Raw genomic sequence first — 72,089 nt, 5'->3', positions numbered from 1 at the left:
CCTCTGATTACTGTTGCTCAATAATATTTTCACTTATATTTTAGTTACACAATAGCGCTTTTGCCACAAAACTGCTAATAGACCACTGAAATGAACAAATGTACTAATTTGTCTTTCAGAGCCTCTGGTGAATAACTGGCCCTGCAACCCTGAGCTGACACTAGTCGCTCACATCCCAGACCGCCGACAAATTATCTCATTTGGAAGTGGTTACGGAGGAAACTCTTTGCTGGGAAAGAAGTGTTTTGCCCTTCGCATTGCCTCACGCATTGCTAAAGAGGAAGGCTGGCTGGCCGAACATATGCTGGTAAGAAATGAAAATGAGACTGTCACTTAAATTTTGGATTCATCCACATTCTGTTCATTTTCATCAAACTAAATTTCCGAATTTCCCAGAGGAACCCACCCGAGGGATTAATAAAGTTTTATCTTATCTTATCTCAAATATTTCCTGTGTTCAGATCCTGGGCGTCACCAACCCTGCTGGAGAGAAGAAGTACATGGCAGCAGCCTTCCCCAGCGCCTGTGGAAAAACAAACCTGGCCATGCTCTGCCCCACGCTGCCTGGTTGGAAGGTTGAATGTGTGGGAGATGACATTGCATGGATGAAGTTTGATGACCAAGGTAAAGGAAGGATGTCTTTTTAAAGGTCTTCAAGGATGTACAAATGTCAAAAATGTCATAAATCCAGTACAGCGGACTTTAACATTTCTAATTTGTGTGTTCACCCTGGTTGTAGGAAACCTCAGAGCCATTAACCCAGAGAATGGCTTTTTTGGCGTTGCACCCGGCACCTCAGCCAAGACCAACCCCAATGCAATGGCAACAATCATCAAGAACACCATATTCACAAATGTTGCAGAGACAAGTGACGGTGGTGTGTACTGGGAGGGAATGGACCAGTCACTGCCCGAGGGAGTTACCATCACATCCTGGAAGAACAAACCTTGGCGCTCAGAAGATGGTAAGCAGCTCTTTGATTTTAAGCAACAGCTCACAAAAGAAGAAAAAGAAGCAAGACTACAAGATGTCTAAGATTTAAAACCAGTATTTAAGGTGGAAACAGAAGTGTAACGAAAGCAATTTTCAAATGTCTCGTAACAAGAAAAAAAGCTTTTAATCTTTAATTGTTAGACCCAAATAATTTCAGAGTACAAGATTATATTATAAAAAAATAGGGATAAATAACAGAAAGATCATATACTTTAAAACTGAGAAGAAGTGTGTGAGTGTCATAAAAGTAAAAAGTTCTTAGTTTCTTTCTTTTTTCTTCTTCTTCTTCGTAGGCGAGCCCTGTGCTCATCCCAACTCTCGTTTTTGCACTCCGGCAAGACAGTGTCCCATTATTGACCCACAGTGGGAGTCTCCAGAGGGAGTGCCAATAGAGGCCATCATTTTTGGTGGGCGTAGACCAGAAGGTGAGAAGAGACTACAAAAGATGGAAATGAATACACCAGTTGCCCTTTGATTAAATACATGAAATAAAAATAATACATAAATACTTCTCAGAAAATAACTGGATAATGAATCTGCTTATTTTCAGGTGTTCCCCTTGTGTATGAAGCTTTTGACTGGCAGCATGGTGTGTTTGTTGGCGCTGCCATGAGGTCAGAGGCCACTGCTGCAGCCGAACACAAAGGTCAGCATACGATAGTGTCCTTTTTTGGTATGAAAGACAATCAGTGGATGTTTAAGGAGTTTCTTAGATGATCATTTTGACTTTTGCCTAATATTCTACAAATTGTTTTAGACTAGCGACAATTTAATCTGAAATTCTGCAAAGAAAAAACCACTTTCAGAATTCTTGAATGACAACAAATAACACATGAATGTCATTCACGTTAACATACAGTGTACTGACAAATCTCTAATTACTTTTTCTTCCAGGCAAAGTAATAATGCATGACCCCTTCGCTATGCGCCCCTTCTTTGGCTACAACTTTGGCCAGTATCTCTCTCACTGGCTGAGCATGGCTGATCGCCCCGGTGCCAAGCTTCCTAAGATCTTCCATGTCAACTGGTTCCGCAAGAGCCCCACTGCCGGCTTTCTTTGGCCCGGGTTTGGTGAAAATATCCGCGTTCTGGACTGGATGTTCAGACGGGTGAATGGCGAGGAGGGCGCCATGCCATCAGCAGTGGGCTACCTGCCTTGTAGAGACTCCCTAAATCTCCAGGGCCTTCAGGGACATGTGGACCTGGATGAGCTGTTCTCCCTGGATCAGGAATTCTGGCAGAGGGAGGTGGATGAGATCAGGAAATACTTCACCACACAGGTGAACGCTGACCTGCCCAATGAGGTAGCCCAGCAACTGGCTCTCCTGCAGCAGAGGGTGAAGCAAATGTGAAGAGGAAAAAGCCACATGTTAGCAGCTGTAAACAATTGTAGGGTTAATTCTCCAGACTATTTGTCTGTAATTCTAGACTACAGTGTTGGCAATAATAGAATAACATGTAAGACATTCTGGAAATTAAATTAAGTAACTGGGAAACAACATCTTAAAATCATAGAACATAGTATGAATAGCTAGATTATCTCTTTGACGTAGTCTTAATTTATAGTAAGGCCTTTATATCCTTAAGAAAATGAGCAGTTTTCCTTACAGCATTTGGTTATTACCACTGTGACATTCTATAATCTGCTTGGGCTGTTCATTACAAAAAATCCATGCAAATCATGGAGAATGTAAATCATGAAACTGTAGGAATAGTAAAGATAAACCTTCCTGACCATGCTCATTAGAACTATCTCAGCGAGATAATATCAGTAACGACTGCTACATTTCCATGCATCTTCATCTTCATTTGTAGTAGCAATATTTTTTCTTCTGTTGTTCCAATGTATTGTCCTATTGTCAGAAGTCTTCTATTTAATAATAACTTATTGTGAATGCACATCTTACTGTCATTGTCGTATCGAATTATATGACAGAGACAGAGTCTACGTTAGCTCAGGTCTCACAAAAGGGAATTTTGTATTATTTTTGCCTTAATTTATTTTTATACTGACTTAGTATCACCTGGTTCTCTTGTGTTGTAATCTAAGCCCCCAATGAGGTGAAACAACAATAAAAGTATTTAAACTTACTCGTCGTTCTGTTTCATTTTTCACGGATCTGGTTTTGTTATTATTGTTTTATTTTGTAAGTGTTGAAAAGAATAAAATCAAGCATTATTATATCAAGCTGATACAACACCTCCATCACGTCATATACACCTGCTAGGAATAAATAATGAGCATTTAATTGAGTTAAAAGTCAAAACTAAACTTCAACTAAACTACATGTATCTATATATCTGTAAACAGCAATAATCTAAAAATAGTCTTAGTTTGTGCTAAAATATCTGAAATCAGTCTTTCAAATACTAAGAATGCCAAAACAAAGAAAACATGATTATATAATGCATCTTTGACACTGCTATTTAAAATAAGACTTTACACTTGGTGGAATACTCTTTCTTGGCAAGCAAAGCTGTCAAATATTTCATGCAGTTTGTCCTGCGGTTTGCATACATCTACCTCTCCTCTTTTCAGATCTTCTCATAATCTTTTAGTTCAAAGGTTGTTGCTTGGAAACCACAGAGCTTCATTTCTCTCTATAGGTTTTCTGTTGGACTAAGACCCAGACAGTGGTTAAGGTGCTCCATGACTTTACTGTACTTCTTCCTGTATGATTTGGGTTATTGTCTTGCTGGAAGACCTATTCATGAGTCACTTTCAGTCCTTGGCTGAGTGATTAATGTCATGCAGTCACCCTGTACTTCTGGCACAAACACATTCCCAAAGCCTAAAGTTTCCATCTCCTTGTTTTGGGATAGTATTCTCTGTGTCATCTTCAGCAAATGCAACCAGTAAATTGATGCAAAAATTGCTCAATTTTGGCCTCGTCTACCACATCACACTCTCTCAAGGCCTGAACATGGGTCCTCCGGGATTTCAAACCATCACAGCACAATGTATTACAAATATTTTTCTTGGTAACTGTCCTCAGAGCTGCTCTGATATCTATAACAACAGAGGAAATCTTGCAAGTTGCCCCACACTAATTATTATTGATAGTAATTTCATCTTTGTTCCATTTGTGATTAATCAGACCAACAGATATGATTGTTTTTTTGTTTTTTTTTACTATGCTTCTTGTGGATATGTCTATTAGACTATAAGAGTGTGTGAAGTTTAGCAGTCTTCTTGCCGATATTCTTAGGTGGCTTTTTGTTTTTGCAGCATTCAAGATGTAAACAGGTCAGAGGTTCTGGGTGCTATTCATAGAACTGGTGCAATTAACTGTCAGTGTTGGCTGTTAATGCTGAAGTTGCTGCCAATTAAACTTTTATTGAACAGTTTACTTTTGTTTCAGTTCATGCTGGTCAGTACAAGATCAAAGAATTATTTATCTTACATAAATTAGCATTCATTTGTAACTCTTACATCTCTAATCCTGAATATTTTGTTGACATTCTATCATTTACTATTAAAATAAACCTACCACAGAATTCTAAGTGGCTAAAACAATGAGTTCAATTTGGAATCAATATGTATTTCCCTCCACTGTAGATCAGCTGGTCGAGGATACTTACAAGAAGGTCCTTGTTTTATTGTTCAACTAAATCCAATGATATTTAATCCTGATTTTTTTTTTTTTGTCTCTTTTCAGTTAAGGTTAGGATTAAAATATGTAAACATGACAGGTGACCCTGTAGTAGCATTTAGTTTTAGCTGCCAAAGCTCAGGCTGTTGGTGACTTCCAATGATGTGTTGAGCAAATTTTTTCCCCCCCACTCTTTTCAATGTATATGCCACTGTGTCATGTCATTAATTTTTGTCTGTTCTGTATGCAGTTGTGTATTGTTTGTGGTCTCTCTGTGCTGCTCTTTTCTTGAGCCTGATGAATGAGTGTCAGCAGGACTGACAAACTGGTGTGGAGGTCTAGCTCCGTGCTGGGATGTCCTCTGGAGTCTGTGAAGGCTGTGGGTGAGAGGAGGATGACACCCATCATGAACAACCCACATCAGCCTCTGCATGAGCCTGTTAGTATGCTGAGCAGCTCCTTTAGTCACAAACAGAAACACCCTCGCTGCAGGAAGGAGTGCTTTCACAGATCATTCATCCCAACAGCAGTTAGACTCTATAACTCCTCAATCATGACATCATGAGTCACTGGACATTGTGGACATCACACACTTCATGCATAATGCACCTTTTTATATGTATGGACGTGTGCAGGTACATACATATGTATATTTAGTTAGTACGTGTGTGTGTGCGTGTACATTTCTATACTCATAGATATCTATTACTTACATAGTAATAGTAGTGGTTGAATTGTTACATTTATGTCTTGCATGTCTTGTCTTGGTGTCTTATCTTATCTTAAACATAAATCATGATACAAAATGACAAAAACACAAGAAAACCCAAAATGCGGGGTCAAATGACTCAGAACCATGACAATGGGATTCTTCTTCCCCACCATCACCAAGTGCTACTCACAGGGAGGTTATCTGAACATCTGCTTTTTTTCTTTCTTTTTTTCTTTTTAGAATTTCTGTAGTCAAATAAAAAAAAGCTTAAATTCAGTTGCTGATTTTATATTGGTATCGTGTGTTTTATACAGTGCTTTATCACAGTTACAGACACAGTTACATAATATAGCCCACTGTATACACTATAGTCAGGGGTGCACATAAGTGGTCCGCAGGTGCGCATTCGCTGTCAAAATAAAAGACGCGCACCAGATAAGAAGTTGCAACGCGCGTTTGCGTACATATAAAAGGCACTGTTTTTGTCCGCTAGAGTGGGATTTTCACGGCATATTCTGCACCACATCTCTCTGCGTTCATCATTTGTTTGAAGCCAGCTCACCTCCTGCAACCACTTTTCCGAGAATATGCGCTTCTTTTGCGGTTCGGACTCCTTCTGACATTTATTTGGAGGCTGTGTAAAGGAGCTTGCTTCTTCGACATCTTTAAGAGTTCTAAACAAATGTCTGTCCTCCTCCAGAAAATCTTATGTACGCAAACGCGCGTTGCAACTTGTTGCGCGTCTTTTATTTTGACAGTGAATGCGCACCTGCGGACCACTTATGTGCACCCCCGACTATAGTCAGTCTCTTGCTATGACCTCACAAAAAGCAAGCTAATCCTGTTTTTAACACGAATGTTGCTACATGCAAAACATCATGTAGACAACAAGACAATCTGTACCGCAATCAGGTCGCCTGGACTGTGGCTGTGTGGGCAAAAGACCTGCAACTGACAAATAAAGGCTATCTCATCATCATCATCATCATCTCACATGTTTTTGTCCCATGGTACACTGGACCTGTTGTGTAAGATATGAAGATAATGACATGAACTGTAGTTAATCATCACTAACTTGTTTTTGACACTATCTTTGACTGAAATAATGTTTCTAAGAACATAAAGAGACAAGTAACAGAAATACGTTTTCCACCAGAGGCTGGTTAACCAGTAAAGACTCATAATCAGTGACAGATCATCCAGAAGAGTCATTGCAAAATGTCCCACTTATCTCCACGTATGAGCACTTAGACATTAAATAAACACAAAATAGGTTACTGGGGAAAGTTTTTGTTGTAGCATTTCCAGCAACCAAAGTGGATTTGCAGGTAAACAGGTAAACATTTTTATTCAGGCTGCAGTTCAATTAAATCATACAGATTGTTAAAGTTTACTGCTAAAAAGATTAGCACCACTTCAATTCACTTTTTAAGTTAAATCAAGGTGTTATTATCTAAAGAAGAAACAACAAGTTTCCATAAAGAATTCCCATCAGAATCCAGCTAACTAACTGCAGGATGATTGGATGTGAAGTCCATACAACTCCTGTAAATGTACAACAAATGTACACAGGACACACAGGTTAACAGACACATGACTATTTACTCTTTTGGCCTACAATGTTCCTGCACCAGGACCTGGTAATAACACAACCAGCAACCTCAACGGGCAGAAATCACGACAATGCAGAAATGCTAATTACTGCAGTTTTTATAATGATCACTCGAGGCTGGAACCAAAAGGGATAGTTAGTAGCTGATGTATCTAATAGGCTTAGCCACCACAAAATCAAATCACTGATTGATCGCCTGAATGTGTCGGTTATCTGACAGTTCATATAGTGAACTGCCACAGGTCAAAGGCTCAGTTTTGGTGAACTAAATTCTAGTGTCTGTGTGTTGAACCCCTTCAGTTTATGACTCCACATTGTCAACCAGGCATGCAAGTGTTAGATGATAATTTAGCATTTTACTCTTTCAGTGTCCAAAGAAGAATCCAAAATGTTTATGCGAGCTGTGAGGGATTCACAAAAGATACCAAATGGATGTTGCATTGCAGTTATTTTTTTATTAATATTGAAGTGCAGCTTTTTTTCCCCATTAAAATCACTTTCACACTCATTCTTATAAACCTGCCTTTTTTTCTTTAAATTGTTTTATATTTTGTATTATATGAGGTTTAAGGAAAGTGTCAGTTTCGTTACCTTACAGTGAACTCAGCCATGTTTTTCAATTGGAAAAAAAGTTCTGCACCATGCACAAAAACATCTTATGTAACATAATTTTGGCATAAACAGGATTGTTTGTCTGATTGTGTTGTTAGCGATTCATCTTCTTTGAGACAATGATTTATTCCTTAAGTTCTGCCAGGACCGGACAAGTTGTATATTCTGTTTTTTCAGCAGTCTAATCTGAGGAAATAATTACCTCGAAACCACACAGAGGCATACTTCGACTGTATGTCTGAATCTGTTTTTGAGCAAAGCTCTTATCTAATGTTCTAGACTATGGAAGCTATTTTTACATCTATAAAGTGCATTATTGTGGCCTATCCATGTCCATGCTTTTAATATTATTTTAATATTATTTTATACATGTAAGGCAATGATTGATTTTGGGTCAACCATACAATAAGGCTGCACAAAAATAATGAATGACATTTAAATGTGCTTTTTTAGTACACAGCAGAAACAGACACATATAATAATGGATTGGATTTATATAGCACTTTTCAAGGCACCCGAAGCGCTTTACAATGCCACTATTCATTCACTCTCACACACTGGTGGAGGCATGCTACAGCTGTAGCCACAGATGCCCTGGGGCAGACTGACAGAAGCGAGGCTGCCATATCGCACCATCGACCCCTCTGGCCAACACCAGTAGGCGGTAGGGTAAAGTGTCTTGCCCACACAACGACCAGGACAGAGAGCCCAGGGATCGAACCGGCGACCTTCCGGTTACAGATGCGCTTCCCAACCCCCTGAGCCACGGTTGCCCCAAGCCTCAAGCTATTTTGTGCAAATATCAACTCTGATGTACATTGAAACTTTGGTTTTCTCTTTGGTCTCCCTTGTTAATTAAATGTGTAAATATGACAGATTTAAAATGCATTTCATGATGAAAAATGTTCCACATAGTTTGCTGATATGTTAAAAAACTTTACAGTGCATATTAAATTTGTAGTCAGAGTTGTTTGTTGTTTGGTTTGTTAACTTTAAACCTGCAGCTTGCAGAGTTTTTGCATGGCATGAATAAATAAAGTTCTGCAAAGACGCAGACTGACACAAAATTTTGCCAGGTGACACAAACAGAGGAGAATAGACGATGCTGTAAATGTGAAGTAAAAGCCAGCTGAGATTCTCCAGGAGACTGTGGATGAGCCACTAACAGTCTGCTATGGAGGGCTAGCTTATTGTCAGTGTTTCAACTTCACTGCAGACACAAAAAGAAAAACAAAGAAAAGAGTTTGAAACTTTGCTTCACATCTGAACTAAGACCCACAGTTAGACTCACTGGGTTTCATGATGGAATGATGCCTAACCCTGTCACCTCCCATCAAGAAGGTTCATGAAGGTTCTGGGTTTCACTTTTAATTTTCTCTCCACAAGCCAACAACATATTTTAGGCTCACTGATGGATGTGGGCAGATGAAGTTCACAGAATAAGGTAAATGTATATGGTAGTGAAAAGCAGTATTAAATTCATTTCAATTCAATTTTATTTATATAAAGCGCCAAATCACAACAACAGTCACCTCAAGGCACTTTACATTGTAAGGTAGACCCTATAATTATACATACAGAGAAAAACCCAACAAACCAATCATATGACCCCCATGAACAAGCACTTTGGTGACAGTGGGAAGGAAAAACTCCCTTTTAACAGGAAGAAACCTCTGGCAGAACCAGGCTCAGGAAAAAATTGCCAGGTCCGAAAATTCACTAAGGAGTACTTACGTATTTATTTATTTATTTATTTATAGTGTGTCAGGGCACACTGTCCTGCTGGGAGAGGCCGATGTCAGTAGACTTCGTGTGCAATCAAATGTAGGGTGGTGGTTAGTGTCATAGTGATATTCACATTAATTGTCTTTCTAGCTTATATGTCATAATGAGGATCAGTTCTGTTCAGTTCACCTGCTGGAAGTTTTTACCTTATTCCTCTGTACTGACAAGCTCCATACATGTCCAAAAACAAGACATAAATAGCTCCGTTGAACTGATTGCTGGAAGCACACAAACACACAGTCGGGTGTGTGCCCATGCTATGTTTTTATATCTTTGTGGGGATGAAACAATTGAAAGTTTACTATACTTGTGGGGAATAACAATCCTTATGGGGACAAAATCCACATCCCCGCTAGTTTGAAGACATTTTTGAGACTCAAAATGTGGCTTTAGTGTCAGGGTTGCAGTAGTCATAGAGTTATAGATAGGGTTAGGGTGAACAGCTAGTGAAAGCATTATATCAATTAGATGTCCCCTCAAGGATATGAAAACACACACACACACACACACACACACACACACACAGGATTTTCCCTCCAGTAAGTGTCTGCTAAAAAGATTTAGTGATCTAGATCAGTATGTATCTTTATACTCCCGTGTCTTCAGTCTGCTTTGGGCTGTTACAGCATATTGAAAATATTAGGTTTTGAAAAACAGAATTAAACTTCCCTTTTTAACCACAGGCTCTGTATATAAAATATAAATAACAATAAAAATATTTATCAATTGTCCAATGTTAATGGATATACCAAATAGAAAACATTAAAAATGTGATAGAAACTGAGCCAGAGTGACAAAAAATACAGTTACACAATGACAAGTAGCAGCATCAGAGCGGAGGTGAGGCCTTATCAGTTTTGTGTGTGTTCTTGTTTGGTGGCTGCACAGATGACACAGTGACATCACTGCTGGGCCACTCACCCTCTCTGTTAGACGTCAGCAGGAATGCCTCTGCGCAGTGATTGGTCCGTGCTCACAGGGAATTCCGATGACTCTACGTTTTGCTGAAATGTCCAGTTCGCATGCAACATCTGCCCACAATACCTCCCCAGTTTCATTTGTAGACTCCATCATGAAAATTTGATTTGCTTAGATGGATGACGATAAGGTATTCAAATGCTGTTTTCTTGGTTCAAGATATCATGTTTTACAGTACAGTACTTTAAATTTCAGTTCATGCCTTCCAGGCATTGTGTGTGAGTCATTTCTTTAACCCTCAGACCCAAGGATGTCTTTTAAGCCTCATAATTTGTGACAGCTTTAATTCTTTTCAGTGGTCCTTTATAGTGAATTCAGTAGTTAATTTCTGCATTGACAGCATCTGTAGATGCTATCTAACCACTTGTAAAAACCAGGATACACAGAAGAGCATCTCCACACCTCGACATCGACATCAGACCTTGTAGCAAATAAGCTACAGCTACAAATAGTAAATTGTGTCAGAGTGAGCAAAGCTGGACAACAGTTGAATGGAAATAGGCTGAAAATATCAACTTAATTTTATGAACAGCATCCAGATCATTTAATAAGCTACATTAGTCTTTTGAACATAAACGAGAGGATGCCAAGGCAAAGTTGACAACTTGAACTCCCTTCTGCTAAATTCTGCACACAGATTTCAAAGTTTCTTTGTTGAGGTGTTAAAGTGCCTAAATAAGTTCAAATAAGTTGGTATAAGAATATAGTGCAGCTTTTCCCTTTTTCACATCACTGCAACTCTGCTGCTTTTTCCACCCTCGTTCGACAAGTTGTACCATAGGGAAAAAAAAGAAAAAACAGGAGAAAGATCAAAAATAAATTTATGCCTCCTGTCAGAAATTGATCTTTGATGTTTTTTTAAATGACTTGCTATAAACGACGAAAGAAGAAAGGAGAAAATAGTTTTGTGAATTCACTCAAATGATCCTTACATGATCCCTGGAATGACTTTCAGTAATCAACCCTCATTTCTTCATCACCTCATTCATTGTTCCATCTTCATTTTACGATGCACCCGTAACTCATTCAACCTTTTTCTGCTCTCGTAGGCCATAAAACAAACTGAATAGTGTTTGTTCAGTAGGCTGACTGCCAAGTGTGTAGCAAGACAGATAGTAGAAAGAGAAAGAGAGATAGGAGAATGGATGACCCTGCAGTATGAGGTGAGAGCTGATGTAGAAACTTGGCAGGAACAGAAAAGAGTGTAATCTAATGTAAGTTGTTGAGTCATTGGAATCTGTTCAGTAACTGGTTCAGGTTCATCAGGCTGGAAGTCACTCAATGATCAAGAGGCTGACAGCTGACAGCCACAGATCAAAGGGCAGAGCTGAGCCTTTAATGTCGACTGTGACAAGTTTAGTGCATTTTCAAGTTTACCCTCATTTTAGCCTCACCCAATCAAGTCTCAAGTCCTCCTGTGCATCTAAGTTAGGCTTTCAAACAACAAGACCAAGTGGGTCTTAATTAAATTCAGATAAATTCAAGCATCAAATCAGTCTAGGTTATTGTATTTGGCCATGAAATCTTAGAAACATGGTGTCCAACCAAATGCTCACCCTAGATGACATTACCTTATTCGTCAGTAAAACTGTGAGGAGTATTTTCTCATCAGTTTTGACCAGGATATGTCCTTCAAGGAAATATGTAAGATTGCTTTCTATCATTAGAGCAATGTTCAAAAACTTAGAAACATCCTGTCCAAGAGTGACATTGGAAAATTGATCCATGCATTTGTCACTTCAAGGCTGGACAATTGTAACCCCTTCCTATCTTGCTGTTCTAAAAGCCTTCAGTTAATACACAATGCCACAAGAGTACTAACAGGGCCTAACAGAAATGAATGCAGATTTAAGGTACCTCTGCAGTGGTTTCACATTACACAATTTAAATAAAATTTTTTTGAAATGTTTTATCCAAACATTTTTTTAAATTAATTTCAAACATGCACAGGTGAAGCATGTAAATACAGATATGTTCATGTCAAGTCTCACAGTTTTTGAGATCAAGTCTCAAAGCGTGTCTTACTTGTAGACAGGCGTTTCTGAATGTGTGTTATTGCTACTTGTATTACATAAATGTCTGAATAATTGATGACATTGTAAATAATTACAAATGTTTATAGTCTAACCATGCATGGTGGATGCCTTAAAACTGCATTCTTTCTATTGGTCAGCAAGGATCACTTTTCAGGTTGCAAAAAGATATTCAGTTGTGCATTTGGTTTTAAAACATCAAGATGGCAATGACAAAAATGTTCATTTTGAGCCTTCAAGTTAATTTAGGGGCTCAAGTTAATTTGAGGAATGAATGCATATTTTGTTTGTTTACTTGTTTTGTCATGTTTTTGTTTTCTTTATAATGGAGAGTGCAAAAGGCCCGTCGGAGCCACCTCAACAGGCAAGGTGGTCTTCCGCAGGGAATTCTCATCCGCCATCAGGCCTTCCTGGCTTTGGTGATCCTGACACTGGTACTTTTTAAAAACTGAAAACAGACAAACACATTTCCAGCCAAAACACTCAGGGCGCTTTCTGCAGCTTAATTTAAAAGACCCAAATGAAAACCTTAATAGCAAGGATAGTGAATGTAAAACAGCAGAGCACCAAAGTGAGGAAACCCAACCGTTAAACTGTCTTAAAACCTGCACAGGCATTTTATTTACAACATATTTTCACAGTGCCATCATGCGGCAGACACAGCATGTTCAGAGTATCTCACGTTTTTACTAATATGCAAAGTCCAAAAAATAACATTTTTACAAAAAGTCTGACACACTTCCTCCTTTCTGTGCTTTCATGTATTTTCAACAAATACAAACAACACAATCAAAAGGCCTGAGTCTCCCTGGTGGACCAGATCAGTGAACACTGACCCGTTAAACACTAATAACTAGAAATGAAGTAAATCTAACAATCATAACCATGATGTGGCCATTGAGCCTTGAACTCTAATTCAAGTGCGCCATCTGCTGGATAAATATTTACAGCAACTTAACTCTGCAGATGAAAATAAAATGTGTTTCAAGAGTCACACAACATTTAAAAGTTATGATAATTTTTTTGCTAATTTGGATGCCACATGATGACAGTAGGGTCATATTTGAGTTTAAATATCACAAAACCAATCATCCATGTTGCAGAGTACCTTCTGTCAGATCAATGCTTCAGCCTGAATCAAAGTACAGTCAACAGATCTGCTGCATGATGCTATCACATCAGCATGGAACAGGAGCTAATCTAAGGGATGTACCAGCAGCTTTTTGAAATGTGCATACAAACCAAATCTTGTATGTGTACAAAGTGTCTGCGCATGTGTGTGTGTGTCTGTGTGGTGGATGAATGAATGTGTGTCAAAGGCTCCTTTCTTGCAAAAACAAAAAAAGGAAAGCCTCCAACAATTACTAAATACAAAATAAATAAGCAGACGAGACTCGGGTGAATTTATAAAACTTTTTATTTGTTTTTTTAAATCGAAGGCTAACTGAAATGTGTCTGATTCATGTTCTGTGACAACAACAATAAACCATTGTCTTGTGTTTGTAACAGAAAAGAAAATAACAACATAGCAAACCCAGCAACACATAGACCATCCAATATAAATTAAAATAAACTGTCTTAATACACAAATAAGCAGTTATTATCACTGAGAATAAGCAGGCCTCTATATAAGTGCATGAGCCATGCTGTGACAGATAACAGATTGAAGTTAAACCCTCAGCTCCATGTTCATTCTTTTTATGAACCCGGTGCTACGTTTGAGTGATGGGAAACCCAGCATTGCAGAGAACAGATCGGAGTTCCCACATTTTTATCTGACATCTGGTCCTGAGTGAAGATTTCACTCCAAAGCTGCTGATTACTTGTGTGCAGTTTTACTTCCCTGGACACAATCGCAGCATTTTATCATGCTTTTCTAAAACATCTGCACCAGCTGCACGTAGGAATCCTTACCAGAACAAACTGGTCTATTGTACAAGCCCCACAGTTTACATGCTTGCAGGATAAAACTCAAGGACAGGTGGAAGACTTCTACAATAGTCACTGCGGTGTAAGATACAGAGGCTTATTTAAATATGAACACATAACATAACTGCGAACAAGAGTGCTTTTGTATACTTTTTCTTCGACATTGTCAGAGGAAAGGCGCCACACAGCGCTGATTAAAAGAGCAGAGCAAGCAGAGAAAAATGCGATGATACAGAAATATGAAGGGAGAAAATGGTTTGCTTGTATGCCGTCCGCCAGTCTACTTGTGTTACTTAAATCATCCTTTCTTTTAAAACTGATCAAACATGTAGCAAAAACTGGAGGGAAAAAAAAAGATTTTTCCCCAAAATCGAAAACAAAAAGTTCAAGCTTGACTGAACGTTTTTTTCTTTACAGTGGTTTCGTCTTTGGAGATGTCTTAAATAATGTCACATATGAATCTGGACTGTGTGGTGTGTGATTCTTTGCAAGCAGTCAGAAATGTTAAAAGCAAATACTGCGTCTCATTAAATTTCTGAAGAAAAGCATTAATTTCAGCTGTTTTTAGTTATAGTTCCAAACATATAGAGCAGCAATAGCAACAGTAATTTGTTTTCACAAATTTAGCTTCTAATGTCGTGATTATAGAAGTCCAGCTTTACCAGGAAAAAGAAAAGGGAAGAGAAGTTGGAATGATAACATAAAAACAATAGAAGCAACCACACAGGATTTGCAGATATCTGCTTTTCCACATGTTATTTGTTTGTAGTATTTTAAGGACTTTTGGTCCATTTTAGCTTAGAAACACTGACTGTTTTTTTTCCCCTCCATTTTTTTTTCTTGGCCTGACTGGGCTTCCATACATCACGGCTGTAACGTGTTAAGATTTTGTGCTGTCCGAGGTTTTACGTTGAAAGGCAACAGTAAAGGATTTTTTTAAGTGTAAGTCTCCGATCATGCTGGACACCAGAAGGCACACATCTAGACACTGGGTCGAGTAAGGAGACGCAATGATTAGTGGGTTACGAGGACTAGGTGCTTACATGAAGATTTATACTTGGAACTTATAAGTGCGTGATACAAATGTGCTCAAAAAGGTTCCAATAAAAGGGAACTTTAGCTAGCTTTAACATAAGCTCATCTCAAGGGATGTTGATGGGGATCTGTGGCGTCGATCCCCGCACCAATCGCACCGATTTGCTCTTCAGACAGCTGCACACTGACAACTTTAAACTTTAAAAAAGGGCACTTAAAAGCAGAAGTACATTTTCTTGTATTTACACATCCTCCCCAGAAATCTGCAGTTTTTGTGTGTTAGGTAGTTTTACACTCTCGATGTTTACAAATGAAAAAAAAAAACAAACACATTTTTTAATGATATGAACTTTTGAATTGAAGTTAAATCTTTTTGTTCTCAAGTGAATAAACATCATCAGCAACAACAACAACAACAACAACAACAATAAAAAAAACTGACATTTAGCACACTACGTTAAAATATGACTAATATAATCAAAAAGGCAAATAGTAGGTGTATTGCAACGATCTTTGCGGTGTCACTACCAAAAACATCTATCTTCATCACCATCATCATCATCACCAACAGCAACAATCTCATCACCATCATCTATTCATCGTCATCATCTGAGACAGTGTGGCCTGGGATGATTGACAGCCCAAACTAGCCACTCACATTTTGCCCGTCTCAGCGCAGGCAGGCACACTTGTACGACATAGCAACAATAACAAACAACGAACGTTTCCAAGGAGACTCAAAGACCGCTGACCCAGCGGCAGCGAGGGCCGGTTCTGAAAGGAGCTCTGTCATTGGACAGCGGCCATCTCTAGGGAACAGGAAGAGCTCGTTCAGACAGGAAGAGGGAGAGGGAGGGGAGAGGCAATCAAGGTGTGTGAAATAAATGTTTTTGCTACCTTGTGTGGTCCGCAATAACAAAAACCTCAGTGTGTGTGCGTGTGTGTTTATTGTGTGTGTGTGTGTCTGTGTGTGTGTGAGGCGTTTGGTTCTTCGGTGAGTTTGTTTAGTCTGCTCTGTGTGTGCCTTTATGTGTTTAGTTTTTGTCTAGACAGCTGGAGGTCTTTCCCAGGGCAGGTGGGTGTACATTAATTGCACACACGCACGCACACACACACAGTGATCTCCTAACACTTTCAGTATCTCCACGATGGATTAAAGCAACAAAAACTATGTGATCTGAGCATTGATTGGTTTAATATCTCTCTTTTATGTGACTCAAATCGAACTGAATTTTAAAAAGAAACATAAATAAATAGAATTGAGAGTTAAAGAAAAGCTCACAAACACTGGTGAACAAGTACAACTGCATGTAAACACACCAGTCTTTAGATGTAGGCAGCGCTAGGGTATTAGCAGCTGTGTAGAAATGTGTGATCTGTTCTTCCTGTCAGCCTCCAAATGACTTTTCCCTCTTTCTCCTCCTGTCTTATTTTGTATTGTCAGCCAGCCCGGGTTTTCCCCTGAAATAAGAGATTGATTCTACACATTTTTCCAACTTCCTTATACATTTTTTAAGTTCCTATCACTAATATTTGTGGTCAGAGCCTGGCCAGCCTTCTCATACCCGCTGCAAGCCCTCTGGTGCAGGAAAGGAAACCATTTAAGGAAACAACTCTGTTCAAAAACAAGTATGAAACAGAAAAATAGTTCAAAGTACCTTAGGACTGAGAACCAGGCTGCTAACCTCATTACAAGATCAAAGATTATTATTATTATTATTACAATAATTTTTTTTTAAATGAGCCAATCATCTTTCTTTTGGGGCTACAGAGAGCTACAGACTTAAAAGATGATGGGAGGGCGAATCTTTTTTCTCACTTTTTGTCTTTACTTTTTGAGAGGAATTCAGTGTTTTCAGATTTAGTAGTTTGCCGAGTAATGCTACAAGATATTTTGAAGATCTTTCTAACATCATCAAAGACTTTTCTAATCAGTTAGAAGAGTCTTTTCAATCTGTTTTATGATTTGAAATGTTATAGTTTGCTATAGAACACAAGACTGCATCATTGCGATGATAAAATGACAAGAAACAAGACTAGCATAAACACATCCAATCCATCTATCAAGCTGTAAACGTTTAGTTTGTATCCAGCAACTTAAATAAGAATTTACATTAATATCAAATTTACACAGTTTTCTATGGGGATTTTTTGTGAGACACTCATTTTTGAAGTTTTTGGATGTGGAAATGTCACCGTTCTATTTAATGGAATAGAACTGAATGGCATTTACTATGAAGAGCTCAAAGCAGCAAAAATTACATCTGAAATATTCTGCAGCAATGCCTCTTTCAAAAATTGTGAAGCTGTTAATCAAAAAACATCCACCAACATTTTTGTGAGCAGTTTCATGCAGGAAATATCTTCTTCAAACCAAAAGACACCCTCGCACCTGTGCAGCTACCTGATGTTACAGGTCAAATGAGGGACATCCATTCAATCTCCCACCAGCAAGAGCCTTTCATCACACGCACATGGTTGCTTTCTTCTGCACATGGACATTTTTCAAAATTGCGGATCGGTACGAACTAAAGAGTTCCTGCATGAAATGGCTCACTGTAAGGTTTGTGGATTTTTAAATTTTTTATTTTTTGAATAAACAGGTCACAATTTCTGGAAAGAGAAACTGCTGCCGTCTTTTTCACATTTTGGCACTTTAAACACCCCAAGCAGAAATTGCCATTTACTTACATTATATTAAAGAGAACACAGGCATCGCTGTAGCTGATTTCTCCAGAACTGGGCAATTCACACACCAGTTCAACACAATCCAGTTGGATAGGAATGAATACAAAAAAATTGGGAAAATACATAAATTTACCTTTGGGCCAAACTGTCCCTGTAAACAAGGTTTATACTGGGGAACAAGTTCAGCAGATTGAATTCTTTTTATCACGATAGTTGATAGATGCTGCTGTGACTCACCATGGAAGGAAAGTACAGACAAAAAATGAAAGATTCACCATATGAGATTATAAAATGTATTGTTTTAGCCTTCAGACTGTCTCTCAGGAGATTTGGCTACAGTTTGGTTCAGTCCCTGAAGAGGGCGCTGTTGCATAAAGGCTGGACACTAGAGGGCGCTGATTTTGTCTGGATCAAGCAGCAGCTTTAAATACAAAAACTACAAATACTGATCAAGTAGCTCAATCAGCTACCTAATGCAACTCTATTAATTCTGCACTCTTAATGAGATGACACAAGACGGGCTGCTATTAACACTCGTGCCACTTTTCAACACTTCAGTGTGTCTAGTTTCAACAACCAGCCTTGTGCTGCATTCAACACTCAAAGAGTTTGAGTCCAAAGCTTAAAAGAATGAGTTTATAAACAAGAAAATTAAAAAATTTCTCCTAATTATAGAATATATTTGTTAAAGCACAGGTTCAGCTGGTTTTATGGAGACCTGTGGAAGGATAGTTGAGGATTTAAAGTCTGTATGTCTTAAAGTTCTTCAATCTCAAAATGATAAATAAAGTTGTTTTTTATTCCAGTAAATGTTAAAAGCTTTGGTCCACAACTCTTTGCATCTCTTTAAAAGCGCATCACTAGTAGTTGGAGAATCTAAATCTGAATCTAAAAACCTAAAAGGTTCTACCGTTGTGTTTAAGCTTTATTGGTTGGTTGGTCGGCGCTGGCTGACAGAAGATTGTTGTCTCTTTCCTGGTGCAATAAAGTGCTCAGAGTGGCCTGCAAGAGAGAAAAACTTAGAGAGCAGAGTGTATACATGGGTTGAAAACGTGGGAGAGAATCTATAATTCAAAGGAACCAGAGGTACGTGACCAGAAAATTTGGTCTTTTGGGTGTATGGGTGACCAAAGTGGTGCACAGTCAGTGCATCAGATATTCAGGACCTGCTGGGCGACTGGCTTCCTTCCTGAGTAATACACTACAAGGGGGGTGTCATTGGTTTGTTTTCTCTCTTCTCATCCAATGAATAAAAATATCTGACATTCAAATAAAATAACAGGATTAAAAACTAAGTCTACGACATCCTACTCTAGTTAACATCTATTGTTACATTAGACTGTCTCGATTAGTCCAGACATTTGTTGTGTCTGGTTAACATGAATAAACTCTAATGTGCTTCGCTTGTTTAGTCGAGGTAGTAATAGCCAGCTTTGGGATTGGCTAATGATTCGGCCAATAGGATGAGAGAGAGTTAAGACTTTCTGATTGGACCCACAGGTTGGATGCTGACTTGTGGCTGGCTCATGGGACTCAGACATTTGCATAAACCAACGATTATTTATTCATTTTTATCAATGGTACAGTAACGGTTAATCCGAGTCCGTTGGGCCAAAGTCAGAACCTCCCCTTACATTTATCATGATAGCAGCTGCTGTGCACCGCTCGGTCTGAGCCTCACTCACCATGTTCTTGCTTCTCTCTTGTTTTTATGCCGCAATAGACAGAGCTCCTTCAAAATAAAAGTCCCAAAAACGGTCCATTGGCGCATACTAAAAAATAGTGCAATTCTTTTCAGCAATTATATAAATAACTTTAAATTCGTGCTTTTCACTCTAGGTTTGCATACATGTGTCTGTATATATGCTCCATGTGTGACGTATATACACGTCAACATGTACGTTGCAAAAGGTGAAAAGTTGGCACCCCAACCGATTACTGATGTTTGTATCTTTTTTTTCTAAAACTAGACAACAAATAAAAAAAAAAAAACACTAAACAAAAGCAACACAAAAAATGTACTCATAGGAATCCATCAAGTATAGAAAAATACCCAAACTCTCCCTACTTTCTGTCTCTTTTCGATCATATTGCGGATTATTCTTTTTTCCGGTGAACAGTCTTGAACTTTGTGCAAGCGTTCTTTAAAAAAAAGAACATACATTTTTTTTAAAAAGGAAAAAAAAGAAACAACCATTTCAGTGGCAACTCCTGCATCGCTTAGGAAATGTAAGGCAGAACTTTTAGCCTTGTGCTACAACTCGCGGAATAAGCGAGTGTGCTAAAATGTCCCAGCGATGTGGCTAAAGCCTGGTGCAGAAGTGGAGTTTTGAATATGGACTAAATGGACAGAAGCAGCGTGGTGGTGGGGGATTATCACATTTAAAAAAAAGAAATCCTACAAATGGAAGAACCAAAAAGATTGTAACATTTCGCCATTTGCTTGGATAGGAATTTTCATGGATGTGTGAATAAGATAAAGAAAAAGTTCAACGGAAAAAACAGACCAAGTAAATATTCATTGTGAAAGGTGATTACGCACATCAGTCTGACAGAAGAGAGATGAGGAGGACTTGTTAAGGGAAAGAATCATCTGCTTCCATCTCATTCCCTTCTAAATCTTCCTCTCTTTTCTGACATCAATGGTTCATCAGAAGACATGAAGTAGGAAGCTGCAGAACAGGATGTGCCAGATGTTCATGCGACTGTGCTCTGCAGGAGCAATGTGGTTCTGGGTTATCTTACCCAGAGAAGCCAGTGGGGAAACTGCAAAACTGACCTGCAACAACTAAAACTAACCAGCTCTTAAACCCTTCAGAGTGGATTTTAACAACTTCGTGACTTTTCATCATTCTCCACTGGTCATTACTCCAGTGGTGAGCAGATGTAATCCCGGTTTTCTCACTGGAAGCAGAGAGCAGCACTGTCACACCTGCTGGGGTTTCTGGGATTTCTCCTTTGTATTCCTTGTGTTCCTGTTGTCCACACTTCCTTGCTGTTGATGCGGAGGTCGGAGCAGGCCTTGTATGAGCGAGGCAGGTGGTGCTTGTGAGGATATCACAGTCCGATTGTTATGGCTGGAGGTTACAGATGTTGGGTGGTAGTAGTGCCCAATCACCTCGCTGTAGGCTGGAGGAGCTCCTTCCACTCGAGAGCCCTGCTTCTGATGCCTGGACAAAGCCTCCTGGGCTTCCAACACACTGATGCCTGAATGGACACTTGGAGGGGGGGCCTGCAGTCTGAGAGCAAAATAAATGAATGAATAAATAACACTGATGAAGACAAGATGATGGCAGATAAAAAATGATTTGTTGTAGGTTTTCAGCTAATCAAATTTCTGCATTTAAAACCTTATAATGCATCATAATTACAGAAAATGAAACATAATTAAACATTAGGCTGTGAAGAGAGGATGTCTAAAGCTCTTAGTCTCTTTCTCCTTTACTGTGCAGTACATCTAGTCACAGTTAGTACAAAGTTGGTACAAAGAACATAAACATTTCTATGACGCCTTTTATAAGCTGGATAAGTCTCTGATAAAAATCCTTAACACAGGAATTAGTCAACACAACGACAAGTGAGTGATCCAAAACACAATAACGGACCACAGACTTGCTCATTGTTACCTGGCCTGCAGACAGGAGTTGGATGGATCGAGAGGGTGGGAGTCGAATACTGTTCGGTTGGGTGGCGCTCTGACCGACTCGCGGTTCAGCTCCATCTGCTGCTCGGGGTCTCTGAGCTGCAGGGTGCAGGGCCCCTGGTACGGCGGGGGCTCCTCTCCATCTGAGAGGGAGATGGTGGGGGGAAGATCGATGAGGCTCTGAGGCAGGTAGGGATAAGTTGGCTGAAAGCGACTCGGGGCGTATGTGTGCTGGAAGCGCTGGGGCTGCAGCGGAGGCTGGGAGTGGCTGTGCTGTACTTCCCGCTGTATATAGGAAGAGCCCCCTCTCTCCGGGGGGTGGGTGTTATACACCTGGTGCTGTGTGAGGAGAGATATTTAATTACTGCTGTGCCTCTAACTAATGTTGGTTTAAATGAATTTTGTACTAAATCAAACTCGAAGACCACCACTGGTTGAAGCAGCACTCACCTCATTTAGACCACTGTTTGTGCCTGTTCCCTCAGAGGACCACAGACTTCCCTCCTGTGTGCAAAAAAGTCAATTTATGTAATTAAATAATAAAAATAATTCTTTAATTTTTTCGCAGTTTGCATCTCTATTAGCAAAGAACAGCAGTAAGCAAAAGAAAATGTGGAGAAGAAGAGCATGAGAATGTCTGCATGGTGTAAACACTCAGTAGGCAGGGAAGCAGGTCTTGTGGTTGGCGCATTAGCCACTCATCTGCTGGCTGACCTCAAACCACATTTAGGACTATTTAAAAGTATAATTTATTCCTCTGATTTGTAATAGTTCAAATTTCAATAAAATTGAGCTGGTTAAGACATAGATACTAGAACGGGAATATACACTGCTGCTAATAATGATTTCAACACCGCTGTGTAATTTTTAGAGATGAGTGGTTGTAACTTCCTGTCATATATTAGTTCTTGTTTTAAACACTGTCACAAAGACTTTCCACTGCGATCGCCTTTCCCCAAACATAGAACATGAGACTTGGTACTGATACACTTCTTATTGTTTGCTCAAACTTTACTGGATGGACGGATGGATGAGTGCGTGTTATTTATTAGAGGACTCTGTTTATATAAACCTGTCTGTGCAAAAGTGTGAAGCTAACTATGATCCCTGCTATTAAAGTATTTTTAAATCTAGGTTATACTGCCTAATACTGTCTTCTCCAGTAAAACGTTGTACCTTTTACCTGTGTTTGACCTTTTCCTACAGTTAATATATGAGCTGTATTGTGTAATGTATGTGCATAATTTGACACTGTAAGCTTCACATTCAGTTAACAAAGTAAAAAAAATTTCTGTGCTCATTTAAAATCAGCAGCACATATAGTTTGGTACAACATTGCCCAACACAAGTATGACTTAAAACGTTGAAATTAAGAGTGTACATGAATCTATAATGGATTGAACAATACTTTGAGCTCAAGCTGATGTTTAGAGGGTGTCTCGATGCCTTCGGTGTCACCGCTTGTAGTGAGGAGAAGACAAAAGTAGTTCTTTGCTTCTTTAAAAAAAAGTCTGAGAGGAACTTTTCCAACTTTTGTAAAAAAAATATATACTCTCTCTGGTGACAGTTTTCTTGCCTGCTTGTCTGGCTGCATGTGTGTCACCATGTCTGTTTGCTAATCCAAATTAACTAGGACACTATGACTCCCCTGAGCTTATAAGGAGCTCTATGTGTGTGTGTATGTGCATGTTTGTGCTTCATTCTTTACTCATATTTTAAACTGAAACTGAAGCCACACAGATACACACACAGACAGTGATTCAGTGGAAGGTGATTCAGGCAGCACTAGTGAAGTCATATGTTTGAGGAAGCCTCAGGTGTAAGTCGGTGCGTGTTCTTCAAATAGACATCGGCAAGTCGCCATGGCCCTTAATGAAGAAATGAGTCAGTGCGTTAGCGTTAGCCTGCAGCACAGTTTAATCACTGTGATCACATGCGGCCAGTTGGCACGCCTCTGAAACTGCTTTTATTGTGAAACTGTCTGAAACAGATGCTAACTTCCTCCAGGAAGTCTGTTTATAAAGATGAATGACTGTAACTATAAAAGGTCAGCGTGGTTGAGGGGTTTGTTATATGTTTTATCTATTTGTCTTTATAAATCATTTCGTTCATTTTTCATATATTTCTTTAACTCTCTCTCTCTCTCTTTCTTCCTACATATATCTTGTTCATAACCTTGCAAAGTTGGATAGCTTTACTGGAAAATAAAATTTCACCTGTCGAGACACTAACTTTATTCCATGTCTTAAACAGACTGTGCTATTTTATTTCTTCAATTAATGAATTCATGTATCTTACATAATATCTGCCACCATTTACAACTTTTCATTTTCTGTTTGCTCCACATATTCAAACCGACTTTATCTGTCTCTGACACAGAAACACGTGTATGTTTAAGCTATGTAAAGGCACTATGGAAAAATGAGCGGTGTAGTGATGCAGTAGGTAAGCAAAGTTGTCACTCATCTCACCAATCTGAGCCATGGTCTGAGTAACTCTCATCACTCAGGCGACTCACACATGGACTCTATACTCTGACCGAGCCCTTTGCACTACTTTCAAGCACTTTGTTCTCCAATGTCTGCCTTTCTACTGTTTTGTAAATGTTTCTCCTGCTTGTTATTTATTCCTCCTGTCTTATCATTTATATTTAATTCCTGCACAAAGCACCCATAATTTCATTGTACATGTACAATGACAATAAAGGGCTATTCTATTCTATTCTATTCTATTCTATTCTATTCTATTCTATAGTCTGGATACAAGTGCACATTTTGGTGTATTGAGGTTGAATAAAATGAATTTCTTTGAAATGAAAGAAAACAGTGAACTACAGGCCTTAAAATACATTTTCTCTTCTTTGCTCGGTGTGTCAGAACTGTGTTACCTTTTTAGCAGCAACATGTATGTAAACCCAACTGAATAAAAAGTCTTGCACACATAATGAATGAGCTACTGTAAGTGCATAGCTTGGGCAACACATCATCATGCAGTCCTGGCATAAGTCTGACTTACGTTGGCCAGTGGCAGGTGTCTCCTGCGTGTAGGGGTGTGCCTGGAGAGAAGGGAGCGTGCTGATAGGCGGTAGTGGTTGAGAAGACAGGTGATGACCACCACCATCACCATCATGACTATTACGATCACCAGAATCTGGACGAACTCCAGCTGGGCTGCAGTGACAGAGAAACAAAGACTGACATAAGTACGAGTCTCAAGAAAGCAGAAAACAGTCCTCTGTGGCTCTTTGTACAATAACCCTGATGATGGTACAGTCGCATTAACACCGTTAGGTCAGGCCTTGCAAGGACATGAAAAGTGTATGATGACATCTGCCTATTTTGCATTATATTTGAAGATCTAATATTTCTATTTATTTATTTATTGGAAAATTCAATCATTGTCAGAGACTTTTTAGATGGCCAAAGGCCTCATCCCCTGTATAGTTGCCTCAGATAACATAATCACCATCCTCTTATTACGTTTTAGGGCAATAACAGATCACGGCTCTCTAGTTTCATTCCAAGCAACAAAAAATACACATTTCAAAAGTTCAGGGCTTTCACAGAAACAAAACACTGTTGTACATCCTGATTTAGTTATTCAACTGAAATACTAATGATAATAATAACAAAATAACTCATGGCTGGATTTGAAAAATAGTATTGTCCATTTAATCATTGGGGATGTTGGTAGTTGAGGTCAAACAACATGGAGAGAGCTAAAGTACATAAAACAGTATTGCAACATATACCCAATAATTACTGTGTAAAATATATGAGTTCATCATCTTTTTTGGTTTTTTAGTACTACTTGGAGTGCTTCATCACATTCGTGGTTAAAAATGACTTCAACAAATACAAAAACACACATTTAAAGCAGGCTGGTATAATTGATGTTATTAGAAGAAAAAACAGAGAAAGATATAGTCTTCATGTCAGGTCAGGGTGTTTCACACACACACACACACACACACACACACACACACACACACACACACACACACACACACACACACACACACACACACAGCCAGCCGAGGCCAGGCTGACAGACAGGGCCACCTTTGTTGAGAGACAGCCTGCTTTAAATACCCCTTAACCCTGCTCCACCTCCCCCATCATCAGCACTGCCATTATCCACACACACAGAAACGGAGGCTTTTTTCTCACACTTTGTTTTTGTTTTGTTTTTTTCACAGGGAGCAGGCAGAGGTCAGGGCCAAGTCAGACACAAGAGCATAAAGTAACTAGCAGACAACAAACCAACCCTCCCCCGCACACCCCCTGCCCACACACACTGCATTCTGTTTTTCTCACAGTCCACACCGGTTCTCACAGTCTTGAGTTCCTCTTACCAGTAAACCATCACAGAAGATGAAGAAGTATAGAGTCAGATGACTCCTGTATCGCTGGATTCATTCACGTATTACTTTTTATCACATTTATTTATATTAGCTCACAGGCTACACTGACATATTAAAGCAAAAAAAGAAAGTTTCAGAGATGCGCAGAACTGTTTGATAGAGAAGCAGAGTTTTAAAGAATCAATAGAAGTGAACAGCCAAAGTTAAAACATATACTAGTTTCTGGGAACTAAGCACCAGTTTTTTAACAAAACAAATCGAACATTTTATTTTAACCATGATTAAAAGCATCATTCTTCCCCTTCTGTTAGGCACTTATGCTTAGCACGTATGGTCTATATCAGCGGTCCCCAACCTTTTTTGCGCCACGGACCGGTTTATGCCCGACATTATTTTCACGGACCGGGCTTAAGGTGTGGCGGATAAATACAACAAAATGAAACTAGTACCGGTACCGAAAAAAAAGAAGATTTATTCATAACACACCTGAAAAGACCCAGGAAAACCGAGTTAACGATAAAAACGATAACAAAATAACGCTGAAAACCGATAAAAAACCCTGAAAACCATACATTTCACACCTGAGCCTCAACTATCGCGGCCCGGCACCAAACGACTCACGGACCGGTACTGGTCCGAGGCCCATGGGTTGGGGACCGCTGGTCTATATACACAAGAGGACCCCAAAGAACTTCAGGGAACGTGGTCAGAAGACCACTTAGGACAAACTTCTGTAAGACTTGCAGCTGCAGACTTCCTGGGATTAAAAGGATTTCCACAACAAGATAACCCAAAGTTGGCTGAGATGATGCATTTAAATGCCATTTCACTTGACCAACTGTCCAAATTTCCAAGATTTTTAATATGCAGTGACGCACATAGTAAACCTGCAAACTCCCACATGTAAGAAAAACTTTAATTGACAATTTAGATATATACATATGTAACTATCTACAACTATCTGAAAATATGCTGATTCGCATGCATTTAAAAGGAAAAATGAACTTAAAGACTAAAGCGTGCTTGCTTAAAAATAAATCAGACTCTAGTGCATACAAAGGAATCTGATAACATCCATCTTTTCATCTCAGATAAGAAACTCACCGCACAACTGTGTCTGAACACAGTTGTCATGGTTGTGACTCTGTGATGAAGGTTGCATAGTCTCGTCACTCAACAAGCCTCACAAAAAAAAAGGTTGATTTCCAGAGGACAGATCCCGAAGATCTGCTACTGAGGGAAAAGGAAGAAACCAACGCTAAACCAAAACAACAAAAATAAAAGAAAGTAAAACAAAACTTTCCAAGCTTCATATCCCGTGGATGCTCCAACACCATGTGTGTCCTCACCGGCCGTCACACACACTCTGAGCCTGGAGTAAGCTTTGTCTGCAACTTTTTCTCACACACATTCCCACACTGTCCAGACACACACAGGCGCACATATCGAGGAAACAGCTGACCAGACCCTTTCTTCTGCCCTCCCTCGCCACCAAAACCCAATAGCTGTGAACAAAAGGGGTCAGTGTGAGGGAGGAGGGGAGGCAGAGAAAGAGACAGAGGGAGAGGGGAGAGAAAAAGAGGGGGAGTGGTGGGAGCGTCTGGGAGAGGAGACAGATGGGTCAGTGGGATGGAGAGAATAATGATGAGATAGAGAGAGAGACATGGAGAAGGGAGGGGGAGCTGAGTTTGAAGTTTGAACTTCTCTGCTCATTAGGACATTCAAACACTGAGGCAATTAAACTCTTACAAGCAGAATACAATAGTTAGTACTGACTGCTTCATCATTGAAAGGATCGTTGTGGTCTGGTATGGTCTGTCATGGCACGGTATGGTGCGGCAGGGGTCAAGAACAAGAGCGCAGCTTTTTAAATATTATATGAAGAGATCGTGTATGAAATGATTCCCTGCAAATGTTGTAATTCATCCCTCTTTGACTCTCAAATCTATTTTTGCTGGTGTACAGATGCAAAATATGGAAAATTGTGTCACCGTCCATAAATATCCAGACCTAAATTTAGCTGTAAGGCAACACCATCCCTCCAGGACAAAGCCCAATATGTTGTCTCCCACAAAATAACACTTTTATCCAAAATGCTAAGAAAACTAAGCAAAAGGCAAACCATGAGAATATTTAACCTCACACTAATGAAGCCCCTTTTCCCTCATATTACTTGGAAAATGTTATAATAATTTTTTTTTTAAATTACCAGCCAATGTCAGGGGTTGTGGGGCCTAATTACATAAGTGGATTCAAGTGGATTGGACCCACATGTACAGTCGTGGTTTTTCGGTCCATCACAGAAGATCAGCTACTGTCACGTCTGCATCTTCTCTCTGTTTCTAAGTTCTTTGGGCAGAAACCAGAGCACCTGGATGTAACCCACACATCCACAGGGTGAACTCGGAAAGCCAGGTTGGTCCGAACCCAGGATCGTTCTTGGTATGAGGTGACATTGCTAACCACTGCACTACCATGCAGCCCTGTTACATAACGTCAGAGTTCCTGTTGACGTTGTGAATGCAGAAAAGACGGCTTGGAAGGTTTATAGTTACCAAAGAGGCCACTGTGCTGTGTACGGTATGTTGCGAAGGGAAAGGAAAGGGAGGGAAAGAAAAGTTGTGGGAGTTTAGCACCAGCTGAAAGAACAAGCTGTCAGCAGGCAGTGAGCCCACAGACACGCGCACACACACACACACACACACAGTCTGGGTGGCTTCACACAGATGGCGAGACTGGCATCGCTGTATGTTTAAGTGCCTCTCTGTTCCTTTTTTGCCTTTGACAATAACAACAGTTCGCTTTAACAGGCAATGTGACTGTTTACAGATAATAATTTTAGTCTGTTTATGTTTGCTCATGTGGGTGTCTGTGTTCCTTTCCTCCCATGTCTGCTACAGTACGTCCCTTAATTTCTCCCTTTGATATCTTTCCGTCCTTCCTTTCAGTCCTTTTTTTTCTCCTTTCTGTCCGAGGTTTGAACATTTCATGGCAACATTGTTCAAAAATTAAAAGTGGATTTAGCACATAAAGCCATACTGTTGCATTCTGGCACTTACACACCTTTTTTATGTGCTAATTTAGTTGTTTGCTTCCTACTGGATATCTCAAAACTGGTCATCTTAATATTATATTTATAGCACTTCTATTGACATATTTATAGCTTTGTAGTGACACTAGGCTTGTTTGACTCATTTTGGTAAAAGTACATATATAGCCAAATCTGATGTAAAGTGGGCCCCAACAGCAAAACCCATGCATATTAAATTAACAATATTAATAATAAGAAGTAAACATGTCCACCTTCTCCGTTGCTTTTAGTCTAAATAAGTAAAACCACATTTATTAAACCATTCTTTACAAAACACATGAAGAGCAGACTATAAGTGATAGATTAAAGTAGATCTACAAGTATTTTGGAACTACAGATTTGTTTTTGTTTTTTTTTTACTTTTTTACAGTTTAGACAACTTGTAGAGATAAAAAAAAAATACTTTTAAGCTTCCAGATATTTCCACACCCTTGTAATATTTTGGCATCGACACACCAGGGGTTCTGGCCCGTGGACCGAATGTTTGAAAGCTGCATTTACAGGCACAAGTTTGAGCCACTCTGGAGTGCCTTTCGCTGACGTTTTAATGTTTGTTATCCTGTTTCCTTTCGGCTTTTGCAAATTGATGCGTCATCATTCAATAAAAAATTCCTACTATTGCTATAAACACATACTCTGTCAATTCCCTTGAACACAGAGCTCCCAAAACTGCGAGGCCAGCAGGTCGGCCAGCAGCTCTCCTCCCTTCCCTTTCTTTTCTGCTCTTATTTTGATTCTCTCTTTTCTCTCCAGTGTCAATAATGCTGCGTTTAGCTCACTCCTTCCATTCTGCATGCTAACTGTGTTTTAATCCACTTATGCCGCTCATTTTAAGGTGCATAATTTTGCAGAGAGATTTTATTTTATTTTTTGCAGAATTTAGGGCATGTTTTTCCCCCACCCTGTGGAGATTTAAAATGCGCAGCCATTCCACCTCATTTTCCCCATTCCCTCTTCTTCTCTTTTCTCTCTGTCATCTTATTCTTCATCCTTATTTCTCTTCTCTTTCAATCGCAGAAGCCTTTTTGGTATGCCAAAATTATTTTTAAAGCAAATGTGTTGTGCAGATGCACCACTGAAAAACATCCTTGAGGCTAAAACATGCTCCAGCGAAGATACATAATAACACTGTGTCTGTGGTATGCTACAAAAAGCAGGTTTGTGCAAACCGCAGAGGCTCCAAAATCTCAGCTACATGCTCATATGTGTGCATTCAAAGAGACAAGAAAAGAAATATAAAACAAATAGGCAAACAATGATCAAGCTTTAGTGTATTTGATTTCTTCCTGGCAGACAAAAATGTGCACCGCCGAGTATTTGTGCCAAATGCAAACAGAAAACCGCATTCATGGGTTTATTAAGCCTCAGCCCACGCTGCATTGACAATTGCTAAGGTTATAAGTCAAAGAAATCCCTCTGCCCCAGATAAATTTCAAAAGACACTGCTACCCTTGTTGACTTCATCAAACTCTTTTATTTTTTGTCTTTAAATAATGGACAGTGGACTGTGATCCAAAAGACGACTTCTCTACCCCTAACCTTCATTGTATTTCACACAAATGGAGTCTAAAAAAATCTCTTACTAATTCATTAGCCATCTGGGGTGCAACTGTATTGTGCAAAATAATTTTTATTTAATCCTTGAATAGTTAAGGCGATATTTTCAGCTCACCTGTTTGTTCTAATCTGCAGTTTACTAAAAAAATTGTCACATGTGTGATGGTGATTAAAAATGACTTAAATGGCTCATCCAGTTTCAAATTATCTTCAGTTGACTGACTAATTGAATCAGTGCAGGTGCTTAACCTTCAGCCAGATTAGACAAGCAACCAAAATAACTGAGAGGATTCATTTATGACCCCTTATCTTTTATGCAGGAATATTTTTTCTAATGACGCCATTTGAGTTTATCATAGCTGCCGTCTTTCCTTAATCTATGACAGATGCCTTCTAATATATAATTGTATTGTGTAATTGTTTTAATCATTTTAATGCAATAAAAGCATCTCCAACTCGTCTCCATTAGTTGTTTTGCTGTTATTTGCCTCAAGGCTTCTGCAGCAGCACGTCTTGCTATTCTAGGCCTATTAGCTATGCTTCATTGCAACATTGTAGCGATCAGACACTGAAAATTAGTGCACGATTTTAAAACGTGCATATATTTTCAAAGTGATAAAAAACTGAAAAGTTGAAGAAGTCAAAGTTTGACTTTATGACTGAACTTAAAACAGTTGAGAGTTACATTTCATTTTTTGTTTTTATGAATTTGATTATGCCAAAAAGAATTTGCAGCATATTAAAGATAATCTCAGAAAAAGATGGTTTGTGTAAAAACTGATCATCAAAATAAAAGCCTGACATCTCTCATTTCATCCTGAGTCTGATTGCACAGCTTACATCAGCTTAGAGACTAAACAGAAAGTCTGTGGTGCTTTCTGGTTTATCAGGACTGAAACAAAAAAAATGGTGTCAGGTTGAATTATGCAGGATTTACAGTGTTGCACTAAAATTCAGCATATTTTCTTTTTGAAAGATCAAGGTTCAGACCTGTGTCTTCCCAGTGCCTTATCTTCAAGGAAGAACAATTCTAAATAGCCGTTTGAAGTTCCTTTAATTTTCCTTGTGCAATGCTAAAGAAACATTTTCACTTCTCAGAATTGTTGCATGAGAGAGATTGCTGATCGCTTCCCTCCCTCTGTGGTGTTGTCTAGACAGGAGGAGGCCGTAAGCCTGGCAGGCAGGCAGACACTCCATGGTTAATCTAAAGCAATTAGCTCATTTGTCATCCGCTGCCTGCTCTCAGTCTATCTGCCTCCTTCTCCTCCTCCTCCTGCATTCAACTAAAGGTCACAAGCGGTCATTGCCGAGTCAGATGGCTCTGAGAGTGCAGACAGAGAGAGAGAGTGGGGAGGGCAGGAGAATTGAGGGAGGGGTGGTAGGAGAAAGGAAGACAGGGAGGAAGAAAATATGGTGGGAAGGAAGGAGGGAGTGGAAGGGAAGAAGTTGAAGAGTGCAAAGCAGGGAATGTGAAGGGAGGCAGAAAAGAAGGCAGGACATGAAATATATTAGCAAAGGAGATGGAAAATATGAGGTTGAAAAGCTTAAAAAGGGAGGAAGGAAGGCAACCAGAAAAGAAAATGTAAAAAAAAATCAATGATGAAAAGAGTAGAAAGGGAGAAAGGGAAGAAGAGAGAGAGAAGAGCTCGCTAATTCCTCCCCCCTTTCTCAGTCCTCAGATGACTCGACAGTCTGGGTAGTCAGAAATAGCACAGACAGCTGTGTGTGTGTGTGTGTGTATGTGTGTGTGTGTGTGAGAGAGAGAGTGTTTGTGCAAGCTCCTATATGTGTGTGAGTGTGAGAGGCAGAGTTATAGGTCATAGGTTCACACAATTTTGCCTGCCAATTTCCATGAGAAAGGCTATAGGGGGCAATGGGTGGTGGTATATGTGTGTGTGTGTGTGTGTGTGTGTGTGTGTAAGGGAGGTTTGCACAAACACCCACACATACATACAAGAAAGACACACAAAATGATACACACTGTCTCTTCCCATTGACTTTGGAAGTCATAGTCATGGTGCAGCCAACAAGTGTGGGAACTTTGGTCCATAAAACTCCCACTGCTTGATTCAACAGTGGGAAAATAGAGACAGAAATGTGTGTGTGTGTGTGTGTGTGTGTGTGTGTGTGTGTGTGTGTGTGTGTGTGTGTGTGTGTGTGTGTGTGCATGTTTGAAGGGGTAAGTTATCATCCTTCCTCATCTTTCTCTAACCGTCATCCCATTTCTGATTCTCATCTTTCATTAGTCTTTGCTCTGAAAAAGGAAACTTCTCTCTCATCACGTCTTGTTTGGGACGACACGCAGTCATGTGTTACTTAAACCGAGCACACACACACCCACACACACAGACTTTAATGAGAGCAGGAACATTAGCTAAGGACCTCTGCTGCAGTGTAAAGTACAGGAATTTGACAGTTGATGTATTGAAATACTAGACAGTAAAGTTGTCAATAGACTCACCGACTGAAGCATTTTAAAGCCCAAAAGTGTGACGATTGCGAGTGTAACAGATGATTAACAAAATGTAAAACCAGAACTGTAACTTTACATGATCCACTTGCACAGTGTGTAATTTTACATTACCCAAAGCCTACTTTGCAAATGAGGACCAGCCATCACTGCCATTGTGATAAAGAGCATTATTTCACCACGTAAGTAACCACCTTATCTAAATGTTCAGTGCAGACATTTTACAACAAGACAAAATAAAGTAGAACTGGAGGATATGTAATAGGTGTAAGAACTGGGTGTATGGAATAGATGAGTGCTGGAGTGGAAGAAGGACAGAGAAGCATTAGTCTAAATTTAGAGTGTTAATCCAGGGAACTCCCATGTTAAATTGCAAGTCCCATCTGGAACGCTAGCTATGCTAACTCTAGCAGAGAGTAGGTCACTGACTCTGAGTAAACTAAATATCCTGACCATGAAACACATAAAGCATGCTGCCAGCTCTCACCAATACAATACAGGTGCTGTGACCTTTGACACTTTGACCTTCAGACTTTAATGACCTTTCAGAGTCCACCCTAATAACACATTTGACTCAGTTTTTTTTAAATACGAATGATAAAATACAAAAGTCTTTGTTTTTTAACAAGAACCAATGACAACTTTAATAAAACTGAATAATAATAATAAGGATTATTATTAGAAAAAAGTAAATGTGTTTGGATAGCATTAAAAGCTATAGTACTGAAACGTCTCATTGAGCAGGTCGCACTAATCAGTAAGTTTGGTGCTTTCATGTTTTATGCTGTTTTCACCTAAAACAATTGCAACACAGCTGATTAAAGTTCTACGAGTTCACAGCTTTTTGAGGTTTCTTGTAAAAATACTGGAAGAAGAATTACTTTCGTGACAGGTGGTGAATATACTGAGCTACAGTACTGTACATTAGCTTACTTACATTTTATTTTAAAAAAATGCAATTTCAATACCACTAATGCATTTTTGTAATTGTAAATAATTTGCTTTTTGGCTTGACTTTGTTTTACTTTCTGTGATATGTATGCGTATGTCTGTTTTCTGAAGTTGGCCATGTTTTGAAGTTGCTATTAAAAAGATATAACCATGCTGTTTGTTTGACTAGCTCTCATCAGCATGTGGGCGGTATTTATTATAGTTGTCTTGTGTTTGGCATCTGTTGTCCAAAGGTTTTACAGAAATAACTCATTTTTTATCTTTAATTCTGTTATAGCAATTGCACTGTTTTCACCAAAATTATTACAGTAAAAAATGTAAAACTGTATAAAAGACATTATCCTGACCACACAGTTACAGTTATGTTTCTGCATGTCTTAAGAATATTTGTTTTTTCTGGTTTGCAGGAGTCTGGCTGAGCTGTGGGATGATAAAGGAAATGAATAAAAATTAAATAGAATCCCTGCTGTGCTGACATCAGAAACATCAGCGAAATGGAAACAAGGCACAGACAAACGCAAACAACACACCTCATACTGTACTGGACACGCAAAGCCATCAATGTTAACAATGGAAAAAGTGACAGTATGTAAAGTCCAACAAGGAGACCGGAAATCATTCACTCAGTGTTCTCACACACACACACACACACACACACACACACACACACACACACACACACACACACACACACTGCTCCTCTGTGTACTAGCTGACCTGCAGAGCATTCTGTCTGAAACATATGAAAATCAAACCTCATTATCAGCTGCTTGTCTGGCTCTGTGTTTGTGTGTGCGCGCGCGAGTGTATGTGTGTGTTGCTCATTATAATTCTAGCCAGAAGGAGCTAGACTACCCCTGTCGTCTCGCACCCCCGCACACGCAGACGCGCACGCACACAGATAGACCTTCGTTCACAAACACACACGGTGTTCATTTGAATGAGAAAGAGACAAGAAAGTCACGGGGCAGGTCACATTCGCGTGTGTGTGTTTATAATGGACCTGATCCAAAGTGACACTAGACATAATAATAATCATTAGCAGCGTGCAATCAGTGGCTGCGCGCACACAGACACACATTTACAGGTCATCAGGTTAGCTAACAAAGTTACTGGTTCAATTCCTTCTGTCAGCAGTGGCAAATTTTTGCCAAAGTGCCCTTTAGCAGTACTATTACAGCAAAATTACACCAACCTTTACTGTTATATTGTTACATTTACTTTTGTGCATGACTAGTCTTTTCTGTATTCTACATCTACAAGCTTACATGGATAAAATAATTATTGTCCCTCATTCATTTTTTAAAAATTCAGCGCTCCTCTTTTCTTTGTAGCTGTGCACTTTTTGACCTTCTTTAAAAAAATCAGTTACTGGTTCAACTCTATTTCAAATAACTGAAAATCAGCCTTTGATCAACAAAATCTTTCTAGTGGGAATTAAAAAGTTGAAACACACTTTGCATGGATAAACCTGCAGAGGGCTCATTAATGGTTGGATCATTAATGATTGCCTACAGTTGCCTTTTTCTCCACATTGCTAATGGTCTCTTGCCAGGCCCACTTCACGTCAGGACAGCTCTCCCTCACTCTCCACATCTGTGCCGAGCCACAGGCCTCACTTGAACCCACAGTCTGGGCCCAGCTTTCAACATGATAACCCAGTGTTCCCACCACGTCCCCTGTTAATGAATGTGTGTGTTTGTAAAGCCAATAGTTAAATAATCACGATTTCATTTTAGTATACACAATTATTATTTCTGTCATAAAAGAACAGTACGGATATCATGCATATTATAACTGGCATACACTAGGGGCTGAGAGCCAAGGATCAGTTTTCAATATGATATTATTACATTAGGTTGTTTACAGTAACACATCACAGTACAGTGACACCCCTCTCTTCACTTTACCCTCATTCATTTTATACGCTCCACCATAAGGAGTCTTTAAGTGACCTAAGACTGGCAGGGTAGCCCGTTTAGATCTCCTGAATGCTTTAATAAAAATGTTAAGTATTTGGCACCAGTGTGTTGATAACTTATCACAAGAGGACGTGATTCAATATGATAAATGTGCCAGTGCACGATATTTCTTTCATAGCTCCAGCTAATGACTCTTCTGAGATTATTTCTGCTTATTAACCAAATATTTGTTCTATAAAACATTAGAAAAAGAATCGCTGTCACATTTTCCTAGACTCCAGACAGCATTGTCAAATGTCTAGCGGTGTCTGATTAACAGTTTGAAGAATAAAGAAATTCCGTTAATGTAAAAACTGGCACAGATCTGTCAAATGTTTCATGTTATTGGCCAGAAATGACTTTATCAATTATCCAAACAGTCGTTGATTAATTTCCTGTTGTTTGATTTAAATTAATGTTAATAATGAATTTCAATGTCACGATTTAATGCATTAAGTAATAATAATAGATTGCATTTATATAGCGTTTTTCGGGACCCCTCAAAGCACTTTACAATTCCACTATTCATTCACTCTCACATTCACACACTGGTGGAGGCAGCTACAGTTGTAGCCACAGCTGTCCTGGGGCAGACTGACAGAAGCAAGGCTGCCATATCGCGCCATCGGCCCTTCTGGCCAACACCAGTAGGCGGCAGGTGAAGTGTCTTGCCCAAGGACACAACGACCGAGACTGTCCGAGCCGGGTCTGGAACCGGCAACCTTCCAATTACAAGACGAACACCCAACTCTCTACTCTAAGTAGTATTAAGATGCATCCTGTATACATGGATTGGGGAAATTGGGCTGATTTTTTTTTAAAATTTTGATGAGATGTTACTGATTTTTTCCAGCTACTATTAGTTTAATCTTAGTCGGTCACTTTAGTGAGCAAGAATTTGTAAGTGTGCTAAGTCACTAAATGGGTTTCTAACATCTAAGACATTTTGAGCTACGTCCAAAAGCTGAAAGAAACCAAAAGTTTGCTTTTATCTGACAAAACAGTTATAAATTATTTTACTTGCGTATCCTCAATAGAGAACTGTTTTAAGCCATGCTCCAAAAACTTGTTAAAAATGACTCATAGCATTAAATGTATCACAATAGCCCACTAATAGTGAATTTTTATGCATTTAGAAGAATATAAAAGAAATAATACTGAGAAAAATTAGTGGTGTTTCAGTGATAAAGGGTCACTAAGGAGGTATGAATTTAGTGTAATAAATATTCAAGGACAAACCTGTTGTGTTCTGCAGGTGTGTGTGCCTAAGATAAGCTAAAAGCAGTTATAGAGGTAATGAGTTTGCGATCAAGCCTGCAAAATGAGGCAAATATATGTATGTGTGTGTGTGTGTGTGAGCCAGGCATTCGTCTCCAGCTGCCAAATCAAAACTCGCTCAGCCAGTCCTTTCATGCACACACACACACACGCGCACACACACACCTGGCTAGACAAAACAATGTCTGTCTGACCCTGTGTGCGTTTTTGTGTGTCTGCATGGGAAAATCAATTCCACATTAATAAACAATGGTTAATGAATTAAAAGCACTTCTGTCTGCGGCTACAGTGAGTGTGTGCGGAACACAAGCAAACACTGAGAACGATGTTAATGATTTACTGTGCACGAAAATCTGTTGTGCTCAGACTGGATGCCATGTGATTCAAGTACCAATCCCCACTAAAAGCTCTACTATTAAATATTTTGATATCAGTGATGAATTGGATGACTAAACATAATCTAAAATAGATCACTTGTATTGATGAATTCACAAATTTTACAGCTCTTTCTTTTAAAGACTTGCTAGGAAGCTGTGTTCATAATTAATCTCTTTTAAAAACGACACACCTGTTACGCAGTTACAAGTTACACACTAACAGCTGAAGAGGTGGAGGCCAAACAAAGACTCGAAATAAGGAGTAGGTTTGCTCAGAAGGCTCTTAATTCTAACTTTCATTATATTTTTTTTTCTCAATAATGAACAATTTTACTATTGTAGGGTCTACCTTACAATAAAAAGTGCCTTGAGGCGACTGTTGTTGTGATTTGGCGCTTTACTCATTTATCTGCTCAGGATCATAGCGACGAAGTCCAAATTCCAAACATATTTGGTTTGCTTTTAGAATTTAAAAAACATAATAAGCAAACGCTGTCATTTCACAAGCAGCAACCTGTTGAAGTTTAAGGTTTCACGATCTATGCTTCAAGAATAAGTCATTTGGAAAAGTTGTACTATTTTCCTTAGTATCTTCTAAGACTTTTTTGTGGTTTTGAAGTGCAACCAGACTATTTGTGGTTGTATTAAAAACCAGAAAGCCTATCCTAACACACATTTTGCTAATTTTCTTAAGTTAGTAGCAATTCCCCTCCCAGGCAGTCGCTCCTTTTATTTCATTGAAGAATTGTAACAGATGCCAATACCTATGATGATGGTGGAATAATAATGTAAATGCTACATTTGATGATCTCTGTTTACATTAACATGCTCCATTAAGGAAATACTGAACCATTTGATGACTAAACACATTCTTACCCTCCCTTGACCAACACCGCCACCCTCACTCGCTTTATAAACTGCAATCCAACAATAGCAACAAGTGAACACCTGAATGCTTCCTTTATTATTCAGGTGCCGTTGAGCAAGAAACCGAAGCCTCACCTGCCTCACGAGAGCTGATTAGAGGTGAGTCTTTAAGAAAGAAAGTGCACTCTCAGAGCCCGGTGGCTAAAACGTTCAAAAACACCTGGCTCTGAGAGGGCACTTTCTTTCTTAAAGACTCACCTCTAATGAGCTCATGTCCTTTCTTTATCCTCCACATGAATCAACACGCCTTTGCTTTTGTGCCTTTGCGTGTGTGTATGTGTCTGTGTGCTAGAGATGAGATAACCTCTAGTTTAGACAAAACAATTTTCTGCAGAAACCCAAACAGCATGACTGCAACAAAGCTGAAACAAAGAACTGCATGGAAAGTATAAAAAGGAAAGAATGAGCAGGAGCGGGGGGTGGGGGGGAATAAAGGGTGAAAATATTTTACCGTCTGAATATTTTGTGGTAGACATGTAGAACTCTAACGTTTATTGCAAAAGACATCTGGCAAAAACCCAACATACACGTGGAAATCTGTCTGCGAGAGAGCAATGATATTTTCCCTGTACTTACAGCCGACAGTGTTTTAATGCTGTTGATGTTTCTCCGTATCATCAGGGTCAGAAATGTTTACCATAAGAGGGTGTGTGTTGTGAAAGCTTAATGGATGGATGGCAAACAAGCTGGGAAACTGGCTCCATGCCTCCAGAGCACAAAATGATATGGGCCTCACATTAAGCTGTGCATGCCAGCTGGCAAAGTCTACCGTCTCCTCACTGAGGAAGGTGTGGGAAGCTAGTGGACACAATGTGAGCAGCGATCGTGTTTCTGATGTAGCCAAGAATCTGTCAGTGCAGGTGTGATGGGAATTGTTTGTCTTTTTTAAAGAAACTAGCTATTTCAAAGTTTGTCTCCTGTAAGAAGACTCCTTCCATACTGTGGTGCATTTAGGAGACAAACAAAAAAACAACTTCTAAGAAGTTCCTTAAACCTTTCAAGTTGAATTTTCACTTCAACTGACTCCAAAAGGTCTTGTGGACTTTGTGTGGGGTAGCCAAATACAAATTTAAGTCTGATGCCATGGAGCGGCTGGACACTGAGTCATGGCTAAAAATAGTAAAAAGAACAAACCTTCATCAGACATGTACATCCGATGAAGGCAACATGTTGTTTTCTTTTAAATTTCCTGTTTTCTCATTCCTACCCATCATCATCAAGTCTTGTGGTCCCCATGCTTACATGAAGAGCACAATCAAGGCCGTCACAAAGACTTTAATGGACTAAAATTTGGTATGTTTACGTAAAACAAAAACAGCTGTCAGGCTGAGACACCACAGATGCTGGAAGCTCCGTTCACAGATTTTTCTGCCACTTGTGGGCAGCAGAACTATCTAAGTCCTTCCAAAAGCAAGTCTTAAAACTCGACAGCCATCTCAACAGCTCATCTCGATAGCATTCGAAGTAGTATTATTACCTTTATTGTTGCCGAGACATAAAAACTGCAAATACAGAAACATGAAACAGTCAAATATTTGCTAAATCTGACCAAAAATAAAATTTCAAAAAGCTTTCTTCTTCTGCTGAAAAATTCTCCTACAGCGTTTTCATCTTATATAGTTTTGAAGAATCTATATAATGCAATGCCATTATCATAATATTTTATCAGAAATAAACACTGAGCAGAAATTTGGAGAAACATTAGCCAGAGTCTTCATGTTAATGTGCAGGTCTGCGCGCCCTTATACAAATAGCATTAAGTGAAAATTAGTGCTGCAAAGGAGCCTGAAATTTGTTTTACATTGAACTCTTTTGCAAAGTGGTGAAATTTTTGAGATGGGCCAGTGCCACCCTATGTGACCCCCTGAACACACCCTTGATCATAGGATGTTAGCAAACCATTGCACCGTTATTTGCATCATTATTTATTTGGGGATATGTTTGTGTTCGAAATTCACTTTTTCCTCTGCTTGTTTTTTTACAGTTTAAACATTAAATATTTAAATGCATTGAAATGCACTCTGTGAAGTCTCCAGCCATTTAAAGCTCTTTTTCTTTCTGCAGTCTGTAGTAGTGCAGACATAGCTATAAAAAACTGACTGAAGAGCACTGAGGCTGCTTGTTTGTTTGACCAACAGTAAGTTTAGTTCTATTCTATTCTCAGAGCACATTAGTTTAAAGGTAAACCCCTTACTCCTTATAACCCCTTTCTAAAAAAGCGAATAGGTTCCACCATAAGCAGGCTTAGGTTGCATACTTTTCCCCATGATCAACTTTTCGATTTTTCCAATGATCAAAAATCTGAGGCCAACATTTACATGTTTAGCTGCTCTGTAGACCAGGAGATCTGCTTTGGGCTTTGAAAAACACCATCGAATGTGAACAAAAGGCCACAGTGGAAAGGAAAAGATGTGTTTTCCGACTGAGCCAGCTTAGTGGGGATGTAGACTTGGCCACAGTGCAAGAGCATGATTGTAATATAACTTTGTTTTGATGTGCATGTGGGCTTTTATTTTCTCACCTTTTAGCCCTAAAACCATTAGAATCACATCCTTAATGTGCATCTGAAGCGGAGTACAGGGGCTGTCTGTGTGCTTTTCTAGCCTGCTGCTCTGTCTAGACACACTGAAATCCACTCAGTGTGTACGTGTGTAAATGTATGTGCGTTTGTGACAGTCAGAGAGTGAGGGGGTTACTTGGCGTTTAGGTGGAGCTTGGTTTGTGTCTATGTGTTTGAATGGTTGAATATGTAATGATAATTATTAGCAATATAAACAGCTAGGAGGAGTCACGGTGGCATTCTGTGTGTGTGTGTGTGTGTTTGAGGATGCAAATGACGTGGTCCCAGCTGTTTCCTGTGAGCCAGAGGGCAAAGGAGGCAGACGCGTTCTCTCTGGAAGTCTGAGTGTGTGTGCGCACAGGGGTCAAGCCCACGGTCATGAGCGTCTGTGTCGCGTGGGTGGGGGGAATGGGAGTGTATGTGTGTGCTTTGTACACTGAAGTGTCCATTGTCTAGACTCTGTCTAGCAGTGAGGGCAGCTGATTGGTTGACAAATCATCGTAAATGTCGCACAAAACGTCTTTGTGTGAAATCTACATCACGGATTGCTTCCGAACATAATGTAAGGTATATCCACACAAAAGGCCAAAATACGTATGTGGTGACTTACGTAACTCAAATTCTTTTTTCACATTTGGTGAAAATCATCTATGCTTTTGTCTTTTTTGTAAGATGCTCTCCAGTAGTTGACAATCATCCAAGTTTAGTCTTGACTCTTTCATGAACCACATACAGCCCAATTTAATCTCAAGTGGGCTAGATCAGTGAATCAAGGAAAAATAGCAATGAAAAAAACACTGTCTAAATTTTTCCATTTGTTTTAGAAGACACTCTGACTTCATATGAGCCATTCATTTCAAGTCTGAGATGTCTTCAGAAAAGTATGTGGAATCTCAATAATATGTGTCCGTCTTCCATATTCACTCAGGCTACTGTCACCACAAAGGCTACTGTCATAAATCAAATAAACACTTTGCCTACCTGGCTTAACAACTTTGCTTTGGTGTGGTAGGGCAGGCCACACGTAAGGTCTTTGTCAGTAAGAAGGCTGTAAAACTGGTGATGATTCAGACATCTGGCTTGAATGATACAGTATGAAAGACTTTCACGACATGATTCATTCTTAGACACTGTCAGCACAGTGCTTCCTTTTTCAAAAACCCAGAGAAAAGTTCAAAAGTTAAGACCTGCTTCACTGAAATTTTCAGACATTGAAAAACCATCCAGTGGGTTGTTTTGGATCTTCTGGCTGGCTGGGCATTTGACACTCATGGTTTAGACTTCTAACCTTAAATTTTAAGCAATAATTTCATTGAGCACTGCAGTTTCAAATATTTTCTTAGACAAGGACGTCAAAAAAATGTGTGTTTAAAACGCTCGTTTGTTCTAATTTTTTGATTTCAGCATGCAGATTTTTCATTTTTGGAGCCTGCTCCAACCCTGTGCTGAGACTTGGCTATCTATATTGATCTGTGGCTTCCTGCAGTCAGCATCAATATGTCCAGTTGTTATATTTACTGGTAGCTTTGTCAGCAGGTGGACAGAAACAAATCAATCAGTCATCAAAGGTCTCATAAATATATCTGCACTTAAAAAAAACAAACAAGGAACATAAAACTGAATTCATTAACATAATATAGTTAGTGAGGAGAAATATTATGGGAGAAGGCACACAAACAACCAAAACCAACCCCCTCCGCTGTGACAATGAACCTTTCACCCCTCCTCCTCCCTGCCTTCTCCTGACCTGACCCTTGACCTTTACCCTTAAAGATACTCAGACTGTTTCACTTCACCCACTGCCTCCCAGCAGATGCAGCACGACATTGGTTTCAAATGCAAAAATGCCACCATTGACACAGCAAACATTTGCATACATCTGAATATCCGAATGTCTAATGAAAATCTGCAAACTGAATTACTCATGGAGGCCTTTGACATAACTTAAACATAATCTTGATATTTCTTCCCACAACGTCTGAAATCACTCAACTACTTTCATGTTTCTTCAAGTTAGGTTAATGTGAAAAAGCCGATGGTCCATCAGGAGAGTTACTAACCTTTTAAGGCAAAAATATTGCTAAATGTTAATTAAACAAGATGACTCATAAACTACAGTTTTGATGACTTTCATTCTGAGTATCACTCTAATTCATTTAACACCAGAGATTCCATATTAATGCCATAGGGGTGCGATTCTAAATGACTAAATAAACATTGATCTTAAGTATGAACAGATTCAATTGGAGAAACTTTGTAATTGAGAAAACAAAGGAAAACGATTCACCAATTTACTTATGAAACTACTGACGTGTCACTCAGAATAGTCTCTACATGACATCACGTTTAAATTCCATGTAGACATCCAATCATATGCGTACAGAGGTGACAAAAACACAAACTCTTAAAGATATAAAATAATAATAATTTAAATTTTCTTTTCAGCAGACAAGCCTGCGTTCATGACCTGTTCCACATTAGCAGGTGACACCACGCTCTTAAAAGACCAGACAGACAAATTATGACTCAGACCAATTAACAAAAGCCAAGGGACACTTTAATTTCTTCTCAACACGTAATCAGGCATTAACGTTAGCAACTTCCTCTGTCCCAGACTAATTAATAAGAAAACAGTCTTTTTTTTAAACTACACTGACACACAACAATTGAAGTATTTAGACCAGACAGTCATAAAGGTTTATTTTTCGTCCTCAGCGTAATTAACGAAAAACAAGAGACAATCTTTTCCACATTACTGTGTGCGAGTCTATGCCTACAGCAGGCAGACAGTCATTGCCTTTATTTATAGAGCCAGCCTCTTGGACCTCAGACAGTCTCTGTATGGATTTATTCACACTGAGAGACAGACATATAGGGCTGGCTCTGACTTCAGACTAATTAATGGGACAATATGGGTCCAACAGCCTACAAGAGGCTCAGCTGAATGCTGACTGGTATGCAGATAATATGCAAAAAGCACACACTCACACAAACACAAACTCCCCAAAGCTGACCCAGAACCCCTAGACACACACACACACTGCATGCATCTACATATATGCATGATGAGAACATGCTGATGACTTTTTCGAGCTGTGTGTGTGTTGTTGGTGTCTAGACCGAGAAACAATGAACAGCTGAGAGGCTGAATAAAAAGGAACGAAAGGATTTAAACAAAGAATGAAGGAAAAAAACACTTTAAATCTGCAACTGTGTGTTATTTAATCCAGTAATTGTTGAATTAATAATGTTTTTTGTCTACTTAGTCAAAATTCAATTTTTAAGAAAAGAAAAATTATTTAAAAGTAAAACCTGACTATGTTTACTTTAAACATATTTATTTGTGTGTATATGCATATATACATCCTCGACCCTACGCAAGCAAAAGCTTTTTTTTTGGTGACTCTTAATTTACCTACGGATGATATATATGTTTAACGTTACGTGAAACAAACGGAAACAGAGACCATAACAACGTTCCCACAAGGAGATGCTGAAATAAACATAAAATATAAACCAAATTATTTTACAGTTTTTGAATGTTTTATTCAGACTGCTTCACCCATTAAAGAGAAGACAGGGCGCACATATATGCATTATAATAAGATTACAGCATCACATTTTCACATTTAAAATTCAGTAAAAAGATGTTACAGCCCCCGATAATGCATTGCTTTAGATGGAGAGACTCTTGAGGGATGGCTGTTATGAGGAAAGGCTGCCCAGAAACTTTACCAGCAGCACACATTGTTGTGTGCCTCAACTTTCGGTCTTTCACCCACTATGGAAAAAAAAGGCACATTTGGACGTTTCTTGCATTAGAAATTAAGTATGCAGGCTGATACTCATCTTCTAGTGGCAACTCTCGCTATCTTCTCTTGGAAAACTTGTTTCAAATTTTTTAAACGTTCTCTGGTTCTTCAAAGAACCATCACCAACTAAGGAACCTCTACTTATGCAGGTTTTTAAATTACAAAAGGCTCGGTATTAGTATTGACTTTGCAAAATATAAGTATATATATATCTACTGTGAAAAGACTGTCAAAGTATAACTGACCGGAGGTTAAAGCTGCCTGATACCTATATAGTTGCAGCTCGGGAGGTAGAGCAAGTAGTCTACTAATATAAGGGTCAGTGGTTTGATCACCATCTCCTCAAGTCCTTGGGTAAGATACTAAGCCCCAAATTGCCCCTGATGCATCCATTGATGGTGTGAGTGTGATAGGTAAGTGTTTAAAGTGATAGAAATGAATGATGTTTGAATGGGTAAATGTGGTTTGTAGTGTTTTAGGGCTTTGAGTGCTCAGCAAGAGTAGGCAAGCACTATAAAAACACCAGTCCATTTACCTCCCATAGATTTCAGTCCATACTTCATTGAGAGCAATACGTCTCTCTAACATCTCTGAAAACCCTCATTTAACTTTGTCAGTAACTGATATTGTTGTTGGGTCACATACATTTTGCTCTGACTGAATTTTCAAGGATAATGTGATGGAAACCTGAAAAATTTTAAAATGAAAAAGACTTTTTCTGCTTCTAGGGAACAAAAAAGGAACTAAATTTAAAAAAAAAAACAACAATAAAAAACAATACAAAAAAGAAACTGATAAAGGGCATCGGCTATTCCTCAAATGATTAAATATCATAAATATTAAATATACAAATATGGTTGATCTCTGTTAAAAACCACTAATGAAAATGAATCAATTTGACATATCCGCCACTAGAATTTTAAAAAATGCATGAAATTGAATACAAGACAGGAGGTGAAATGGAAAAATCAAGGATGAAACAAGCAAGGAGGTGAGAAACGTTGGAAAGAGGCAATTTCTCACCAATTCGCAGTAAATAGGAAATGCTATTCTTTGTGCCCTTAAGCAAGACACTGAACCCAGTTACTCAGGAGTCGTGCGTTATCGGAAACTGAACAAAGGGGAAGCAGATGTGCCAACTTTTTGTGGTAATTCTTTTGAAGACAAATTACTATCTGTATATCGTACACGGGATTAAAGCGATTCTGTTTCTGGGACGATGCCAGCTGTCAGTCACAGAAAAATGAAACACAAAAGGCAGAATTTGATCCACGCCAACCCATCTTCTTTAGCTGCGAGAAAAGTCCAATAAGGAACATTATTGTTTATATTGTTTTTTCTTTCTCAATCCCCCCTCAACTGACTGCTCACACAGAAATACACTGTCACACAGGGAGGAAATTACCAGACAAACGCAGACTAACACATGTGAACGCGTGCGCACACATGCACACTCACACAGAGGACTGAGACAGCCAGACAGAGCGGTTTACATAATAAGTCTAGGAGGCCAGCCAGAACAGACTCAGTCATTTAATTTCCATGATTCACTGAGTGAGTGAGAAAGGAAGAAAGAATTTAACTCTATTTTCAGCACTTTGCTGAAACCCTTTCCCTGAAATAATACACTGTTTAATTATTCTGAAGAAATAATCAGTCAACAGCCCCCAAACAATGTGCCAATATAAAGGTGACAGATATGTCAAAAGGAGCGTTATGCGTCATTCCTGTGTTGCTACCACAGTTTACAGTAAAACAATCAAAGAGAGATTTCCATGCAGGTTGCCTCAGGATGTACTTTCGTGCCAAAAATAATCTGTCAAAAGCAGAAATGGGAGAAAAAAAGTGAAGCTTTTTTTCCTGTTTTTTAATGCACATCATGTCTTGGGCCACATGGAAGCTGCAGCCCAAACAGGATGTGGGAGGGATTTTCATTTTAACAGCGTGACACATGATAGCGACAGAACGACGGGATGAATTTTAGATGTGAGATTGTCACGCTATACATAAAACTTACATGTATTCTTGTTGAATTTGGTGCAAGTAGGTGCAATTATCCAAACTAAGATCAGGAGAGAGTAATGTTCTTGTCACAGAATTACGAGTGAAAACTGGATTCTTTTGGTTGTGGTTAAGGTTAATCAGAGTCATCACTTTTACTGGTTTACAACACAAACTTCATATATTTAATTCCTTAAGAAAAAATATGTTGTTTAAAATGCAGGAAAGTGTAAATCAATTAAATAGTTAGGCTAGTCTAGTGAAATTATCTCCCTCTTCCGTATCATTTTAATGTGAAATTCTCTGGACTAATGTTTTATTTAAGTGGACCTATTAGGCTCCTTGTTTTCTGCCATACAACTCTGTTACAAGCATTTTCAATTAAACTGTTCAAGGAATCCCTGTCAGCAAAAGTTAAAACACCCTGTTTCAGTTATTTCTTCCACTCATGGCTCTGTATGATGTCACTGAAAGTGAAAATGTCATATACATTGAAATCCCATTCACCTGCTGGCCATATCTTTCATATACGATTGGGCAATCAGAGAGTCAGCTTTAAGAAAAGGGAAAAAGCTAAAACCAAGAATGATAATCTCATTTGTTTAGAAAATCTATTCATCTATCTCCCTCCCTGCCGTCTCCTCCAACCAGTCACAGCAGATGGCTGCTCTTCCCTGAGCCTGGTTCTTCCTGTTAAAAGGGAGTTTCTTCTTCTCACTGTCGCCAAGTGTTTGCTCATACGGGGACGTCTGATTGTTCTGGGGTTTCTCTCTGCTATCCTTTCAATTTCAAGCACCTAAGGGCAGCTGTTGTTGTGATTTAATGCTACATAAATAAAATTGAACTGGATTGAAAAGAATATTATATTAAAAATATGGAGCTGAAAATGGGTATAGTGGGCTTATAAATCATATTGTTCAGAGTCTGATCTAGTGTGTAGACATTTATAACTGTAAATAAAGGAGCAAATATGTCTTGATGATTTTCAGATTGTATATTACTTATGTTGCCACCCTTACAGTTAGTAGAGGGAACAAATATTGAAAGCTAAAGCCTGTTAGTATTACAAGTTGTCATTGTTTCATTACCAGATTTAGTAGAGGTAATTCACTGCTAAATGCAAGAACAAAAAATCAAGAACTGTCTTCAATGAACCTGTTAACAGCCAAGAAGTCACCAGCAAACCACATTAGCTTGCATTTTAGCAACATGCTAAACAAGCATAGTTTCAAAAAGCAGAAGATGTCATCTTGGAAATTGACTGTCTTTCATGCATTTCAACTCCTCTTATCTCCGACCAGATGAACAACATTTCCTTATGAAGCGTTGTTGGGAATTTAACCCTAACACTAAAAGGTTCACTGGCGATCTGGTGGATGCTAAGAGGTTAAAGTACAATGTGATCAAATAAGGGTTGTTGCAAGGATCAACCTTGTGACTGAACATGATGCGTGGTCACATTGTGTCCTTCCTCCTGCCAACGTTGGCGTCATCCTCCTCTCCACTCAGGAACTCTATGACTGTTTTTCTCAAATTCGTTAACCAAAAAACCCACACTCCTACCCTCCAGCTGAACTCACACATACTTCGACACACACTATTGATAACATTTATGTCAGCTATAGAGTCAGACTGAGGACGTGTTGATGTTAAGGCAGCCAGACATGTAGTAACAAATGAATAGCGAAACTGAGCTACTGGTAGGAAATGATTCTTACAAGCTGATACCAGCGATGACTTCACTCCCCCTCTCCACATACACACGGCTAGTCTGTGAGTAATGCTGATGTCATGTGCTTTGACTACCAATATCTGCTGCTCAGAACAGATGTGTTTTTGCATATGTGTGTGTGTGACTGCACAGGTACACAAAACCCTACAATTACAACTTGTGAGACAAAGGAAGGATGCGTATGAGAGGAAGCGAGACAGATAAATGATAATCTGAGGTGACTCAGAGGATCTGCAGCTCTTTCACAAATCTCAGATGAATGCTTTTATCTAAATTCAGTGACTTAAAAGTGTTTAAATGCTTCAAATCCAGCTTTGAAGGTACACGGTATGGGATGCCAAATTGGTTTGAGATGCATTATGTCTTTAGAACTCAGCTAGGAGAGCTGCTTTTCACTTAATTTCATTTCCAGTGGTCGTCTCAAAGTGTCTATAAGAAATACTATTTTAATTATCTGCTAGTTAGATGCACCATTTGTGTTGGTTAATGCAAAATTAACACAACCATGTTAACGTCTTTTATAAATCTCAGAAAGAGATATAAAAACTTGGACAGATAAAGCTGAAACTTTCTGATTTATACCGCTCAAGTGAAATGACTAAAGATGGGGTTTTTTTTAGTTTTTTTTAGAGGTGAACTGAACCAGGCAGCCTTAATATATGCAGCAACAGATATGTCAGGTGTCTGCTATGAAATCTGTGCTTTCTTCTTCAGATCTATTTTTAAGATCTTCAGAGGTAAAAAATTTAGGGAACCCCTCCTTTTTCTATCATGTCATCCTTTGATCACCGCATCAAGTGCATAACGGGGATTATCTTTTACTTTGTTCTACTGTGCTTTTCATCTTTCCTGTCACACTCCGGTGCTTACTGCCCAGTAAAGCTGAACAAGCTTAAATGTGATATTGTTTTTGGTTTTTTAATAAAAGCCAACGCATCGTTAGTTTCAGTCTGTCAACTCCTACGCAATCTAAAATTCACCAGAATGTCTTTTGTTCCGTTCTTTTTTCCTCTTATTTCTCCTTCACTTCCTCTGTCGTTTTCTTTTACAGACACCGTATTTGCTTTTTCCAAAGTTTTGACATTTTCTTCTTGCTAACTTCTCTCTCCGCTGTCTCTCTAGTCTGCTCAGTACTCTTCACTGTCTGCCTCTTTGGTTTATCTGTTTCCCTCCTCCTGTCCTCCAGACTAAACATCACGTCTGTTTTCAGACAGAAGAATTGAGTATGCGCCTCTGTCTGCATTCTTATCTTGCCTCTCTGTTACAAGTTGAGGCAACTATGGTTATCACATGGCTTGATTGCCATAACCCCTATCAACATTACTACATGCTTACATGGACTTACTTTCTTGGAATTCTAGTTGGGAGATTTCAATCGCAGACTGGTTCTAAGAATAAAAAAATCCTATTTATATTACCAAAACATTTCATGTGACTTACAGCTATTGCATTTCTACAGCTTGGATCGGCACTACAGTGCTTTGTCAAGTTGTGCACCAACCCAAACTGGTGATTGAACATTTTAATGCACTTGTCATGCTAGCTGCCGTATTTTGCTGATATTTACAATAGTCTGCTTATACTTCTTACACTTAACGTTTTTACCTGCTTAAACAACAAACAATGCTATATCAAGTAATACCTGCTAAAGAGCTGCTAGCTAGCTGTCACTGGGAATGAACCAGCACTGAAATCTACCATCACACATTACATTTTGTACTAAAACTTGCTGTTTGGAGTGTTTCATATATGTCTAACCATAATAACAGCCAGAAAGTTGAGGGAACACATCGTGTCATCTTAGCTATGTAGCATGAGAGCTAGCTGGAAGGGGATATGTCATTAGAGTGTCTAGCTGTCTGTCAGGCACGCATTGTGGAATAACTTGGGTGTTTTGTGCATTAAGAATAAATTGTAAATATCTGCAAAGTGCAGCATATGAAGCAAATGTTATTTCTTGGTAAGTGCACAACTTTCTACACTATACTGCTGAAATCTATACATCACAAAAGTAACTCCATTGAGGCCACTGACACACTGACCTTTCTAACTGTCACAAGTATACCATTTGTATGTTTTCAAGGCATTGCACATAACTTTATTTATCATGCATTTACAGAATCAAAGTATATTCAATATGGATTATTGTTGGGAAACCTGGTCTGACAGCATCTGCTTGGGACTTATGTCATCTCAACATGGCAGCATGGAAAAATGACAGGTGACACCATCATGAACCATTTCTGCACAAAATACATTAGTCACCGTTCTCCATTATCATGGCTTCTAAATTTTAAATGAGAAAAACACAAAACTTGTTAAAATATTGCTTCAACCATCCAGAAAAATCACTTTCAGGAGAAATTAAGCCTTTTTATTAATGCTTCAGTTTAGGTCTCTCACACATTGCTCAAAAGGCTTTTCAGTTTTTAAAAGGCAGCAAATCACGTCATCATCTAATCGCTCATTTGGATTAAGCTCTGCAGATGTGATTGCGAATAAATATCTTTTAGTTTTGATCTATTTATCAGATCAAATAAGACTTCTAATAACGTCACGTCTGGCTTTTTATCACTATTTCTGGCACTTTAGAGGATGTATGATTTATCTACTGAATGAAAACTAAAAGTAATCATTTTTACAATTGTTACAAATACATCTTCCCAATTATGAAGGTGAACTTGCAAATGCTTAATCATTTCATCAATAACCATTTCACTGATGTGATTTATACTTTGTCTGGTTCTTCACTATAACTCGTTTTTATTGTCTGTTGATGCAGATGTTGTCTGTGGCTTCTGTGTGTGTCAGCAGGATTACACAAGCCGAATTTGATGAAACCTGATGGAGAGGTGGAACATGAGCAAAGATGGAGGCTGTTCAGTTTTGGTACAAATGCAGAACATTTTCTTTGAAACTGACCTTGGTGGAGATAAGCGCTCTGTGTGTAGCTTGCTTGTTTAAACCTGCAAAACTGCAAAGATTTGTTTGCCCTAGATCTTAAATGTTTAATTCGTCATACATGACAAGATTTGGATAAGTGGTGAAGCAAAAGACATTAAAGGTGCTGTGGAAAAGGAAAAGGCCATCTATCTGAAACTGCTGCTGGAACCTCAAACATGATTAAGAGAGATATATTGCTTTACTTGTGACAATCATTGTGATAATATAGGGTAAGGGTAAGTAAATAACACCCAATACAGACTTGGTGATTGGTCCATGACTATCTGGTAATCACTGGTCGTGAGGGAAAAATCAGTATTCCCAGCCTTCTTAGCTACCAATTTCACCTAGTGAGAGCCAGAAACCTCCAAGAACCAATGCCATCCACTTGGGAACAAAAACATTTTCCCTCAGCAACTGACAGTTGGATCACATCCAATATGGCAGACCAATATCGAGCAACATGTGCATGACGTCACATTAAAAAACCTCAATAGGCTTAAATTGTTTGCAGTGTCTGTGTGTGCACTGTCTTCTTCAACAACCTAAACTGCGTCTGAAGCTGTCTGAGTGACACACACATGCACACACACACAGCTTTCATGTCTTAAATGACCTCACAACATTATGATTGTTTGCAGTTTTAATAGTAGGTGTCCCCAGCTGGAAGAACCCCATAACTTCACTCAAGTACTTTAATGAAGCACAGATTGCACTACAGTGTACTCTATATTTTCTGTGCAAATACTGTACTTTGTGATCCATGGCATTTCTTTTAAAGGTTTAGTTACATATTTTGAAGATTTAAAAACTATAGATCATACTCATGCATCAGGAACTATGATCCAGTGTTATCATGTCTGCGATTTATTTTATTTAAATATACTGGGACTGTGAGTTTTACTCAGCTAAAAAGACCTAAATCACCGTCGTCAAACATGAATCAGGGAGTCAGATCCAGCTAGGCGAAGGGTCCCATGGACAGGGCAGTTAAGTCATTAATAACTCCAATATTACGACGCAATAGTAAGAACACATTTTATATATATCTACACAGACAGGGACCGCTGCTGCTTTACTGTCTTGCTAGACCAAACAGCACACAAAGATTCCGACACAAAGTATACGCCAATATAAACACACGCAGTGGAACACAGGGATTTCCCGGATACGGCCACACACATAAACACACGCGCGCGCACTCTCACACGCGCGCACACAGACGGGCGGCTAGACAGCCGTCTGGCTTTGCTCGAATGACGAAGCGACGACAAAACTTCCAACTCCCCTGCTTTGTCACCGATCAAACCCAGGTATTCCTAGGGCATCAGCTTTCAGTGTCCCCCCAAGGTAACGTCCTGACAGTTTCGTCGCACTTTAAGTCTTACTTTCACCGTCAAAATCCAAAATGAAGGAGCAGGTTTTCTCTGAAACCCAAGTCAGCTGAGCGTTAAGTTCAAAAGCAGACAGAAAACGCCAACGGCTCAGAAAGTCGACCAAAAAAAAAACACAGCAACCCCAAACTGTCAAAGTTAGCTGACATGGCGAAGAAAACAGCTCGAAACAGCCATGATGTGATATAAATTAAACCAAACAGAAGAGCTTTTTCATTCCGAGTCTTCAGGAAGAGATGGGGAAGCCTGAGGTTTTTGGTTTAAGTTCAAAATGAGGCGTTATTAATCACAAACGTTAGAAAAGGAGAAAGGGTAACGTAATATTCACCACAGTTAATAATTGCAGGGAGTACCATGACACATATTAAAACTAACAGCAGATTCTAAACTGACTCAGAACGGAAGACTTAACTCCAGTCGTTTAAATAAAAGAAATAATGTGGAAAGAGCAGAGGGAAACAGAAACTCTTCCGAGTACCTGCAGCGAAGCTTCACAGACGCATTTTTAAGACACTTGAAAGGAAAAAGTGAGCGAGGTAGAGGCAGAAAAAAGTCATTACTCACTGATTTCCATGCTCTGGAGGGAGGTGTAGCGCTTGCAGTTACAAGTACAGGAGACATTGGCGGCGGTGGCGTTTAAAACACCCATCAAGTTTAACATTTAAATGCTCCTAAAATCAGACATAAATACTCCGGGACAGAGAGGACGAGTGGAGGAGGAGAGGCGACCGGAAGAGAGAGAGGAGACTAAAAAAAATAAAATAAAAATCTCACAACAAACTCCCCTCCAAAAAATCCTCCTTTTTTCTCTGCTCTCTCTCCAATCTCCTCTCCTTTCCCTCCGGTCCTCCTCCTGTCTCGGTTCTCTCCTCCTCCTCTCTGAGGTTTCTCCTCCTCTTCCACGAAAATCTATCTATCTATCTATCTATCTATCTATCTATCTATCTATCTATCTATCTATCTATCTATCTATCTATCTATCTATCTATCTATCTATCTATCTATCTATCTATCTATCTATCTATCTATCTATCTATCTATCTATCTATCTGCGTGCCGCTGAAGTATCGCTGCAGCCTTTAAATGTAGTTTCAACGTTGTAAAAATGTACTTCAGCTACTTTCAGTCCCTTACAACAAATCAGCTTTAGAGGATCCGCGTTTTGCGCCGAGTGACCGGCGACTAAACTGCTGAGGGAGTCTGTCTGGTCCTGTCTGTCTGTCCCCCCCCCCCCTCTCTCTCTCTCTCTCTCAGTCTGTCTCTAGGGATTTCTCTCGCTCTCCCTCGCTCTCCCTCGCTCTGGCTCATCTGCCAGGTCGTACAGGCAGGGAGGAAACCACAGATAAAGCAAAGATCACACATTTGCCTTCCTCAGAGAGGCAAACCTTGCAGAATCACATGACCCTTATTTCATATTATGAATACTGTAATCATAAATATCTTTTTTTACTGATCCATTTTATTGTCATTTTTATGTGGTTTAAATGTACCAAGGGGTTCTATTTTGTACATTTATGCGCGTCATTGTCATGATTTTTAATCATAAAGATGTTTCCCACCATGTATATGTCGACTTTTTGTGCAACTTTTTTCTTTTAAATATTAAGATAATGGAAATGTATGTACGCTATGTAAATTAAAGTTGTGATTTTTCAGCATTATATGCTTTGCTTTTATTGTCAATTGTTAGATGAGTTGCCCAAGCAGTAATTTGACATACACAGCTGCAACAATCTAAATATTCTTGAGTATAAAAAATATCTGCAAGACTTCTTTTTTCTTAAATCAGACTCACAGCAGAAACAAAGGATAAAAAAGAGAAAACAGCTTGACTGTGATGGATTCATTGTAATTTGTTCTTCATTAAAATATTACACAGTCACTTGTTCATCTATATTTAATTATGACAATGAGCAGAAACTAACAGACCAGGGTGATTGTCTAAATAAATGTGATTTTGTTCATATTTTAAACTGCTTTGATTAAGAACACTGACTTATATACGAGGAAAAACAAGCAGACAGCCATTCAAAATAACTTTTCGTCACAGGGTTGGTCACTTAAATAATGTTGCATGGAACCTTTTTTTTTTCTTTCATTTTTCATTATGGAAGTGCAGGTATCAAGGAAAAAATGTTGCTACTAAAACTATGCAGAAAACATTTCCAAGGTTTTCATTCTCAGCAGGTTAGACTATTGGGTGCTTTTGCATGCAAATACAGCAGCCTGAATCCTCACTAACACCAAATAAGTAGAACATATTAGTGTAGTCTGTGCTCCATAACACACAGCTTTCTGCATTTCAAAGGCTAGATTTTAAAATCCGGTTACAGAGTACTAAACGGACTCAGGCCCAGATGCATCTTGATTTTGCTTGTGCCTTAGATGATATTATGTTTCTTGACACATTTGTGCTCCCAGATTACATCATTTCTGCTTTTGAATTAAATCATGTGTACAAATGACTAATTTGTGCTCTCGGATGTGTGCAGCATGCGTCCCCTGAGTCAAGTGACACAATTCTAAAACCGTACACCAATTTATGGCCACAGATAATAAGCAGAGTGCCAATTATTCAAGCTACTGAAGTTGCATAATTTGTCCTACTGAATTACTGATTTGTGCTTGCAAATTCACAGAATGTAAAATTCAATGCACTGACAAAAACAAACAACTTGAAGTCCAATTACCAGAGTTTTTAACAGACTTAAATATGTGTCGATATGTGACTAAAGCCCCACTTAGCATACATGGTAGTCTGTGAATTATCCACTGATGAAGACTGTGATGCAGTTGAAATCTCCTTGAAATTGATTCCACTGCCATATACCTGTGTTGTCTTGTTATCCTTATTTTAAACTGATCTAAAGTTAAATGAAGGTAAAACTGCCTTATGTCGAGTAAGACGTGATGTGTCAAGACGTGATTAATGCCTTTCATGGTACAGGTGTGACATACAGTAGCAGGTAACTTACATGTGGATATGAACTGAAGCTAAATGACTAAGTAAATGACTGAGGATAGATCAGTAAACTGGTTTAAATGAACAGAGTAAATCCTCAGTTTATACAGTTTACATTCAGTGCTTAAAGCAGAACTTTGTAAAAAAAAAAAAAAAGATACAAGTATTACAGTTACCAGCAATATAAGCATTTCGATATGAAAACCTGCCCTTTAATTTTAAAAGAATCATAAGCACATTTTGAGGATTTATAACAGACATAATCACTTACATATCAACTTTTAACTTCATCAGTTGATGCATCAAGAAATGTAATTTTGGATAAATAACAGTTTTCCATGCATGTTATTAAAATAGAGAAACATGATATGATATAGTAATTTCAATAACAGATAAAAGCAGGAATATTCATGATCCATTATTTCTGTCTTTTTTGCAGCTTTTTTAGATAGTGTGTGATTGTAGGACAAACTTCATTTTAAAAGCAGCGAGTTAGCCCTCAATGTCAAACCACAGCAGCTGAAATTCAAAAGATTCTGCAGCAGCTTTCCAGCCTTTCTTGTGTCTGCTTGTTTTTCTACCCTCATTCTGTTTCTCTCGCTAATGAAACAGGCAAAATACGGGTAAAATGAACTTCAGTAAAGCTGTAAATGACAAATACACAAACCCACACCATTTAAAGCTGGTTTTTTTTAACACTGTGTTGCCAAAATTTGAGCTCACCTAACTGACATGCAGGCAAAATCCCATTAGGAATATAACCGCATGTGCATCAATATACACACACACATATATATATATAACCTTTATAATGTTCATCATTCCAAAAGTCCAATAAGAGTTGATTCAAAATGTTGAATATTAGTGTTGCAGCAGATCGACAGAGCCAGACAGCATTACGTCAGCCCCCATGACTGACAGGCCCCAGGGACCAATGAGGCTAGACTGTAACAGCATGTCTCATCTGAGTCAACTGCGTCTAATTACGCCTGCTGAAGTTTATAGCTGCATGTTAAAGTGGTTTTATTGCCCAGCTGGACTCCCCAAAGCCCTAATCATGTAGACAGAAAAAACTTAATCACCCAAAATACATTGCTCAATATGTACAGAGGGAAAAAAAACTGAAGGAGGAAAAAAAATACAGCAAAAAATGTATAGATTAAAACATGTTACAGTTTGCTGTGAATATGAGCAGTGAGATGAACAGAGCAGGAGGCAGCATTTTTCCAAAGCTCTGAAACGGAAAACAGGTGGTAAAATGCTGGAAATGTTGAATTATTTAAGTTTTCTACTTCTTGATAGAAAATGGCACGGAAGATGTATTTGTAGATGAGATCATAGCTAACTTAATAATTGGTCATCTCAGCCAAATTAGAGAAACTATCATAATTTATAATAGATAATCAAGGTAAAGTAAAAAGGGAAATATACAAAATTTCAATACCTCAAACACCCCAAAGGAGTGCCCCTTTCATTGTAATTTGTGTAAACTGATTTTTAACATGTTTACCATGATATGATATGGGACTGTATTCAATTAAACAGTCTCACTATCCTTTGTGTCATATTGACACTGAAAAGCAACTTAAATTAGATAATAAACTAAAACCAGGTCAGTCTATCCATCTAATTAAATCAAATCTGATAGGATTACAGAGCATCACTGTCCAGCCAATAAACTAGATGTGCCATGTTAAAAAGTGTGTAGGGCCTCTGCTGCCCCCTGCTGAAGACTAGCGGCAAGGCTGCACAGAGATGGGACTAAATCATGTTGTATGAATGGAAAGAGTAAAGCAATTTGACTCAAATTGCTTTAAGAAAATTTTTAATTTTTTTGTACTGTTATAACAGTACAAATAATCTGCATAAAGACAATAAGCTTTAAAGAATTCAAATTAAACCTTAGTGCTATTGCTGCCATAACTAGAGCCTATCCCAGTTGTCTTAGGGCGAGAGGCAGGGTACACCCTGGACAGGTCGCCAGTTTGTCACAGGGCTAACATATAGACACAGACAACCACTTGCACTCACATTCACTCCTGCATTCACACCTAAGGGCAATTTAGAGTTTCCAGTTAACCTATCCCCACTAACTCCATGTCTTTGGACTGTGGGAGGAAGCCAGAGTACCCGGAGATAACCCACGCAAACACAGGGAGAACATGCAAACTCCAAATAGAAAGACCCGGCCTGATGGTGGACTTGAACTCAGGACCGTCTTGCTGTGAGGCAACAGTGCTAACAATCAATCAAACAAATATCAGGCAGCTGACTGTGTATTTTAGAGAACGAGTGCTGTTGCGTGAATGTGTTTTCATTGTCTGACCTAAAGTGGACTGAAAATTAAGGATCTGTAAGTGTTCAATGAGTTCATATATTTTTATTATGAAATAATTCCCAAACCAGTTATCAAAATGGCTGCAAGTTTCAAAAGTAACAACACAACATCCAGCACACAGACATTAACATTAAAAAGCCAGGTGGCAATTTGGGAAAGCCCAAATATAGTCACAAAACATTTGTCAGTATTAAGAAAGACAAAATGGCATACACACATGGAAGATTATTAAAGAAGCTATTTGCATGAGCTGAGAAGTGCTTTGAGCTCTTAATTTAACTTCCCTCTACAAACTCTCTTGCAACAAGATGCAACCTAAATCATAAAGCTTTTTTTCTACCATCTCTCTTAGTATAACAGCAATTGACAGTATAATTGTGTCTTGGCATCTAAAACTGGGACTGGAAAATGAGCTCTGTGAAATAAAAGATATGAAAGAAATTTGTCACAGTGGCTTATAAATAAAAATCTGCCAGTGACATGCTGGTTGTTTACTGGAAGTCTCCTAGCCCAATACGCAGCTCCTGTTTTTGTCTGTGTTTCCTGTCGAAGGCCCTGACACATGCAGCAGACTGAGACAGTGATAATCGAGCTGGCGGTGAGTCAATTTACCGTCTGAGGGGGCTGAGTCACCAAAACGGACAACAGGTGTGGTCATTTTTCCTGTCTCTCTCTTTTTCTCTCTGTATCGTAGCCTTTCTTTGAAGACTGAAGTGGGTGAATCATTTGGTTAAGGACTTGCTCTTTTCCTGAGTGTATCTATTTATCACTGGTGCTCAGACAGAAAATGGCTCTGTATTAAAGGCAGGGGCTGCACTGGTAGGGGCATGTTGTTTCAGTGACTGGCGAGAAGATGAAATACAATCCAGGAAGGTTAGCTTGAGTAACACATCCTTGGGGTTGGCTTATCTGATGAAAAAAACACTGCACACTGCAGCACACTTTTTTCTTTACTGTTACAGAAGTTTACAAGTTTTTATGGCAGCATTTATTTAATCCACTGTGAGACATGCAGTAGAATGAGATTTTATGTTTAAAGAGATGTATTTGCTGTTTGCACACAGTTGCACACTGATATGGACACCTTAATCTGGGTTGTCAAGATGGACAAAGGAGGTAGAAACCATAAACCTTTGGGATTATCACAAACAAGATTGCATGTAAACTGGTTTGTGCTTCAAGTTCAGCCTATTCTCATTCCTGAGGTGTCAACTAATGCACCTTTGTCAAACCTCATGTTCTTAGGCTTTGAGTAACATAACAAGTCTGTCACTCCCAGCATGGACGGTTACTGTTGTGAAAGTGGGGGCAGAATGCCTAATAGGAAATGAACCATGGTCTTATGACTGATATTCTTGCAAACACCTATACCTATACCACCACCACCACTTCAACATCTTAATGTGGACCATGCAGTTATCTAAACTAGAACAACTCTCACTCAGTGCCCAATTTCGCCTAGTCTAGCACATCAGGGATCTAGTGCTAAAAGATGCCTTGTGTATTATAGTGTGCTGCAGCCAGCATTTGAGAAAACTGCTGGCTGAGTCCTGTGATTCCATAGGATAAAAATGCGTTGTGCAAGTCAGTTTTGATTTTTGATTTTTTTTTATCCTTGAATCAGTCGTAAGCCAGTGTACCCCTGCCAGTCCCAAATGGGAGGGTTGAGTCAGGAAAGACATACAGCATAAAATCAAACATGCAGATTATAATGAATGCGATTTGCATATGGATCAGTCAAGACCCAGGTTGGCAACAACCAACTCAATCACCAACAACCACAGAGAAGGAGAAGTCATTTTCTGAGGCATACAGAGAGAAGGAAAGGCATGAATTTGGGGCTGAGAGTACGACCTTGTAGGTGAGATGTAAGGACTATGACTGGTTAAAGAGTGAGGGTTGGCTGATATGATACAAAGAAGAAACTTAGATTTATTGTGTGGGCAGGAGACCAAGGTGAAAGGTAACCAAGGCCTGGAACACTGGATGTGGATTCAAGTTGTGCTATGATGGTGTAGACAGGAAGAGAAATGGGGTGGGGGTAATCTTGAAGGAAGTCTATGTGAAGAATCCTATTGAGGTGAAAGGAATGCCAAGTGGCAACATGAGTTTGAAGCTGGATATCAAAGCAGCGATATTGAATGTTGTCAGTGCATATGGCAAGTTGAACGTCAGTTAGAAGAGACAAAGGAATTCTGGAGTGAATTGAATGTTGTGAAGAGTGTCTCTCCAAGGGGTAGAGAGTGATCACTGAAGCACACTTCAGTGAACATGTAGATGGAGGGAACAAAGGCGATGAGGAGATGCTGGGTAAGTCTGGTGTTAATGAGAGAAATGCAGAAGGACAGACGGATGGGGATTTTAGCAAAATGTTGGAAATAGCTGTTGTGAAAATGTACTTCAAAAAGAAGGAGGAACATAGGGTGACATATAAGAGTGTAGAAAGTTGGAAACTTTCTACACTCTTATATGTAGAAACCTTATGCAGAAGGTGCCATTTGAAAGACAGGAGAGTGCAGCTAGGCAGCAACAAGTAGGATGTGATCTGTAGGATGACTTTGGAAATCAGGAGGAGGAAATGAATGAAGATAGAGGATTAAATGGTAAATGTAAAGAAGAATGAATGTAGTAGTGACTTCAAAGAGTTTTGAGACAGGCTTTGGGTGATAATCCCAGATGCCTGGGAAAGCACAACTGAAGTGGTAAACTACCAAGAAAACACTGGCAGAGGAAGGATGAAAAGGAGACTTGGTGGTGAAATGATGAAGTACAGGTAAGTATCCAAAGGAAGTGCCTGGCAAAGAAAAAGTTGGATAGTCTGAAAGAGGGAGAAGAAAAAGACTTACACTGATTGACTGGTCAGAGAGATTGAGCTGGAAAGGACGTGCAATGGGTCAGGGTGATTAAGGATAGAGATGAAGATGTACTAACAAATGGAAAGAGCCTGTTGAGACAATAGACAGAGTACTTTGAGGAGCTAATGAATTAAGAAAATGGGAGAGAGATTAGGACAGGCAAGTTAGTGAATAAAGAAGTACTTAATAATGAGGAAGTAAGGTAAAGAGGATGTGAAGAGGATGAAGACTGGAAAAGCAGTTACCTGCAAAGGTATGGCGATGTATAGAAGAGAGGATAGTATCATTTGAACCACATTTTGTAACAGAAGTAAGAAGTGGATGTATGAGGAATGAAGACGTGTACTGGTATAGATTTTCAAGAACTAGGGTGATGTGCAGAGCTGCAGTAACTACAGAGGGAAAAAGCTGATGAACCATTCCATAAACATATGGAAGTTGTTAGAGGTAGGTTAAGATAGGGTTACATCAGGAATTGACTCATAGCTCGTTCTTGTTTGCCCTGGTGAAGAATAGTTTGACAAATTAGTTCAGGCAGAAGTCTTGGTGGAATATGAAGTTTGCAGATTAAATTGTGATCTGTAGTTCGATTAGTTGAAAAGTTCAAATTCTTGCCTCTAAACTGCTCAGAAGCAAGAGTGGGATGGTTTGGACATGCACAGAAGAGGGCTAGCTGATAGACTGGGCAAAGGTATATTGAGCTGTGTTTAGAGGAAAAAGGTATAAACAGATTCATGGATATGGTGAAGGAGGATATGCACAGAGTTGGTGTGCCAGAAGAGGGTACACGGTATTGGGTGAGATGGACACAGATATTCTCCATTTTCTCAGTGATTCTTGCACAAATTTGCATCATGAATGAAGTAGTTCAGTTACTTATACCACCTGAAATGGTTTTCACTTCACAGGTGTGCCTTGTCAGGGTTCATCTGTGAAATTTCTTTCCCTCTTAATGGAGTTGGGACCATTAGATGTGTTGTGCAGAAGTCAGGTTGGTATACAGCTGACAGCCCTATTTGACAACTGTTAGAATTGATATTATGGCAAGAACCAATCAGCTAAGTAAAGAGAAATGACAGTCCATCATTACTTTAAGGACTGAAGGTCAGTCAGTCCAGAAAAGCTTTAAACGCGTCCCCAAGTGCAGTCACAAAAACCATCAAGCACTAAGATGAAACTGGCTTAATTACAAGATGGTTTGGGATGAGATGGACCGCAGAGTGAAGGCAAAAGAGCCAACAAGTGCTCAGCATCTCTGAGAACTCCTTCAAGACTATAGGAAAACCATTTCAAGTGACTACCTCATTAAGCTCATCGAGAGAATGCCAAGAGTGTGCAAAGAAGTAATCAAATAATCATAATTCCATATGTGTTCATTCATAGTTTTGATGCCTTCAGTGAGAATCTACAATGTAAATAGACATGAAAATAAAGAAAAATCATTAACTGAGAAGGTGTGTCCAAACATACACTTGGCCCTGTGGGGGGTCTTTATCCTTCTAGCTTGGATCCATTTGGTAATGGTGTTCCATTAGTACATCATCAGTTGTGGCCATCTTCTCCTGATTTACACATGGGTCTTTGTTCTTTCATCATGAGCAGTGGTTGTGACAATCAGTAGTTCTCTGCCACATTTCTTCTGCTTAGCATACAGCCTAAGGGTGCTGGAGTTGTGGTTTCACTCCCAAGTCTCAATATATAACTGATATTGAGACAAGGAGCTTCCTTGTTGTGATATCAGTGCCTTCTAAGTCCTCCTTTCGCCAGCTGATTCTCCCAGTGGGATAATTGACAACCAGCAGGCCAAGGCTGTTGACTACTTTGATGTTGTTCTTCCCATTCAACTGACTTAGTACATGCAGTGCATATTCTCTGCAGGTATTTGGTGCTTGTGGCTTTCCTAATGGCCTATTCATTGTTCCCAATTGCCTGCGGATTTCCCAGGTACTTGTAGCTGTCCTCAATGTCTCCAGTGTTGCCTGAAGGTAGTCCTTCTTCATTATTCCACCTACTTTGTGCAATGTACCAGTACCACTGGCAAGAAAAGAGCCCCAGAGCATGATGCTACCACTAACATGGTTAACAGTTGATAGTGTTCTTTGGTGGGAAGGCCTATTTCACGTTTTCAGTCCATGAAAATGTCAAATTCTCTTTACTTAACTCTGGACAGTGGAATTATTGTTTCAACGATTTCCAGCGATTTTTTTTCCAGACCTAGGCAAAGTGCTGAAACATCCAACAATTTTAAATACATTTTTTTAACTTATGACTGTGGAATCTGCAGTTGTTTAGAAATAGTTCCAGCAGACCTCCCCAGCTTTTGTAAAACGGCAGTTCTCCTGCTTAGACTTTCACTGAATTTCTTGGACTTTCCCATTGTTCTGATTATTGGTGTTTTAATACTGGGAAAGAGAAACTGCCAGCTGTAGTCAACCATGAATGAGAAGTTAGTGATAAGCATGATAATTGATAATTATCATTTCCATCAAACGATGCAGCATCCTTTCATTCCTAACATGTTGCCCAGTCCATATCAGTATGGACTTTTTCCCCATTAAAATCTGATGTGTTCCTTAATTATTTTTTGAGCAGTGTATTTGGGGTTGTATGTATATATTTGACCATGTTTGGCTTAGTGAAAAGCCAAAATATAGTCAAACTTGTGCACCCAATTCTTGTTTTGTAATATCATTAAAGATATATTCTATACAATCATTCCACCCTGGAAAAAGAACAGTTCAAAGGAATCCTTAAAAGCATCAAAATACCATGACATTCATGACTATAATGAGTGTATGTTAGCTTTTGACCACAACTGTATATTCCCATTGATTCTGTTCTGTCATTTAATCCTTTTTGGCAAACCCACTGCATTTTTTTTCATCCTGACTGCTGTGAAGGCATGTTCAGGCAATGTATGTGTCAGGGAGCTATCACCACCCAGATTCAATTATTGTAGAGTAATTGCAGAAGGGTGGCTGCTCTTCAGTGGTTACACGGCAAAAACATCATAATGCTCACCCCCCAAAGTAATTTGGATTCTTCTTTATCAACAAATGTTTAGAGAAGTGCGGTTCTGGAAATTACCTTTTAACTGACTAATGTTCAGTACAAAACCTCTGCTATTGTTTATATATGAGGCATGTGAATAAGTGCCAATATTTAACAATATTTATACTATTCATATTATTTTTATAACTAAATCCAGTTAAAAAAAATTGTAGACTTACCTTTTCTAAATAGCTTTAGTTAATAAACTGTATAATTCCTTGGGTAGTTCTGCTGCTCTTCACATTTTGTTTAGTTGGCATTTTCTCTATTTTCAATGTAATTTTTCCACCAAAAATCATTTGATATATTACTATAACAAACCCCCCCCCCCCGATAAGCGCTTCAAATTCTAAGCAATGAATCAGTTTTGAACAATAAATTAAATTTCAGGTTCTATTTGAACACTTTCCTAATTGATATATATTCATTAAATCATTTGAGCTGTATTGCATTTCTTCTTAAAGATTATTCTTTTTTGAAATTAGTATAGAAAATGAAAATGTGAATGTGGCTTGGTTGTTGAATATCTGCTTGCTTAAAAAGCCTGGAGCTTTTTTAGCTGTTTCTAAAACTGTGGAGACCACATTTTTTGACAGCAGATAGTTTGGCACGTAAGGAGGGATACAGCTAACATTACTGCATTTCCTGTAGCTGAACCAGTTTCAGGGTCTTGTTATTGTGTAGTCAGGCTTGCTGTCCGGTTTTCTCGTGATATGTAATGCAACTGAGCCATTGTTAATAATATTTTTCACCTGTCTCCTTTCTCCACTAACAAGTGTTTGTTTTTTCTGTGTCCCTTGTCTATCTTCATGTTTGGTGTTATTCTTTATGTGTTAGTGTAATTTGTTTTTTGGTTAAGTCCTGTTTTACTTTGAGGGTTACTGTCCAGTGTAACATTTTGGTTTTAATTCCTACTGTTGTGCCTTTCCCTGCTCCCCATCCACATTGGTTTCAATTGTGTTGTTTTCACTTGTGTTGTTTACTTTGGTTGTCTTTTTGCCATGCACTTGAGTCTTCTTATTGCATTCTTTTCAAGTTAAATGTTGGTTACTTAATGTGCACTCTGAATTTAATGGGGAGCCAATACAGTTGAGTCAGAAACAGTGTGACATATGAGAAACCTTCATCAGACAATCTGCAAATATTTCAAGATTTTGTTTAGGCCATCGAATAATGAACTACGGTAATCCAGATGTGATTTAATAAAGACATGAATAACAAATTCCAGTTCAGAGTTTCCATTTTCATTACCGTAGGCAGAAATCTGTCCAAAGCACAAAGAAAGACTGACTTTTTTCTTTATTAAGTTGGAGAAAGTTGTCAGCCAGTCAAAGTTTAACAGGGTCTAAGCACCTATGCGGGCTCTGAGGCTAATAAACATCTTGGGATTTAAAAGAAATACATAACTGAATGTCATCTGCGTACTGTAGCAATGATGAGAAATGTCCTTAAAGGTTCTCAAAATTTGCTGAAGAGGGAACAGATATAACATAAATAGTTAGAGCCCCAAAACAGAACCTTGTGGTATATCATAGGTAAAACCATTGGAAGAGGATTTGTACTAGAAGCAGCCACAGAAAAGGATAATTTAGACAGAACTTCAGTGGCCATTTCAGCATTTGTTGTTCTTTTTAATGCACTGAGTTTGTTTTTATTGTAAATATATTAAATGTTCTTAACTACTACACTGGGTTTTGTGATCCTTAGCTACTATTCCCTTTATTTTAGCTGTTTTCTACCAGATTAAAAAAAAACCCCTCCTCATTCGTTTTTATAAACACATGGGAATACAAATTTTATTTAATCTTAAATTGTAATTCTACTGAACTCACACACCTTGAACATCTGTTATACAGAACTCAAACAAAGACAAAGAAAGGGATTTTTTAAATAGAGCTATTTGCTGTTGTAGATGAGTGACTCTTCCTCCACAACAAAAAGGGAAAATTAGTAAATAGGAGAACCCTAAGATCAGATGCAGTGGTGCAGTGTGGGGAAAATGATCACTCAGGAACAAGTTACAATATTGTGAGCACATCTAGATTTTGTGTACAGGCTGTTAACTGAGCTGTGGTGATGCTACTGCTCTGAGATTCACTGCTATTCGGTGCTGTGCTTTTTTGGAAATCGAATTTCCCAGAGGAACCCACCCGAGGGATTAATAAAGTTCTATCTAATCTAATCTAATCTAATCTCTCTATTTCTGGGTTTACACAACTGAATTCAGCAAGATATGAGCAGATGTTACATGAATTATAATAACTGATTTTCAACACCTAGAAAGTGTAAAGGTTCCCTCAATGTAACCTCACACTGACCATGAACACCATAGTTACTCTACACCAGTACAGCACAATGCATTACCATAGACTTCACCACAGTTAGCACAGATAGCTTTAATTTCCATTATATCAAATGTTAATGAGGGTTCCTTATCTTCCCAAAAAATCTCTGTTTTATCTCTCTTGTTCTGTCTTTCTTACATCTGTCTCCTTCTCAGAATGACATTATCTCATATTCTTTTCAGTCCCTGGGAAATAAATAGACACACTGTGTGATAAACTGTATTGCTGATGTTACTGTCTTTATGCTTGCTCTTCTTTTGTAGCGATGGCTAGATGCCGTGACCACAATTTATACACTTTCTACACTAAAAACACGATTCGATATCGTTCACATACAACAATAATGTATCATGTGGATGGGTATTAGCTTAACAGCTAAAATAATACTCCTGTTTTCTTTAAGCTTGTGGTTCCAACTTAGAACCAACTTATTAAATAGTTTTTCCATTTTTGTTTTTAAACTGTAAAATGGCTTATTGGACTATTGGAGGGGAAAACGTTGAGAGCCATTAAACTAGCATCTCAATAAATTTTTTTATTGAAAGCTAAAATATTGCCTGCACGTTCTGCAAACGAGCCTCCATGCAGTTCTCCAAAATCCCAATTACACATTGCTGAACATGGATGACATTTGTCATCTAATGCTGATTGGTTTACAAGTGGGTCAGAATAGGGAAGGGAGTGACAGCAGAGTTAACCAGGAATGAAAGAACCATGAAAATAATATCAAAGATTAAAAAAAAAAATACAGTATGAAAAACACAGACTGTAACTGCGTTGAACAATCGTCATTGTTTTTAACAATTGGTTTCACTTCAGTTCTTTCTTTGTTTTAGTTTCTTTTCTCCACTGCTGACTGAACAACCACCAATAGCACAAGTAAAAACAGCCCACAGACCGGTTGTACCACATACTTTGTATACTGCCTCCATCGACAGCAGATGCTCTCTGCAGGGGCTGTCCATGGACTGCCAGTCCATTTCTCTCCTTACAAGTGAAATTACACGAATGTACACTCCTAGGTGTAGTTAATAAAAATCAACATCCAGTACAACATATCAGTAATAAAGTGGTCCTTAGAAAGGTACATTAAGTGACTGTGCTTGGCCAAAATAGTAAAACTAGTAATGTTATTCTTAATTTTAAGGGTTTTACTGGGTCGTTCCCTGAACACATTCTGATTAGCACCACAATAATGCAGTGGTTAGTACTGCTGTCTCACAGTAATAAAGTTCTGTATGCCTTTGTTCTCAGCAGACATTAGATAAAGACTAGAGTGGTCAATAGAACAGGAAAAGTGCTATATAAATGCCATTTTCAAAGGTATAAAAATGTCACTTCCAAATGTATGAATAATTACAAATAAATGGATCCCTTCCCTTCTGTACCTGTTTTAAGAGGTCAATTAAGACTTCATTAGGTACCACCTACAGGGGCACAAGTAAATATCCCCTGTCAAAGTTCAAACTGTTATATTAAAGATATAATGCATACTAGTAATTTTCCTGTTGCCTCCTTCTTTTCTTTTCTTTTCTTTTTTTTTTTTGGGCTCCCTATGTCTTTTCTTTACCCCATCCAAATCCTTCACTTTGCAATTTTCTGTCAACTTATCTTCTTGCTTCTTTGCTTCTTTAAAAATTCATGCATCACTGGCAAATGTGACAAACAAAGGATATCCAAGACAAAGATAAACATTTTTACATCCCTCTTTCCCTACATCTGCTTATGTCTCTTGGCCCAGGTGTACAGAAGTCTCAGTCTTACGCCTGTGTTTGAGGTAATAGCCGTCAGAGTCTTAGGCGGTGGCCAATCCCATTGCAGGTGGGATTAAACAGGGATTAACTGTGTTTCTCTGTGAAAGCAGACAGACAGACTAGCACTAATCTGACTTTAGCCCTGTACTGAAAAGCAGCAGGCTTGAGCAATCCCACTCTTCCGTGCCTGCATTTTGTGTAAGTGTGTGTGTTTATGGGTGTGTGTATTCTTGGGCTTCTACCTTTATGGGAATCAAATATCCACTGGAGAACAAAACGTAAGGGAATAAATGTTGACGTCTACAAGGGGTTAGTTTTGGATTAGGGTTTAAGGTTAAAACCACAGTAGGAACTGGATTTCAGGTCAGGTTTTATAGTTATGGCTAAAGTGTTTTACATGCATTGGTTGATATCATTTACGTAAGTAATATTTCCAGGTACTTTGTTTCAGGTACAGTGAAAAATAATGATAATTTTTTTTTAAAAGGTAACTTGTTGCTATGAGTGAGAAAACTAGTAACGTGTAAATTCTAACAGCAAAATCATCACCAATATCACTGAGTGTTTTTGTTTTTTTCTCCTTTAGATTCTTTTGACTCATGAAATAATATGTAAATGCCTTTTTATTGTTACAGCTGAATGTGGTGAAGTAATTTTTATTATATCACCATGCTTTTAATATATTATAATGGCAAGGTATCATTAACATTACATATTATGGATTTTAAATCTTTAAAGCAGCTAGTAAGAGCAGCTGTCAGATAAAGTACACTAAAAAGTTCAGTAATTACTTCTTACTAAGACACATATGGATTGATGGATGAATGGACAAGACATCTATAGGGCATCATAAAATAAAATAAAAAATAAAAAATTGTATTGAGTCCATGTCATGGCCTGGATCTAGGGACCCAGAGCTCATGTATTTCTATGTTCAGGTTTATTTTTCCGTGTGCAGTATTTTGGTTGTTCTCTCTCCTTTTTCTCCCTGTGTGTGTCATTTACGTTCGCACTCCTGGATGTTTTGGGTCGCCGAGGGATTGTGACTCAGAAGTGTTCCCGGCGCGCTGGAAGCTGCCACCCTTGCCAGCTGATGGCCTCGTTAAGAGCGCCCCATTTAAGAGTGTGGCTGAGCTCCAGTCAGCACTAGTTCCTAAAGTCAAACTCGTCAGTACAACCATGATCAGTGTTGGGAAGGTTACTTTTAAAATGTATTCCATTACACAATACAGAATACATGCCCCAAAATGTATTTTGTAACGTATTCCGTTACGTTACTCAATAAGAGTAACATATTCGGAATACTTTGGATTACCTATTATATTATCATGCTTTTTACAACTACATGAATGTACTATTGCTGTGTGAATTATTACTATTACTGAAGGATACCTGCCATACCAATACCAACTAGATTTAAATCTTAATATAAAATAAGTAACAGTAGGGTGGACATTAGGTAAGGCTGCACTTTTTGCAGCGATCTCGTATTGAAAACTATTCCACGCGTATAGAAAACAGGTCCGCGGCTCCGAAGTCCGAATTGTAGTAAAGGGACCTCTGGCTAATACGTCGGGTTCGTGTCGGGCTCGTAGCCAAAAACTAGCTTTACTTTGTTGTCTGGGTGAACTTTGCTAGCGAGAGACAGAGAAAGGCGTTGAAAGGCCGCTCCAACTGTTTTCGGAGGAAAACATGAACACAGTGTACAGTCGAGTCTTAATAGCTTACTTACAACTGGACTCGTCAGATATTCTTTTTGGCTGCAGTGGTTATTATTATATTTACATGCTTCCATCTCCCACTTCTGCTCAGTGACATCTCTTACTTTTCGACTCTCTTCCTCCCTGGCGCTCACAGACACATAACGGGTATGGCAGTCCATTCTCCCTGCAGCACAGACTACACTGCCCATGAGGCTACATTCTTTGGGACTATGCCTGTAACACTCATATTAAATAATTTTTGTGAATAACTTTTTAAAAATATTTCTTCACATCATTATGCAGGCCGCAAGTAGGGGTGACATGGGCCGCGGGATTGAGACACAGGCATTAGAGCCTTTTAATGCGTGTTTTGCTTGGGGTGTGGAAACCAAAAATAGAGAGGGCATAGCTGAACATATGATACAGGAAAATACTGCCATGTAAGCCCTTTATTTCAGCAAAGTAACTGTATTCTGAATACCACCTTTTTAAACGGTAACTGTAACGGAATACAGTTACTCGCATTTTGTATTTTAAATACGTAACGGCGGTACATGTATTCCGTTACTCCCCAACACTGACTGATAGCTATAGTTTGAAAACCTCGCTTTGGAAGGGATTGCTTAGTCACCATTTTGTGTTTTGTGTGTTCACTAGGAGTTGGGAGCGGAGTGTGTTTCTTTGGAGCAGAGCCACGGGTCGGAAATTGGAGTTTTTGGAGTTGCTGTTTTCAGCTTGTACACTCATGGACACTCGCACTGTGTGGGATTCTGGGAGAATTGCCACGGGGGCCACAGTGCTGGGATTGTATATAGTTGTTCTTCATCACCTCACTCTCAATAAATTTACTGCTCATTGTAAGAGTCCTGCATTTTGGGGCCTCCTTCTCACTGCAACTCCACGGTCTGCCATTGCAGTCCATGACAGTCCAATAGTTTAGTACTTGCTATATAAATCCATAACATTAATAAATATTAAGCTGATTGGTGTGTCTGCTTTCTGACAGGTGGTACCGTCTTGTTGCATTACACCTTTATGAAAGAAACCCAAACTGCGTTCTTTTGCACTTTGGATTAACAATGAGAAGAACTTACTTACTAGTAAGTACTTAGTAGAAAATCAATATCCAAATGTCTGTCATAAACTCTCCTAATATATGACTGATAAGACTGTAATGACTGCTGCCTCTCAAAAGCAAGGCAGGAATAAATGAACTATATTTATTTTTCACCTTGACAAACAGAGATAAAGTACACCAAAATACTTTTTACTTTATTTGTATGTATACTTTTCAATACAAAGTGCTAAACAATAATAAAAGAAACCACTAGGAAATATTTAATCGAACATAAATACAGTGGAATTTAAAAAACAATAATTTAAAATCTAAAATAATGATAATAATGATACGTTTTTCAGTTTTGGAGTCATTCTGTTTAATGAAAGTTTTAGATATCCAGATCGGAACTTCTTCCAGACAAGACCTAATGTGTGCATTATCAGCAGTACCAGGTTTTAATGGAACATAGAATTGTGTATCACCTGCATAGCAATAAAAATCTGAACCATGTCTCAGAAGTAAGAAAGATCCCGGGGGACCACACAAGCAAGATGACTATGAGAAGATGAGGCATCACCAGTCCTTAGAAAATGACTTATTAGAAAGATAAACCCATCCCAGCACCATATCACCAACACTGGTTTTAAATAGTTGATTAAGCTATTGTTATATATCAAAAGCTGAGCTAAGATCAAGCAGAATTTAGTCAATGAACAGCTTAGAGTCAGCAGTGAGCAGCAGATAATTTGAGCCCTTGACCAGAGCAGTATCAGTCCTATGATGTGAGCAAAACCCAGACTGAAATTTTTCAAAGATGTGATTGTCAGTGGCCACTGTGGCTGAGTGGCCGGCCATGGGGTTTTTTTCCCTAAAATTTGGGATAAAAATGGCAGTTTGGAGATGGGCCTTACAGCTGGATGGAGATGGGCCTCACTTAAAATTAAAGAACTTAAAGAGTATCAGTGATGGATTTTATTGAATTAAAAACTTC

The 72,089-nt window shown here is 38.8% G+C and overlaps 2 protein-coding genes across 3 annotated transcripts in view; one reads left to right on the top strand and one right to left on the bottom strand.

Moving 5' to 3' along the window:
- pck1 (phosphoenolpyruvate carboxykinase 1 (soluble)) overlaps positions 1-3,084 on the top strand; it is a 5,341-nt gene extending 2,257 nt beyond the window's left edge. Inside the window, exons 5-10 of the mRNA XM_082534634.1 lie at positions 120-307; positions 462-624; positions 740-964; positions 1,287-1,418; positions 1,544-1,639; positions 1,888-3,084. Of these exons, the coding sequence (XP_082390760.1) occupies positions 120-307; positions 462-624; positions 740-964; positions 1,287-1,418; positions 1,544-1,639; positions 1,888-2,345 (1,262 nt within the window). The 3' untranslated portion in view covers positions 2,346-3,084. The remainder of the gene's footprint in view (positions 1-119; positions 308-461; positions 625-739; positions 965-1,286; positions 1,419-1,543; positions 1,640-1,887) is intronic.
- A 10,633-nt stretch (positions 3,085-13,717) lies between these two features.
- pmepa1 (prostate transmembrane protein, androgen induced 1) lies at positions 13,718-54,309 on the bottom strand. 2 transcript variants are annotated; one of them, XM_082534135.1, is made up of 5 exons: positions 53,595-54,309; positions 24,629-24,783; positions 22,064-22,117; positions 21,597-21,952; positions 13,718-21,209 (listed from the first exon to the last, which is right to left on the bottom strand). In XM_082534135.1, exons 1-5 carry the CDS (start codon positions 53,689-53,691, stop codon positions 20,897-20,899), a joined length of 975 nt encoding a protein of 324 aa, XP_082390261.1. In that variant the 5' UTR covers positions 53,692-54,309; the 3' UTR covers positions 13,718-20,896. The 2 variants fall into 2 exon arrangements, with proteins under 2 accessions (XP_082390261.1, XP_082390262.1); XM_082534136.1 differs by lacking the exon at positions 53,595-54,309 and adding an exon at positions 27,081-27,449.
- Positions 54,310-72,089: the final 17,780 nt, after the last annotated feature.

Source organism: Aulonocara stuartgranti (genome assembly GCF_965226115.1).
Source record: "Aulonocara stuartgranti genome assembly, chromosome: 5".
In the NCBI taxonomy this organism is placed as follows: Eukaryota; Metazoa; Chordata; class Actinopteri; order Cichliformes; family Cichlidae; genus Aulonocara; species Aulonocara stuartgranti.
Note: the sequence above shows the minus strand (reverse complement) of the source record. Positions and strands in the feature narration are given on the sequence as shown.

Coding starts and splice junctions, on each gene's coding strand:
- pmepa1 (XM_082534135.1), bottom strand. CDS start 53,691: ATGTTAAACTTGATGGGTGTTTTAAACGCCACCGCCGCCAATGTCTCC. Junction 24,784..53,594: donor CCTCCAGAGCATGGAAATCA/GTGAGTAATGAC, acceptor CTGTCACTGCAG/CCCAGCTGGAGTTCGTCCAG. Junction 21,210..21,596: donor AACTCCTGTCTGCAGGCCAG/GTAACAATGAGC, acceptor TTTTGCTCTCAG/ACTGCAGGCCCCCCCTCCAA.